Source organism: Arvicola amphibius, chromosome 2, assembly GCF_903992535.2.
Source record: "Arvicola amphibius chromosome 2, mArvAmp1.2, whole genome shotgun sequence".
Classification (NCBI taxonomy): Eukaryota; Metazoa; Chordata; class Mammalia; order Rodentia; family Cricetidae; genus Arvicola; species Arvicola amphibius.
In genome coordinates this window covers 12,946,666-13,018,754 of record NC_052048.2, presented here as the reverse complement: position 1 = coordinate 13,018,754, position 72,089 = coordinate 12,946,666, and the positions used below count along the sequence as shown (strand labels likewise).

General features: G+C 44.8%; 1 non-coding gene and 4 pseudogenes across 1 annotated transcript; all 5 read right to left on the bottom strand.

Annotated features, from left to right (window-relative positions):
• Positions 1-1,318: 1,318 nt before the first annotated feature.
• Positions 1,319-1,395, bottom strand: Trnaa-agc. Its single transcript has one exon. It is a non-coding gene; the product is annotated as a tRNA-Ala (tRNA).
• Positions 1,396-35,069: 33,674 nt separating this feature from the next.
• LOC119806513 lies at positions 35,070-35,916 on the bottom strand (annotated as a pseudogene).
• Positions 35,917-35,974: 58 nt separating this feature from the next.
• Positions 35,975-36,564, bottom strand: LOC119806512 (annotated as a pseudogene).
• Positions 36,565-42,135: 5,571 nt separating this feature from the next.
• On the bottom strand, positions 42,136-42,949 carry LOC119806511 (annotated as a pseudogene).
• Positions 42,950-43,007: 58 nt separating this feature from the next.
• On the bottom strand, positions 43,008-43,540 carry LOC119806510 (annotated as a pseudogene).
• Positions 43,541-72,089: the final 28,549 nt, after the last annotated feature.

Below are 72,089 nucleotides of genomic sequence, written 5' to 3'. Positions count from 1 at the left end.
ACAAATGAGCACTTAATAAGTTTAGAGACCAAGGGAGGGACTGGAACCTTTGCCTGGATAGCAAGAGACAGCTCTGTGATCATGAAAGTGGCTGGTGTGAGCTCCTGGGGACACACACCTGAGAACACTCCACTCTGTGTTGCTCTGTGTGGGAGCCCAGTATCCATGCACAGAGAAGAGGCTCAAGTTCTCACAAAAACCATGGGGCAGAAAGGGGGGGGCTGGAGGGGGCTGGAGGGTGGGCAAGAGGGGGCTGGAGAATGGGCAGGAGGGGGCTAGAAGGAAATGCAGAGCTGCTTAATGGCAATCCCACAAAGGTACTAAGAGATCAAGAGTTAGGAATTCAAAACATTGTTTTTATATTTAAAACATTTTGTACACTTATTTATTGTGTGTCTCTGTGTGCCTCTATGTGTTTGTGCCTATGTCTGTATCTGTGTATCTATGCATGTATGTGTGTGTGTGTGTGTGTGTGTGTGTTCCGTTCTTACCTTGACCCCATGAACAAGGATTATTAATATCCCAATTTGGGGTTTTTGTTTTAAACTCCCTATGTCACCAAGGATACCTTTGTACTTCTGATCCCCCTGCCTCCACCACTCAAGTGCTGTGATCAGCAGGCAAGCTCTACCATGGCTGGTTTATGTAGCACAGGAGAGTGAACCATGGGTTTCATCCTCACCAGCCAAGCCTCCTACCAGCTGAGCTTTGTGTCCGGCCCTTACTATCCCAACTGTCACAGGTGTGAAATGAGGCACAGAGCTGGTGCTCTCTGTCAGTGGGAGGGTCTAAAAACACGGTTACCCAGCTCTGAAGCTCAGGACCCCACCGAGGGTAACTTACGTGACAGCGTGTCGACAGGAAGACCACGCACTGGCAGGTCCTCTGGAGGTAGCGAGAACCAGTGGAGGCAGCCACAGCAAACCCTCAAGCTAGGAAAAGGACAGACTAGTAGTAACGAAGCCACCAGGAGTGGCAGAAGCCGTGTTGTGTTTTCGGTGAGCAAGTGTGAAGCGGGAGGAATGAATGGATTCTATTTACATCACACTCCAAACGTGCTGAGGAGAAACCTAAACCGAGGGGGCTGAATGGAGACACGCAACCTCCTCCAGCATCCAGCCCTACTATTCCACAACTCTAAAATGCTTCTTGGAGTCGGGGAGAAGATTCACTTGGAAAACAAAATCCCATAAACTTTTTGAAAGAAAATAGAAATAGAAACCCGAGGGGCGACCTGCTCTAATTTTCTTATGATGCTCAAGCCAGCTTTTTAGTGGTTCCCATTCCAGCATGGGACATTTATGTTTGTTTGCTTGTTTGACTAGGACTGGGGCTTGAACCCAGGCCTTCTTACACGCTAGGCAAGTGCTCTACCACTGAGCTATATGCCCAGCTTTCTGTGGCATTTTTAATTCCCAGCAGGAGCAAGAGATGTTTGTTGTCTTGGTGTTTGGCCCAATAGCATCCTTCCACTTTGCAGGATTTTGGGGAGAAGAGTGAGGACACCGCGTCATATGCTTCTCTGTGACTCTCTCCCTTCTATCCTGCTCCTCCTAAAGAGGGGGAAAGAGTCAATGCAAATAACAGTAGAAAAAAGCGTAGTAATCCACTAAGGTTAGACCTACCCTAGGTGGTGGCTCACGCCTTTAATCCCAGCACTCGGGAGGCAGAGGCAGACGGATCTCTGTGAGTTCAAGGCCAGCCTGGTCTACAAGAGCTAGTTCCAGGACAGGCTCAAAAAGCCACAGAGAAACTCTGTCTCGAAAAAAAAAAAAAAAAAAAAAAAAAAAATAGTAGCTGGTACCCTTTCCTGCCAGCTTCTCGACTCCATGTCCCCCAACATGCCTCAGTTCCTGTGCTGGCCTAAAGTGTTCCCCGGTCCTCCCTGTGAGCGTCCGTCACGGAAGCACCACAGCGTGGGGTGGAAGAGCAGGGCCTCCTTACCCCAGCCACGGCACAGCCCGGTCTCAGCATCCGTCCTCCAGTCGCATAAATTCCCTTTCCCCTCATTCCTCTGCCTACTTCTAACTCCATCTGCTCTTTCCCTGATCCACACAACATCAGTTTTCAACTTACCCCTCAGTATAATCATAAAAACGATGAGATCAGCAACAAAAGAGGAAGATACCGGGGCAGTGAGATGGGTGAGTGGAGAAAAGGGCTTGCCTTGCAAGCCTCATGACCTCAGTTCTGCTCGCTGGAACCCAAGAAAAAAAGGTGGAAGGAGAAAAGCAATTCCCCAAGGTGTCATCTGACCTCTTCAGGCCCTGTAGCACACCATACATACATACATGCATGCATACATACATGCATGCATGCATGCATGCATACATACATGCATACATTCACACTCACACTATATACACAATAATGAATTTTAAATAAATATATGGAACTCATCTTTTCTGACTTTAAATAAATATATGGAACTCATCTTTTCTGACTTTTGGGTACATTTTCATATTTAACCAAAATTGTTAGATACCCAATTTTGGAAACTGACAATACTTCAAGCAAAATCAAGTTATCCTTGGGAGATGTGTCTCAGGAGGAATTAGGAGGCTCTGGACTTAGCAGGTCTTTGCTGCGTATCCATTTCTATTCTGCGCAGCGCTCCGTGCAAAGATGAATAGTCTTATCTCCCAGACAAATGCAAATAATCTTCATAGGAAGATCTTTGTTTTCTTCTCTACACTACAGTATCTTTCTTGCTCACAGTTCCCTGCAGCGGGGTGATAATTAAAACGCTTAAGTTTCAAAGGCATTCTTTCCAAAATTCCTGATGAGCTAGCTTCAGACAGGAATGAGGATAAACATTGGAATGATGATGGTATCATAAATTAGGTTATTATGCTAAGAAGCAGTGGAAAATAAGATGTGTCTGCCAAGAGTCAACAACTGTCTCCATTTACGTTCTTGCTCCCAGTCATTTCTGGGTCCGCATCCCGGCATTCATAGCCGCAGGTATTCGGGCAGGTATATGTACCAGGCTGAGGTGAACTGAGCACACAGAAACTCTAAATTCTATTTTCTATATGAGAGTAGTATTCATTATGAAGAGACCAGATGATAGTCTGCCAGCAGGTAACACCACTCAAAATAAAAGTCCAGTATCTCTATCTTTTATTCCGACAGAGATCAGTATCCGTCTCTCTTTAGGATGTGCTTGTGAAACTATGAACTTTATGTGCTCCTCAATGACGTGGGGGCAATCTAAGACTCCTCTCTATTTAGCTGGACAGTGTTTTAAATACTGACAACCCTTTGAGCCCAAGCCCATTCCATCCGTGTGATCAAGCTAAGTGTTCCTCCATTTCACTCTTGAACAAACTACTTCTGCATTACTTGCTGCAATAGAAAAGTCATTCTGTGTGTCTGTTTTTCTTGGTTAAAAGAATGTAAAAAAGACATCACACTAATTTCCAAATTATAAAAATGTTGTGTCTGAAACAGTTCTAATTCCCAGGAAAATTGTTCTGTTGAATGTGAACTTCTTTTGCGATGTGGTCTCTGTGTAGCCCCTTCTTATCTCCAAATCACTAATAGGCTGATCTTGAACCCCTGATGCTCCTTTCTCTGCCTTCCATGAGCTGGAATGGTCGTGTTTGTCCACAAAGCTGACTGTGGAATACCCTTGTTTTAAAATTTTGACAAATGATTAATGCAAATGATTTTTGTATCATTATTATTATTATTATTATTATTATTATTGGTATCGATTTCCGCCAGGTGTGACGGTGCATGTTACTTTGGAAGGCTGAAGTATAAGGGTCCTGTGATTCCAGGAGTTTGGGGGTAGCCTGGGCATTACAATGAGATTACGTGTGTGTGTGTGTGTGTGTGTGTGTGTGTTTTGTATACTGACTTTCTTTTTTCCAATTTTTTTTTATAACTTCTTTATTGACTCTTTGGAAGTTTCACATCATAGACCCTAATGCTGTTCACCTCCTAGTTCCCTCATCCTCCCCTCCTTCATCCCTGCCACCCCTCCCCGATAAGAAAACAAATCAAAGCAAATCAAAGTAAGCAGGCAAGAGAATAAAAGCAAAAAAAAAAAAAACCAAAAAGAAAAAACACAACAACAGAAAAATCTCTTTGCTTCTCCTCCTTTTTTGCTTCTCCAACACCTCTTCATTTGTCTTGGGGGCAATGTAGGCTTCAGTGTGTCATACTGTATACATCTTTTCCCCATCAGGTTTACTGGTAAACGTCTACAATGAATCACTGGTCTGGTTTAAGGTCTCTGGTTTCTGGTTTACTGATGTGGGAGGGTCTTCTGTTTGAGTTGATTTCATTGGTTAATAAAGAAACTGCCTGGCTCATTTGATTGGCCAGCCCTTAGATGGGCGTAGTAGACAGAACAGAATGCTGGGAAGGGAAGTTAATAAATCGCCATGCCTCTCCTCTCTGAAAGAGAAGCGATGAAGCTCAGGCCCACGATGGACTTACACTAGAATCTTCCCCGTAAGGCACCACTTCGTGGTGCTACACAGATTATTAGATATGGGTTAATCAAGATGTGAGTAAGAGGCTGAAACTAATGGGCCAGGCAGTGTTTAAATGAATATAGTTTGTGTGTTGTTATTTCAGGGCATAAGCTAGCCAGGCAGCCGGGAGCCGGGTGGCGGGAAGCTGCCCGCAGCTCTCACTACAGTTTACCATCCTCACTGGGTCCTCACCAGAACTCCTATGGGATATGCTATGACTACCATGAGTCTTGGAGATGTTGCGGCTATAATTTCACAGCACCAGTCCCTTCAGCAGCTCCAGCAGGTCCTACATTGGGTAGACGCTAGAATGGGTCAACCCAAGGCCTAGCTTGGGCCTGGATAGTAGCCAAGCTGATCAGACCGGGCCCCTGGGATCACCCACCTTGGGCGGATGGATGGAGTCACCTCCATGCATGCCCTCAGTCGGTTCACCCTGGCCTGTGGTGAAGGGCGAGAGCCATCTCTCTTCCTGTAGTGTTCAGGGAGGGGCAAGGTCAGTTTTCCCAGGGCCAGCGAAGTGCCTCTTAACAAGTTTTACCTACTTTGCAAAAAGAGCAGAAAAAACAACCTAGAATATGTGATTTGTGCAGCCTAATAGTTAAATTTGCGGAACATTCATTTATAAAAGGGAAATTTCCCCTCAGTGAGCTTTGAATGGATTCGTTTGCTGTGTTGCTGGGACACAGTCCTCCTGGGTTTTTGACAACACTCGTCTCCTAGGACCTCTGAGACTCTGTCCAAATGGTCAGTGGGAATAGGGTCCCTCCTTTTTTCTTTCTGTGCAAACTGAGCCCCAGTGGCTCCTGGGCTGTTCTGCTCTGTCCTGACTCACTGTCCCCTCACTCAGAACTCCCAAGTTTTGCCAAATCACCAGTAACTTTCAGCCCAACTCCAGCTTTTCAGCTGAGAGCTTGCAAAGACACCCCAGACTTGTTTTGTTTTCTCGTGCTATGTGGAAAAGATTATTAGAAAACATTAATGATCAAACACCTAAGTGGCCATTGGCAGAGTCCCCAAGCGCACCGAGGGCCCTAGACCCTTTGAGGGGTATACAATGTTTTCTAAAGTGGATATGAACCATATGAAACACACATCTAAAAAAAAAAAAATTCTGTTTTCCCGCCACAGTGGAAAACATCTGTTTTGTTAATGGACTTGATCCTGCTCTCTAGAGTAATTTCCCAGATGTTCTGGAGCTCCAAAAAACTGCATTCCTTCTGGTCTGCTCTGTTCTAGAAAGTTCATCTGCTGCAAAAAACACGTAGGCCTGTGATAAAAACTGAAAACTAACGTTTATCATAACTAAACATTTTAATGTATTCTAAGGTTTCTTTTTCTGACTCAGATATGTGCACACACACTCACAGTCTTTGGGAAGGGAAGGTTGTGTGAACAGGAAACAATGCCCATATCTTTTTGAGTATGAATGGTTGTTGCTAGTGAACTCCTTTGTCGCCCCTGTCCCCAGCAGTGTTTTCATTGACTGACAGCACAGTGTATCCCGCTAGGCCGTGAGAATGCTCACACACCACAGTGTACCCCCTAGGCTGTGAGCGTGCTCACACGCCACAGTTTTCCCAGCTAGGCTGTGGGCATGCTCACACACCACAGTGTACCCCGTTAGGCTGTGGGCATGCTCACATGCCACAGTGTACCCCACTAGGCTGTAAGCGTGCTCACACACCACGGTGTACCCTGCTGGGCTGTGAGCGTGCTCACACCACAGTGTACCCTGCTGGACTGTGAGCATGCTCACACGCCATGGTGTACCCCGCTAGGCTATAGGTATGCTCACACACCACAGTGTACCTTGCTAGGCCGTGAGCGTGCTCACACGCCATGGTGTACCCCGCTTGGGCTGTGAACATGCACACCATCGTGTACCCCACTAGGCTGTGAGCGTGCTCACACACCACAGTGTACCTGACTAGGCTGTGAGTGAGCATGGTCACACGCCATGGTGTACCCCACTAGGCTATAGGTGTGCTCACACACCACAGTGTACCTTGCTAGGCCGTGAGCGTGCTCACATGCTACAGTGTACCCCGCTGGGCTGTGAACATACACACCATAGTGTACCCCGCTAGGCTGTGAGCGTGCTCACGACTGACTATTTCTCTTCAGGACTCCTAAACAGCATGGGAGAAATTGCACATGCCTTTCCTCATTGGCGTCAACTCTTTGGCTTCTAGTGCTCTCTCCTAGTTTCTCTCCCCGTGTTTACATTGTTGTTTCTGTGATTTCATAGTATTTTTATTTAGTCTCTGATCAACTGCCAAACAATACGGTCTTTCTCCCTTCTGCCTCCCTCTACCCAGAGGTGTTTCTGAGTATTATTCTAACATGGTTTGTTTCTAAAACCTCTGTATTTTTGTTCCATTTATGTTGTTATTTGCTGGTTTCTGGTGTTGGGCATCAAGCCTGAGTCCTTGTGTCTATCAGATACACATTCTACTCCCTAACTGTCTCCTGGACTACCTGTTTTCTCTTCAGCAATGTTCCCAAACAAGCCACAGCCTCAGGTCCATTCTGATCCAGAAAAAAAAAAAATGTCTGTTCAAAAGAGAAATTCCCAATAGAACATAAAAAGCTTATTATACATTAAGGGTTTTTTCTTCATAAACATCTTACAATTTGTTTACTTCTGTATTTCATGTGAGTTCCAAATGCCAAGAAGCAGGTGCTTTCCGTGCTAGAGTTGGTCATTTGTTTGTAATGAGCCTGTTTTTTCCCATTCATCTCCTAGAACATGGGTTACATTGGTTGACTACTGTGTTACCAGAGTCACAGGGTTTTCAACTTTCATTTCTTGAGTAACAGTGGCCTGGGTTAGAGTTTACTATGTCTGAAGAACTGTGTGGAATTTATATGTATAAACACGTAAACTAAATGCAGGCTTCCTTTATGTAATTCCCACAACTCTCTGCAGTAGATCCTATGGTCTTCACTTTGCACGGAGAAAACAGACTCTTAGGGAGGCAGAGAAACAATGTAGGCAAGTTTGCACAGGTGTGATGCTCTGAATTATTCATCTCCAAAGCCACATTAATGAATAATGTGAGAGATAAGGGAGGCCACTGAGGCTCTTTGCCACTTTCCTCTGTTGTTGTGATTGGCTAAGGGAACCTCAAGACAGAACTGATATGTCACCATAGTGCCCAAACCCTTGTTCCAGTCCACCCCTGTCCCCATGCCTAGAAGCCTCTACTGTAGCTCTCCCCATCCTCCAGGGTCTATACATCCTTAGCTCCATTCAATTTCTATTCTCCCTTCACCAAGTTCTGTGTCTCATTAGTCTCCAATGTTTGAATGTTTGAGATTGGAAACTTGATGGGCAGATGTTTCTTCCCTAGTATTGAAAATCTAGAAGAGTCTTTAAAAATTATCTGGCCTTAATTGCATGAACAGTTTTTCATATTTTCTCTGCTATTATAACTGAAAGGAATGAACTTCAATCAGGTTAAACAGGGCTGGAGAGATGGTTCAGCTACAGTAAAGTGCCTGCGTGAGCACCCAGTTTAGATCCTCAGACGTCATGGCAGTGTTGGAGGGAAGCTGGCTCAGCAGCCAAGAGCGGCTACTGCTCTTCCAGAGGCCAAGTTCAGTTCCCAACACTCACACAACCGCTCTCAGCAGCCTGTAACAGTTCTAGGGGGCAGACCCTCTTCCGACCTCTCCAGGCTTCCTGCCCGCATGTGATATACAGACACGCACTCAAGTGCAGACACACAAATAAAATAAATTGATATTTTAAAAATAGACAGGCATAATGGCACAGCTTGGTACGCTAATACTTCATGGGTGGAGTCAGGAGGAAGTTAGGGGTCTGCTGGCCACCCAGGCTAGCAGATCGGTGAGGTCCAGGTTCAGTGGAAGACTGTCTCAAATACACAGAGAAGAGCAATTGATGAAGACCCTGGACATGACTTATGGTCTCTACACACACACACACACACACACACACACACACACACACTTCCAGGGATAAGAATCAAACACCACTCTTTCAGGCACTGCGTAGGTGGCTCACAGCATGATTAAATCACTTTAGGTCACCTTTATATCAAAATTCCCTATTACAGCTTACTTAACCAAATGAGTCATGTTGTTGTTTCATGCAAGAAGAAGTCTGGAGGGATCCACTTCAGAAATAAGGGGAACCATGAGACTGGGGGTGTATACTCCGCTGGTACCTGCTGGCCTGTGATGCAGGTAGCACTAGGCTCGATCCATGCACCCCGTAAACTAGGCATGGTGACGCATGTAGGAGGTGGAGGCTGGAGGATCAGAAGTTGACAGTCATCTTTGGTGACATCCTCTGAGGCCAGGCTGGGCTGCATGAGCTTGTGCCTCAAAAAGAGGACTTCCGTGTCATACAGGATCCAGTTTCCTTCCCACCACTGTCCCCTGCCAATTTGGTGCTTGCAAGATGGCTAAAGCATTTTCCCTACAACCTCTACATACTATGACCATGTAAGGAAAGAGCTCTTCTGTCCAGCAGCCTTTTACAAATGTCCATAGCTATTTGTAGGAAATGGAGGAAGCTCTAAGTGAACATGTGTTATTGACATAGGCACAGCCATAACAAGGGCCAATGTCCTAGAACCATGGGAAACTGGCAAAGCCTTTCTCAATATGGGTCAGGGTGGAAATTGGCAAAGCCTTCTTCTTCTTCTGGTCCAAGTCTGAGTGTTTAAGGATGATTGATCAGTGTGTACACAACCAGTGACTGGAGCTTCCTCCTCCCAGATGTCTAGAGCCTGAAGCCACTGGTCGACAGAAACCTCCTACTGAGACAAGCTAAATCCTGCTTTTGTGAAGAACGTAATAAACCGAGGTTCCAGGCCATAGCATGTATGGCTCCATCAAGTTGTGTGTAGCCCACCTGACTCAGATTTTCTGTCGTGTGTCTGTGTCTCTGTCCTTTCTTCGTTTTGTCACTGCCGCCAGTCTGAGTTCCAAGGTCAAGCTGTGCTGAAAAGAGCATCTCCCTGACCACATTTGGTTTCCATACTCCCAAACTGGAGCTGCCAGAAATGATGGAGATTCAAACTGCTCCCAGCATGGTCCACACTAGAGATACTCTTAATTCTCTCAGGACCTTGATGTAATTAAGCCACATACTTCAATGGATTATGGAAATTCCAAATTACTGATACTTATTCAGTTATTATAAGGATTTTCTATTATTCAATCATAGTTAAAGTCACATTCAACAAATAAATGAGTTTTATTTTAGATCCCAATAAGGAATATATTGATAAAGATAGTAAGGGAAGGTGCTGGGGAGATGACTCATTTTTAAGAACACTTAGTGCTCTTGCAGAGGACCCAAGTTTGGTTCCCAGCACCCAGATCAGGCTGCTCAGAACCTCTACCTCCAGCTCCAGGGGATCTGATGTCTTTATCCTCTGTAAAACTTACACTCATTTATACATATACAGACATATATACATATCAGACATACTTCACATTTATCATTAAAATAATAAAAATAAACATTTAATAAAAAGAGTAAGCAAGTGTCTTAATCAATGTTCTATTCCTAGGAAGAGACATCATGACCACGGCAACTCTTACAAAAGAAAGCATTTACTTGTGGGCCTGTGTGCCGCTTCAGAGGTTTAGTCCGCTATTTAGGCTGTACATTGGTGGTGTACAGCCAGTCCTGGTGGTGAAGAAGTAGCTTAGAGTTCTGCATCTGGATCTGCAGGCAGCAGGAAGAAAGAGACGCTGGGCTTAGAGTGGAATTTTTAAAACCTCAAAGCCCACCCCTCGGTGACACACTTCCTCTGACACGGCCACATTTCCCCAGTCCTTTCAAACAGTGTCACTCCCTGGTGACCAGGTGTTCAAATCTCTGCGCCTATAGGAGTCGTTCTCATTCAATCCAAAACAGCAAGTTATTATTATTTAACTTCTTTGTTATTAAGTCAACTCTATTGTCCTAAAGTTTTGCTAAGTGTGTTTTTTTTAATTGTTGTTTTGGGGGTTTTGTTGTTTTTGTTTTGTTTTGTTTTGTTTTCTCGAGACAGGGTCACTTATATAGCTCTGGCTGTCTTGGAACTCAATATGTAGACCACAGTAGCCTCAGACTCACAGAGAGCTGCCTGCCTCTGCCTCCCTTGTGCTGGTCACAAAGGCATGCTTCACTCTTCCTGGCAAGTTAGTGGTTTCTAACCACAACCCACAGGAGGAAAACCCACCCATAGGAGTCACTGAGCTTCACAGCAAAGCCCTTCATCAGCGGAACTAAATTAACACAGCTGGCATGCCCGAGAGCATTGCACGGCTAATGCACCATTCCCCTGGAATCTGCTGCATTAATTGCCTGTGTTTCTATTATGCACTCAAGGTCCAAGTATCTAAGAAGCCACTCTAGTATCATGCACGAGAGTGCTGTGTGAAGCATGAGAACAAACACCAAAGCACTGTTCTCACACCATGTGAGTAGTGAACTGTCAGTACAAATGCACAAGCCGTTTACACTCACACGGGTCTACAACTGCCACACGTCATCTTCTGAGTCACCTCAAACTCAGCAATTCACAACCGTGGCCATTTATTCAGCTCATAAATCTGCAGCATGAGCCAGCTTGGGAGGGGCAATGACTCCGAGCCACCCCGATATCTGCTGAAGAAGCTCGAATGGGGACAAATTCACTCCCAAGGTAGTCCGCCGATGTCGCTATTGGTTCCGCCGATGTCGCTATTGGTGCAGTGCCTTAGCCGTCTTTGCTCGTAGTTGTAAATGCTACAAGTCCAGAGTACCAGAGTGAAGGGGACAGGAGAAGGCTCACTTCCTGGTTTAAAGATGGCTGCCCTCCTGGGGAAGAAGAACCAAGGGAGTCAAGCAGGACACACTGTTTCCTTTTCTTATAAAGGCACAATCATAACAGGAGGTCTCCTTGGGGGGAACACATGGCAGCTAGGATACATGGGTAGCTCTATTATAAACTACACCAGGACTACTTGTCTAAGCAGTGGGGCCCTTCTCCAATGCTTCTAGGCCCTTCTCCCACCTCTAGGGGCTCGTGCTAGCTTCATCACAGCTTGGCAGCTGGATTTCAGAAGCAAGCGTTGTCATAGGAAATCACCACCGTCAGTATCTTACAGGCTTCCCAGACTCTACCATAGCATCAAGCCTGCTGTGTTCTACCACATAAGCAATGATGCTGACCCTGCCGAGACCTAAACTAAATAGACATTAAGTTCCTGCTTTGGATGGGAATAAGAAGGGGTGGGGTGGGGGTGAGGAGAATGATGGCCACCCTTAATTTTTAATCTCCGTATGTAAGATCCGGTTCTCTTTTCAGAGTTCACTCCCACGGACATTTTAGAGCCTTTATAATGTAGTCAAAACCTAAAGATAGCCAGTATTGCAAGTAAAAACCACAATGGAAGTATCCAGAGTTTAAGGACAGATATTAAAATGTTCAACCTTATAAGTGTTCCAGAAGAAAGCCTAGGCTGGAAGCGTCAATACTTCTAAAATTAAACTACATACGTTATGTTTTAGAAATGATGCTAAATTACATATTTTGATTGTTTTGTATATATATTAGTAAGTCGCAATTTGACATTTCCCTTCAAAGTTATTTGAACATCTCTTTTCTATTTTCGAGCTGAGATTAGTAATGGTTTCTAATTATAGGGTATCAATTTTTCCTGAGTCTTTTTTTATGGTGTCACTTTGCCCTGAGGACTTAGACTGGGAAAGGTATTTTTATCACGCAGTTGGAGACAACAATCAAAGACTAGGTGCGGTGGGAACTTTTTTTTGAGATTACTAAAAATATTACCAACAGAATCGGGACTGAAGTTCAGTATCCAGCTCCTGTTACCCACTCAGAAACCGTCAGAGAGATAACAGTCTCACCAGGAAGCAGCCTTGCTGGATTATTTAACATGGCAGCCAAAGTCAGCTAAGAAACAGCCCCCCTGGCATTTGTTTGTTTAAACAGTTCTCTTTCCTAAGATTTGTATATCTCATTTTATGTGTATGACTGTTTTGCTTTCATGCATGTACGTGCACCGTAACATGCCTGGTGCCTAGAGTAGCCAGAAGAAGGCTCCAGATCCCCTAGAACTCAACAGACTGTTATGAGCTGCCATGTGGGCGTTGGGAGCTTAATCATAGCCCTCTGCAAGAGCAACCAGGGCTCTTAGCTGCTAAGCCAACTCTCCAGCCCCTGTCAACATTAAATAATTCTTAATAAGGTATTGAGGTTTTTCCTTTTAAAAATATTTTAATTCCCATCTGCTAAATATTCTTTTTTTTTTCTTTCTCATGGTTTATTTTTTTTTTATATTTAAAAATTTCCATCTCCTTCCCTCCTCCTCCCCCTCCCTCCGTTCCTCCTCCCCCTTCCCGCCCCTCCTTCTCCCCCTTCCCTCCCCTTCCCTCCACCCATACCTCCCCTCCCTCCCTCTCAAGGCCAAGGAGCCATCAGGGTTCCCCACTCTATGCTAAGTCCAAGGTCCTCCCAACTCCCCCCAGGTCCAGGAAGGTGATCGACCAAGCTGAGAAGGCTCCCACAGAGCCCGTCCATGCAGAAGAATCAGAGCCCAGCGCCAATGTCCTTTGCTTCTCAGTCAGCCCCCGCTGTTGGCCACATTCAGAGAGACGGGTTTGGTCGCATGAATGGGACTGATGGATCTGCTAAATATTCTTGAACTTCATTTTGAAAGTACAACTTTACAAAGTTTATTAGAATGTTCCTTTGTAGAGGTGGATGGAAGGTAGCAGATAATTTCTGATGGCAGATAAATGGCATTTTTTATTACTTGGTGAGAGACTAACCCTAACTCAATATGAGGCATAGTGAAGTAGTTTCCAATTAACTTTCAGTTTTATGAGTGTGGTGTGCTTGGACTTTATAGAAATTGCCAGATTTCATGACGCAGTAACTGAAAGCTCTTATGGGTTTTTTTTTCTTATACTCACCATTGTGCCATGGCAGATGTAGAGGCAGTCTGTTTCTGTGATTTGTGGGGAAAGTCTATGCTCTCTGGTTTTATGGGCATCATTAATATTGCCCGTCAGTTATTGTTCAACAGCCATGCACAAGGCTAACCATGAGCACTGGAGGCAGTGAGGTGAGAAACCGAAATTACGAGCCGTGCTTGCGTGGGTGGTGTCTCAGCCTCCGAGGAGTCATCCAGAGGACCACTAGGAATTCCTCTTTTAATACTTTGTGTTGGTCTATATATGATGGGGTTTAATTAGTCCAGGTTGGCCTTGAACTCGCTGTGTAACTGAGAGTGACTTTGAACTTCTGATCTTTCTGCCTCCACCTCCCGAATTCTGCGATTCCAGCCATTGTGCCCCTACACGCAGCTTAAGTGTTGCTGGGGGTAAACCCAGGGCTTCCAGCATGTTACCACATAGTCTGCCTACTCAGCTTCACCCCCAACTCCTTAAAGGTTTCGATGATCCTGAATTTTGTGTCCAGGTTCTACCTGTGTCCAGTGGCTTCCGCAGTGTCTCATGCTCTTATGTCCTGTTCCCACCTGTTTCTATGGCTCTTGTGAACACTCTGTTCCTGTTTCTCTTCTCCCGCAATTCTGCATATCCTGAGAATTGCTCTTAATTTCTGTATTCCTAGGCCAACTTCTCAGCCAGGCCTGGTGGCACAGATAGATCTCTAATCCCGACCTTGTTAGGAAGGTAGAAGGTCTCTAGTCACAAATTCAAGCCTAATCTAGATTACAGCATGAGTTCAAGACCAGCTCATTCTGAATGTGGGTGACAGTTGCAAGAAAGACTGAGGGACCACTGGCAGTGGCACCAGGACTTATCCCTACTGTTTGTAATGGCTTTTTGGGAACCTATTCTCTTTGGAAGGATACCTTGCTCGGCCTAGATACAGTATAGAGGGCCTTGGACCTTCCCCAAAGCAATGTGCCTTACCCTCTCTGAGAAGTGGATGGGATTAGGGGTAAGTGGAGGGAATGGGAGGAGGGGAGGGAGTGGGAACTTGGATTGGTATGTATAATGAAAGAAGATATTTTGTTTTCTTTTTAAAAAAAAGTTAAAATAAAGAAAGTCGAAAGATGGTTAGGGGTATAGGTCAGTAGTAGAGTGTCTGATAGCATGGGTTCAAGATCAACAATAAACGTCTCACCGAGTTCCATACCTGCGTGCCAATATTATATCCTACCCGTGGGGGATAGAGGGGTGGCTCAGCAGTTAAGAGTCCATACTGCTTTTGCAGAGGACCTGAATTCAGTTCCCAGTACCCACATCAATCCCTCGCAATCACCTGTAACACTGTCTCCGGGGATGAAGATTCTGGCTTCTTGGGGCATGGCATTCATTTGCATATGTGCACACACATGCACATCAAGCACACACGCACACTCACACACACTTTAAATAAAAGCAAATTTAAACTATTCCACCTGCATATCCTGTAGGCCCTGCAAGCTCGGTGACCCCAAATACGAGCTGTCATTCTTCCTAAATTTACCAGGAGCTGCTCCCTTCCCCTCTAGCCACCAGGTCACTAGGTCCCGTCAATTCTGCCTTGGCACATGCTCATGTTTTCCCACTTCTTCTCATCCTGTGTCCTGCTCATGTACTTCAGGCCTCCACTCAGTTTTCCCTGTGTGCTGTTAGAAGTCTCTTTAAGTGTCAAAACATTCCCAGTCTCTCAGTTCCCTCAACCAAACCACTGCCAGACTGACTGGACCAAAATTGCAAATCAGATCATGAGACCCTACCACACTACCAAATGCCACCCTCTATAGCCTGCACACTACAACCTTCTCTTTGGGCTCAGATAAGATATGCTGCTGCCCACAGCATGGCCTTGGCCATTCTCTGCATCGCTACCTCCTCACTAATTCCTCTTAGCAACTCATAACTGCCTGGAAGATCCAACATGTCAGTTGTACCATATCTTCATGCATATGTGTGTATTTATGCAGAGACAGACATGTATGTGTACACACATACACATGCACACCTTTGTGAAATCCCTTCCCTCATTCCTTGGCACAGAGCCTCTGTTTGTCAAGGTCTAGAGTAATCATGACCTTTCCTGGAAGCTTCCTCTCACCTCTGCTCCTCTGCTTCAGGGTGGCTCATCGCTAACTAGATTGTGCTACAAATGAGCCTAATGCAAACAAAAGCCTCGTTATGGCTCTCATAAGATTGCATTTCTATTGCCTTTCATGTGTCTGTTTTTCAAGAAAAGCATGCATTCTCTTAAGGGCAGGAACCATGACGCCCCAGGAGCACCTAGTCAAGCTGCCATCCATGAAAACCAATCCATTAAGTTGTACAGAATAAATAAAAGAAAGCCATGAAATTAAGCAATATTAAATGTAGCATGATTACTAAGTTCTTAAATTATGTTGAGAGTTAAGATTCACATTCTGTTATGAGGGATACTAGGCTTAACTTCAGGTATCTAGAAGCAACAATTTGCAATCCATCCACAGCAACACAAAAATTCAGTCTGTCAGATTAAAGATCACGTCAAAACCAAGTCTCGTAATTACAGTGGTTGGATCAACCTAAGTATTTCATTCACATTCTTGGGGACAGGAAGGCAAAAGCGGGACTGATGCTCGTGCCAAAGGAGATGCATTCTCTCCCTGCCAATCATGTCCTGCTCGGGAAACATCAAGGCAAGAATAGGTCAATGGGCAACAAGTGAAGTCTCTCCCCTGGGCCAGGAAATGGCTGATTTTTATTCCAAATGAAGGGCAAATGTGGAATGGTTTGGGTGGGAATTAATGACCTATTGTCTTTGATACATAGATCACTCCAAATGCCTACCTGATCCAAGAAGACATGAGACTGACTGTGTGTACAAGTTGTAATTCTCTGTGTGTTTCAGGGTTTCTATTGCTGTGAAGAGACACCATGAACATGGCATCTCTTACAAAGGAGAAACATTTAATTGGCGTGGCTTACATTTTCAGAGATTTAGTCCATTATCATCATGGTGGGACATGGTGGTGTGCAGGCAGACATGGTGCTAGAGCAGGATCTGAGAGTCTTTACCACCTTGACCCACAGGCAACAGAAAGTGGTCTCAGACACTCGGTGGTATTTTGAGCATATTGAGACCTCAAACTCCCACCTCCACAGTGACACACACTTCCTCCAACAAGGCCACACCTTCCCCAGCAAGGTCACACATTCCAATCGTTCTGCTCCCTATAATTGGCTCCCACACCTTCTGTAATTACCCAAATTCCAACAAAATCCAAGTAAGTTACACTCTTATTCCTGGTGGTCTATGAGGAGAAACTGGGAACTTAGTCTCGGCTCAGACCAACAGAAGAGGAGCAAGCTCTGCAGAATTAAAAACTGAATGGAGCAGGGAGACACTGGTCAGCAAGGACAATGTCTCTCGAGACAACAACAGTCCACAGACACAAAGTAGAGATGGTTGGAGTCGACCTGTTAATATGTTCAGAATATGGAAGGAAACGATAGCTGCTGCACAGATAACGGCATATGCATGTCTGCTGCTATGACTGAGAGGAGCTTATCCATGTGGTCTTATTTGTCACCAAAAACTGTTGACATTGGTGAGGAACACCAAATCACATTCGTCATGTTACAGGATTTCTTTGGGATGGTTATAGCTTCCTGTGTGTATTCAAAGGGAAATTCAGTTCTTCTCAGCTTTCATAAACAAGGCGATTTGTGAACAGCAACACTGGCAGTTTTCTCTCTCACCAGCCCAATGCCCTGGCACACAGAATTAACATTCAAACAAACCCAATAGCAGGCCTTTCCCCAAATGCATTACTGTCCTGTTGGCCTTTGAATACAAGATGCTTACTGCCTATTGCTAATCTCTTCAATCCCCATGTCTGCCTCTGGCTTTGGAAAACATTCTCTGGTTCCCCTCTCGAAAGTTGCCTTTTCTAGAAAGACTTTCATGGATAGACATCAACTTATCACCATTCTCTCTGTCCTCTTAAGAATCTTAGGTGAAAATGTCTACCTTAGACTCCGTCCCTTTGTCCTGCTGAGACAGCTTCCTCTTGGCAGCCTGTGCTCTGGGAGGACCTCGTCCAGGGAGGGTATGCTAAGATTCTCTGGCCCAATGGCCCATGAACCATTATTCCTGTGCATAGTATGGGCTGCAGCCCTACGAGATTTGTATGTGGTTTTCCTTCTGTGAGAAATTGTGTAAGCCAGGAGCTAGTTTTCCCATTAATTTGCAAGTTAATTTGACTAGATTAGAAAACACTGAGGATGGAAGAAAGGAGTTAATGGAAAAAACACTAACAGTATTTTATTTTCCTTCCTTAGTTGAAGTCATTGGCTTTACTATTGTTTCTTCCACATATGATATGAATGGAATCAGTCTTTACTTACGACGTGTCCAGATGCTTTAAACATGCAGACATGTTATTTGCAGCAGGACAACCTAAAGCAGCATACATTTTCTTCATACTTCATGGGTTTTATGGTAATGATTAATGCTCTTTTCCTCCTTATTATTAGTATTGATTATTATCAATGCCTATTAGTTATGTGTGTCATGAGTTCCACTGTGACATTCCATGCAGGCATATATTGTGTTCTGGCTGCATCTGCCCCTCCAGCTACCCTCTCTTCCTCTGCTTTCCTCCCACCACCCCTCCTGTCCTCCCATCTCCCAGCAGTTCCCCTACAATGTTCAGGTCCACATTGTTTATTCTAGAATTCACATATGAACAGAATATGAAATGCATGTCTTCCTGCATCTGGCTCACTTTGCTGATGGAGGAGAGTCATCTGCCTATGTGTTACTTTCATTGGTTAATAAAGAAACTGCCTTGGCCCTTTAATAGGACAGAAAATTAGGTAGGCGGAGTAAACAAAACAGAATTGTGGGAGAAAGAAAGCAGAGTCAGGCAGATGCCTCAGGCAGTCGCCATGCCTCTCCTCTCTGAGACAGACGCCATGGAGCTAGCCGCCAGGTCAGACATGCTTAATCTTTCCTCCCGGTAAGCCACCACCTCATGGTGCTACACAGATTATTAGAAATGGGTTAATCAAGATGTGAGAGCTAGCCAATAAGAGGCTAGAGCTAATGGGCCAAGCAGTGTTTAAATGAATACAATTTGTGTGTTGTTATTTTGGGTGTAAAGCTAGCCATGTGGGAGCTGGGTGGTGGGACACAGCCTGCCGCTCCTTTTACACTTTGCTTAACACGGTGGACTCTAATCTCATGGATTTTCCTGCATATGATATGCTTTTGTTCTTTCTTATAGCTGACTAAAATGCCATTATGTATAGAAATTATGTTTTCTTCACCTATTCACCCCCCAGCCAGCAGCTGAACTAAATGCATGCATGGCTGTTGAAAATATTGCCACAGTCAACTTGACGGTGAGGTATCTCTTATGCAGGCTGACTTTGTTTCCTGCGAGTACATACCCAAGAGTGCTGCAGCAAGAGCATATGCCAGGTTTATTTTTAGTTCTCTGACCCTCCATACTGGGTCACTGAGTAGTGACACTAGTTTCCATTTCTACCAAGGACACTCAAGGGGTCTTTTCCCCTCGCATTGCCACATTTTGTATGTTTTGTTTTGTTGATGACAGGAATTCTGACTGAAGTGAATTGGAAATGCAATGTAGTTTTGGTTTGGTTTTGTTTAATTCCCCCCCCCCCAATGTAGTTTGACCTACATATCTTCAGTGACCAAACTTATTGAACACTTTGGTTTGGTGTAGCCCTGGTAGTCCTGGAACTTACTCTGTAGACCAGGTTAGCCCCAAACACAGAGATACAGGTGCCTCTGCCTCCTGAGTGCTGAAATTAATAATTTTTAATATTTTAGTCTAGACATAAGCCGGGCAGTGATAGCACATGCCTTTAACCCCAGCACTTGGGAGGCAGGGGCAGGTGGATCTCTGTGAGTTCAAGGCCAGCCTGATCTACGGAGCAAGTTCCAGGACAGGTTCCAAAGCTACACAGAGAAACCCTGTCTCCAAAAACAAACAAACAACCCCTCCCCCAAAAAATCAAAAAAACAAAGATACTCTGGTCATTGATCTTCTTGATCTCCCAATCTTTAAGATGGCTCTTCACTGTCGATCTTGTCTTGTCATACAGAAAGGTTTCTCTTTGATATAATCTTATATGTCAGTTCTTTATTTCCTGAGCTATTAGACTGCTAGTCTGGAAATCTTTACCTGTGCTAATATGCTGAAAGGTTTTTGTTTGTATATGTATGAGGGCACATGCAAGTGCCTCTCTCTCTCTCTCTCTCTCTCTCTCTCTCTCTCTCTCTCTGTGTGTGTGTGTGTGTGTGTGTGTGTGTGTGTGTGTGTGTGTGTGTGTGTGTGTGTGTGTGTATGCAGAGGCCTGAGATTGATATTGGGTGTCTTCAATGATCTTCGTTCACTTTATATTTTGAGGCATGATCTCTCACTGAACCTGACTAGTTTTGGCTAGCTCAGCTTGCCCTCTCACTCCCAAGATTCTCCAATGTCACCTTTAACAAATCAACCACTTAGTCCACCATGCTTCCTTGCTCCCTCTGCAGCAGATTCTCCTCTTCACAGCTGTTTCTTGGGACACCTCTCAGTCACTGTGATATGTGCTCCCAGGGTCACTTCATCTCTCTCAGAGGTTGTCTCTGAAGATGGCTCCCCATCTTCACCACTCTGAGGTATAGGAGCAATGTAAGGTATGTCTTCTTCATTGCTATCTTGCCATGCAAGAGGAATCTCTTCAAATCAACCCCCGCCCACTCAGTAGCCTTCCTTTCTTTATTTCCTTTTTTGAAACAGGTCCTGTTCTGTAGTCCTGATTGACCTGAAACTTGCTATTATACCCAGACTGTTCTCACAGTTGCAGGCTCCTCCTAGGTCTGTGGGAGAGTCTTCTGTTTGAGTTGATTTCATTGGCTAATAAATAAACTGCCTGGCCCATTTGATAGACCGCCTCTTAGGTGGGTGGAGTAGACAGAACAGGAAGAGGAAGTGAGGTAGAAGGATCAGTCAGATGCTACGCCTCTCCTAAGTTAGACAGACCACCGTGCCTCTCCTCAGAGAGAAGCCAGACGCGATGAAGCTCCAGCCCAAGATGGACGTACGCTAGAATCTACCTGGTAAGGCACCACTTCGTGGTGCTACACAGATTATTAGATATGGGTTAATCAAGATGTGAGTAAGAGGCTGAAAATAATGGGCCAGGCAGTATTTAAAAGAATACAATTTGTGTGTTGTTATTTCGGGGCATAAGCTAGCCGGTGGCCAGGAGCCGGGCAGGATGAAAAGCAGGCCTACCCGCAGCCCCTCACTACATAGGTCAGCCTCCAGAGTGCTGGGATTAGAGGTCTGTGTGGCCACACCCAGCTTCCACAATGCATCTGATGCTCACAGGAACCTTGGGTTGCTCGGGTGGCTAGGACTGAGAGTCTGTCATCACTGGTATGGCTTACACTTGACAGGCTTCCCTTGTGTTTATGTGCTGTCTCCCTGTGTTAGGTACTTTACGTTGCTAGGGTAGAATACCACGACCAAAGGCAATGCACAGAATGAGCTTTATTTGGGCTTCTGTTTCCCGAGAGGGAATTCATAATGATGGGGGAAGCATGGCAGTAGGCTGCCTGAACAGGAAGCTGAGAGATCACTTCTGCAACTGAAAACTCAAAGCAGAGAAAATGACCTGGAAATGGGGTGGAGCACTGGTCTCTCAAAGTCTGCCCCAGTGCATACTTCCTCCAGCAAAGCTTCATCTGCTAAATGTTCCATAATCTCCCCCAAAGCTTTACCAGCTTGGAGACCAAGTGTCCAAATACCTGAACCTCTGGAGGGCATTTCTTATTCAAACCTCCATACTCTTGGAGAGCTGGCTTGGAAGCAGCACCCAGCGAGAGGCATTTTTCTCCCTGCTTCCCTGTTCTTAGCTTTCTTGTTGCAGCTCCCTTGATTCCTAGATCCCCGCCCTTCCCCCTCCCCACTCTACCCCATGCTCTTTCGGTGCTCTTGTTCTTCATTCTCAGACTGTGGGAAGGCGACTTGTATTTGGCGTCTTGTCTGGGAGCTCTGCTGGTGTTCCAGGCCCCTTTCGCATGCACAGATAAAGCGAGGTTTCCCTCTTCAACAAGGAGCAGTGTTTAGAAGAGGGAGCATGGGCTAGGAAACAGACGGGACGGCTCCTCCAGTTCCAGCCAGCTGTGGCCTCCACACAGCTCTGTGTGTAGATGCAGGTCCGACCGTGGCCGTGTCACTTTCTGGCACCACCACTGTTTTAAAGGAGCAAGGGGTACACGAGCTGCAACTGACTTAATAAAGAATTTCTGCAAACCTTAAGTGAATTTGAATGACAGCATTCTTTCATACAGATCAGGCTTGTGTTTTTTAAATGCAGTTTAAGAATAATTGTTTTCTTCTTAACTTCTGTCCTAGATTTCATGACCTCTCCATTTGAAAATATCAAGGGAGAGCACCCATCCCTCTGTCCCGCTGTTTCTAATAGGTCAGCTCGGTGTTTCGCTGACGGGTCACAGTGACCCGTTGCTGGCGCTCACAACCTCAACACCCATCCAATTGCCAAGCGGCTGCTGTCAGACTTTTCATAGTTAGATTAACAACCTTCTGGCAGCTCCCCCCTTTCAGTATCTGAATAAAACGCTTGCTGTGTATATTGTGCAGTTTTGTCCCAAATACGCATCTTAAGATACATATACTTCTTAAGGCGTAGATTATTCTAGAGGATGTAAAGATTGCTCGGCGGTTAAGAGTTCTTGCTACTCTTTCAGCAGACTGCAGTTCAGTTCCCAGCACCCACATGGGAAATTCACAACTGCCTGCAGCTCAAGCCAAGGGGATACAGTCCCTCTTCTTGCTTCTACAGGCAAGTGCAAGCATACGTGCACACACACACACACACACACACACACACACACAGGCTCATGCACACACACACACACACACACACACACACATAAATAAATAAATAAATAAAATATTTTAGAGAGTTATTGTATCTCCAACAATCATTCACATTGATGTTAATAAATTCTGTGTGCCATCAGCCTCCATATCAATGCTTAAATTGCAGGGGTTGTTAGAAGGACTTATTTCCTTCTTAATTACAAAAATTAGTATATGAAAAGATAAACAGCACTAGTCATCAGAGAAATGTCAATCAAAACTTCAATGATGCACCACTTCCCACTCAAGAGGATGGTTATAATAAAAAAAAATTAGACAGTGACACCTGTTGGGGACGAGGTGACAATTTTCCAGCTGTCTTGTGATACTTGTGGGACTGTAACTTCATGCCTCTGCTTTAGTGAATGGTTTGACAGGTCCTCAAAATGTTAGACACAGAGTGTTTCTCTCCGAGGCAAAGAAAATGTAAGTTCACATAAGAACATGTACACCAATGTTCACGGCAGTGGTTTTCATTAGAGCAAAAATTAAAACAATCCAAATACCTACCAATTGAGAAATGAACAAAAAGATGTTATAGCCAAGGAAATGCAATATTATGTGGCCATAAAAATATGAAGTACTGAAACATCTTAGAGCCTAGCTGAACTTTGGAAACCATATATTAAATGAGAGAAACCAATCATGAAAAAAATCATACATCATGTGTGATTCCATTGACATAAGATGCCCAGAATGGGTCAAATCAGTCAAGATGGGAAGCCAATTAGCCATTCTTAGGGCTGTAGCACAATGGGTGAAACTGGCGTGTGACTGAGTGGGAACATGGTATGAGCTGCACATCTGTAATCCCTGCACTTGGGATGCTGAAGTAGGGACACGGTGAGTTGGAAGCCAATCTGAGTGCGTGTGTGTGTGTGTGTGTGTGTGTGTGTGTGTGTGCGTGTAAGCACACACACACCCCAGTTCCCAAATAACAGACACGGAGACTTAGTATTAATTCCAAATGCCTGTAGCTGCAGTCAAGGGGATATGATCCCTCTTCTACCCTCCATGGGCAAGTGCGTGCACACACACACACACACACACACACTCTCTCTCTCTCTCTCTCTCTCTCTATATATATATATATATATATATGAATGGAATGCACACACACAAATATATAATATATAAAATGCACATATATAATAACATATAAGAAATGTACACGTGTTCATAAACAAATAAGCAAATAATAAACAAACAGGCCCATATTTCTTATCTATACTTTGCCACATGACTTGGTACCTTTTCTTATTATGGCATGCCCATCTTGCTTCTCTCTGTGTCTGCTGGCGACTCCTCCAACTCTGACCTTCTTCCTCCCAGCGTTCTCAGTTTGGCTTTCCCACCTATCTTTATCCTGTTCAATTATTGGCCATTCAGCTTCTTTATTCAACCAATCACAGTGATGTATATTCACAGAGTGTAAAAGAATATTCCATGTGTTCATGTGTATATAGCAGGTGGAGGGAGTCAGTGAGAGAGAGAGAGAGAGGCCAACTCAGAAAGACATGATAAGATCTTTCTGTTTATGAGGGTGAAAGAGACTCATGAACTGAGAGATAGTAGTGCCTCTGGATACTGGAATAGGAGGAAGTAGGCCCTCTTCTGAAGGGTAATCATGCTGGCACAGACACACTCTGACTTGAGCCCCTTGGAACTCTTTTCTAGCTTCTGAACTTCCAGAATGAAGAGTGGATAATTTCCATTCTTCTTAAAAGAAAAACCCTTCCCCTCTGAAGGGGAAGCCTAGCCAAAAACCTTGTTTTGTAAGTCGTGTCCCCCTTGGTCTAAAGGCGTGTCCCTCTTAGGCGTGTCCCCCTTAGGCTAATATTGACTTATAAAATCTTGCGGGCCTGCGGCCCGCCTGCTCTTTGTTTTCCTGCGCTCCTCGCTGGAACCTTGGATTTTAAGTTCCCTTTCCTTTCCTTTATTAAAACCGAATTATATATATTAAAGCTTGTCTGGTGAATCATAACTGCCGATCAACCACGCACCTTCACCCCTCGTGTGTGTGTGTGTGTGTGTATGGGCACATACCCACCACAGTGCATATGAAGGGGACAAAGGATAACCTCTGGTGTTGGTTTTACCTTCTGCCATGTTTGTAACAGATACACTTTGTTGTTTGCCACAGTGTACTCCAGTGTACTCCAGAATATCTGTCCTGCGTGCTTCCAGCGATCCACCTCCCATTTCATCATGGCAGCGCTGGGATTACAGATGCCTGCATATGTGACCTGCTTTTTGTGGGGTCTGGGTTTGTGTGACATGCAATCTCATCACTGAGCCACCTTCCCAGCCCAGAAATGGACATTCTTACAAGCCATCAAGCCCACAGTAACTTGTGAGAGAAGCGTTAGGAAACTACGGCAAACCAGCTGTGTTGCTGAGCTGTTCATTCTGTGGCGGTGCTGGGACTGAGCCCAGGCCTTGCACACGCTAGGAGAACACTCTCTCGTGCACTCGTTCTTCACTGCACTCTGATGTGCCTTTTGCATTTTACTCTCAAATGACAGCACTTGACTCAAGCCTTCATTTGACATGTGGATGCAATAGATTCTTAACAGTGACTAAGGGGATATAATCACAAATTATGAGTCAGCAGGCTTTACATTCATTCTAGTCTGTGTCTGCTACTGATGAGCTTGTGACTCAGGAAGCCTCTCTGCCAGCCTTCTTTATACTCCACTTCTCACACACACACACACACACACACACACACACACACACGCTCAGAAACAGAGAAGAGTGAACTAGGTGATTTTGCGGTTTGCAGCTTGTTTAAGCCTACTGTGCAATTCCTCAGTTCCACACTTTCTCACACTGTCAGCCCAGCCTGCACAGCAGCCCAGAGCTCTTTAAGAGCTGCTTGATTAAGCTGCACACTTACAGAGAAACTTGGGTTAGATTTTCATTATGTAGGCATTAATTAAGTCCTTCTTTGAGACATTTACAAATGCTAGTGCCCTGAATCTCTGCAACACTTTTTCTTTGGCAGCCTTTCCTTTTCATTCTGCAACATTTCTGCTCATCCTTCCTTAGACATGGACTGCTGGACCCCTCCTCTTCCTCTCCCTTTCCTACTTAGTTACCAGGTTCCTGGTTTTCCCATGAGGGACCCAGAACCCTTCCTTGTGATAGCTCCTCTCTGCTCCCATAAGCGCTGCTAAAGTCTGTGTCTCAAACCACCATACATGATCTAAAAATTTCAGTTCAGCGCAAGATGCGGATGATGAAGGGCAATAAGACAGAAAGAAAAGAAAAGAAAAAAAAATGGGTTTAAAGCCACCAACTTCTCCTTTTAAGTTTCTTGAGGAAGTGGAGAAGTGGGTGTGTTTAGAAACGATACTTCTTGCATTGTTTCTAATGAATGTGTATTGTGTCTCCCTATGTGTGAGTCCAGATGACTGAGCTGGATAGGTCTAATTATTCCTATCACTTGGGAAAACTGTGACGACCTAGCGAGCAATGTCACTCTCTTGCTCAGGACTGTGACAAATGAGAATGACTTTAATGTACCAAGTCCAAGTTTGACTGCCATGATTCGGGAAGACCTGAAATACTTAAGAAATGCTTAACCAGTGAGCTCATTAAAAGGCTACTCGAACTCAGTATACATTAGCCCAATTATCCCTCAGTACTGGGCCAGGTAGACTCTCATCTAATCTCCCCCATTCCTTGGCCCCCAAAGCTTTCAAGCAATGCTCTTTGTATGTGCCAAAGATGACTCATAGTTCTCTAACGCCTCTGAGATTTCTTTGCTTTCTTGGAGGAATTTCCTCTTACCAGTGGTTTAATGCATCATTGCAAGCTGGACAGTCACAGCTGTATGTCCAGGGTGATTAGCTTCAGCCAGTTCAGCGAGGGAGTGACCTTCATCTAATTCAAGGTGACTGTTTTTTTTCCAAGAAGAAAGGTGATCCCCCCAACCCAGTACTAGGCACCAGCCTTGGGGAACTCCATGTGTTAGGCAAGCACTCTGCCACTCTGCTATATCCCTCACTCCATGAAGGGCTGTTTCTCAAGAAACAGATATATACATATATCTAAATTTATAATATAATAAATTATATATAATTTCTAAATAATCATGTATATCATATATATGATTCAGAAATAATCATATATATGATAATTTAGAAATTAAATCCACCTGGAGCTTCGTGACAAATTCTGAGGTTGCCTTTGTTAATAAGCATCCTTGATTGGCTTATCTATCTCTCTCTCTCTCTCTCTTTTTTTTTGGTTTTTCAAGACAGGGCTTTCTCTGTGCTTTTTAGCCAGTCCTGGAACTCACTGTGTAGAATAGGCTGGCCTTGAACTCACAAAGATCTACCTGTCTCTGCCTCCTGAGTGCTGGGATTAAATACACATTGTGCCATGACCAACCTTGCTTAAATTCTTGGCTGGACATGCTGAAAAAACTGTCTGTTCGGCCAGTACTTTAGTTTTGGCTACAGCAGCACATACAAGGGAATGCCACAGTTTGCCTCTGTGTTCTGAAATCGGATTTCCATGTGGTCAACTCACACTCCTGTACTCCCCAAGGCTAACAGCTGTGCTGTCAAATGGCGCCAGGCTGAGCCTGAGATCATGATCTTCATCTCAAGACAACCTTGAGTGCCCGGTCTCAAGACCCAGACCCTCTGTCAGCAACTCTCTCTCCTTGAGACTCTAACCTGATAATTCTTAGCAGTCGTTATATATAGCAGAACATTGGATTTTCTTCTATTTATTATTCTCCGCGTGTAGCTTTCTCTTCTCTAGTTTTCTCCCCTGCCCCACAGACCTCTATAAATCCAGTTCCCCATGCACACCATTGTGCTGTCCTAGAATACAAACGCCATTTTCTTTGACTTGCCAGTGACATATTTTTTCTAACGTGACTCGGCAAAGGCATTGTACTAGAAGCGGCATATTTTCATTCTCCCTCAGAGACTGTGTAGTTTTCTCATAAATTCCTTCATTTACCCAATGTTTTTCTTTCCCACGCAGACCATACAGCCTTGTGACATGATGAAACCAGGAAGAAACTGACTGCTTCAGATTTCTCAAACTAGTGTAGCATCTTTTACCTAATATTCAGAGACAGTTGTTTCCACAAAATAGATGCACATATCCAATCATCTCCTTCAACCATGTGTCCTGTGCAGATTCACTTGAAGCCTGACATATTTAGAAATTAACTGCCTCAACGCAGCAACTGTCTCCTGCATCCCAACTTCCTCCCAACCTTTCTCCCTCTCTCCTGGCATGTTCCTAATTATATTCCTCACTATCGGAAACCTCCGTGGCTGGTTACTGAGCTCCCCATTATCGGGGATAGCATGCAGACACGCTGGTGGACCATAATGAGCACCACTGGAATCCGGAGAACAATGAGGCATGTCTATTAATGTACCACATCATCTCATTTGAGGTAGAGAACAAGCCTTCTGGGGTCACCCGCTAGACCCTTTCATCTAGGAATTCTCTGTCCTGTCTCAGTCACTCATTCCTCCCCCCGTGATAAATACACTATCTCTCTCTCTAGCTTGAGAAAGTACAGGTAATGACGGCTCCTTACAAACTGTCATATAACTGGGTCAAGATTTTTGGTTTTTTTTTTAAGTCAGGGTTTCTTTGTATAACAGTCCTGGCTGTCTTGGAACTCACTTTGTAGACCAAGCTGGCCTTGAACTCAATAAGATCCACCTGCCTCTGCCTCCCAAGTTCTGGGATTAAAGGCATATGCCACCATCACCCAGGTGGATCTCAAAAATCTTTATCTTTCTTTTTTTTTAACATCTCACAAAGCAAAATTTCCATGCACAGCCATGCTGTGAAGAACAAGCTGGCTGTGGTGGTGCATGCCTGCAATCCCAGCAGTCAGCCGACACAGACCAGATGACGGCAAGTTCTGGGTTAGCATGGGCGAAATAGACAGCGCCAGGCCAGCCAGGGGCTACAGGATATGGAGGAAAACAGAAAAGAAAAAAAGGAAAGGAAAGGAAAGGAAAAAAGAAAAGAAAGGAAATGAAAAAATAACTGGAACTAAAATCAGAAATAGAGATTAAAAGGCAGACAGCTGTCATCTCCTTTGATGACTATGTAACAGCTGTCTGGAAACCCAGAGTCATGAAGCCTTTTTTCCGGGAGACCCCAAGATACATATTGGCTCACACAAAACTATGTCCTTCAGCTTTCATGGAGCAAAAAGCACCCCTAAACTGGGAATTCATACTTTGAGAAAACTGCTTGGTAATTCACAGAGAGACTGAGTGCGGCCCTCAGGAGAGCGGTATGGTTCCTGGGATGCAGGCAAAATCTGGCAGATGCATGAGGATAAACGTGATGCTGGCAACAACAGAAGATGCAGCAACAGCGAGCACAAAAATGAAAAAGGAAGAAGAGGTTAAAACACGTGCAGGGCTAACACCAGTGGTGCCTCTGATGGAGTGAGGCAGCCGGAAACCAAGTTCCTTAACCGGGACAGGCCAGCTGCTCCAGATTCCCGGAGAGACCCTGCACTGTCGTGCTGGTCATAGAGAAAAGGCGAGGCTCTTGCAGTTTCTCCTGGGCTGGTTGTTAAGGTTTTGTTTGCAACAAGCGACCTTGGAGATATGAGGTAATGTTTTCCCCTGGACCAGGAACAACCTCATCACCGTGGCCTCTGAAAGTGACAAGTTCCCCAAACCCAATGTTCCTCCTCAGGCGAGCATGTTCATCCGCCTCTCCTCCCGGTGTCACGCCGTAGAATCTGAGGTTTGTAGAAAACTGGCAGGCGCACACGGGAAACCCACGCTGCCTGCTGTGTCCGAGCAGTGAAGCCCTGGTCTCTGACTCAAGCCCAGAATCTTTCGCCAGAATATGTGACTCCATAACAGGGTCAGTCCACTAAAACAGGAGTTCAGTCCCAAGCTGATGGAGGAGAGTTATCTGTCTATGTTTCTTTCATTGGTTAATTAATAAAGAAAACTGCCTTGGCCCTTTAAGAACAGAAAATTAGGTAGGTGGAATAGACAGAACAGAATTGTGGGAACAAGGAAGTAGAGTTGGAGAGACGCTTCAGGCAGTCACGATAGTGAGACTCCATGCTGCTGCTCTCCGAGATGGACGCAGGTTAAGATCTCTCCTGGTAAGCCACAACTCGTGGTGCTACCCAGATTACTAAATATGGGTTAAAGCAAGATGTGAGAATTAGCCAATAAGAGGCTACAGATAATGGGCCAGGCAGTGTTTAAAAGAATACAGTTTCCGTGTAATTATTTCGGGTGTAAAGCTAGCCGGTGGCCGGGTGGCCGGACGCAGCCCCGCCGATTCACACTACAGATTGGCGCTCCAACGTGGTCACTAAATCCACTTAAAAACCTTGCCCGCTTGGTATCGGAAAGAAAGTACTCTGAGACCATGCCAATGGCTCACTGCTCCCTGCCTGCACCTGGGCAGATGGCGGAATCAGGCTTAGGCGAGCGGGACAGCGTTTGCGGATTCCTGCCGCCATAGAGAGAGAGGTGTTTTCAGTCTGCGCAGTGCTCTGCGCATCTGATTTGGCTGTAACTTGGATTAAAAGAGTTTCTGTGCTGCACGCTCAGTATCAAAATTAAACTGCTGAGTGCAGCTCCAATGTGGACTGCTGTGTACCTGGAGCTTTGTGCAGCTCAGGGGCACCAAATGACTGAGGCAGTAGCAGCTCTGGCTCTGCTCCGCCATGCTAAACTGTGCTGACCTCAGGCAGGTCTATCGTAATTACCATAATAACAGCGCAGTTAAGGTTTAGACTTGGCTGTAAACAGGCAGTACTGTATTACCTCTACATGGCGCAACTTAAGTTTTTAAGAAGTGGTTAACATTTTAAGAAATGCTCCTGGATAGTAAAAAATTACAGATTCACAATAGAAAAGATTCAGACATAGAAGGCCTTTAAATGGCTCACGTAGGCTTAAAAGAGAGAAAAAGAAAATATAGAGAATAAAGTTAATGCCTTAAAAAAAAAGGTTAAAGTCTTTAAAGAGACAGAGTACAGATAGTTATAGATTAAAAGAAGTAAAGTGATAGAGTAAAAATAAGCCACGTAAAAATGGAAAATTCACAGAGAGTCTGGATTATGTATTTTGTTGTGTTTTCTTTGATTTTTTTGACTGTAAAGGAGCTAAGTACAGAGAGACATTTCATTATATGGGCTGCCAGTCTAGACCAGAATGGACATTTTAATGGTATGACTTCAGGATTTGGATCTAAGAACATGATGCTTTGGAAAAGAGTTTCTTCTTTTGTTTTCACAGAGGACGAGACTCTGTGGATTGCTTCTATCCCAATATGGTATGATAGACCACGCCCTCCTGAAAGGTTGCTGTGAACATCTTCAAAAAATTACTTCACTCAACTGCCAACTGAGAGGAACCTAGCACACAGGTTACACCATGAAAGACCTAAATAACAGCGCCCCCATTCAGCAGGAAGCAGTTTGGAGAGAAAAAACTGCGCCCATTTTCCCAAATATTGTTTATAAATGTTCTTTTACATTTAAAGGGGGATATGATATAGATATGAATAATTTGCAATGGTATGGATTTTAAGGTCAATTTGTTATATGTATATGTATTTCTGATCTTGATTAAGGTATTGTGATTGTGTAGTTCATTTAAAAATGTAATGTATAATTAGGAAATATAGGTTGTTAATGGATAATCATTGATAATAGTTAAGCTTGTAGTTATGTTATTAGATTTTCTAGATATGTAGAGATATATTTCAGTTAGATAGACATTCTTCATATCTTTCAAAGACTGCAGAATATGGCATTTAATGTTTTAATAACTTAGGGTTTTTCATGACAATGAGACATGTCTGCTCCTGGCAGCACCAATCTACTTCGAGAGGAAGATGGGCATCGAAGAGGCTACTTATGGAGTTTGTTAGCCATTTGGGCAAGAAACTGCTCTTGCCTGGACTGTTGCATAGACTGGACACAAAGAACCCGCAGAGAGAGGACTGCTGAACTTGCCTAAAGGTGAGATGGCCTTTTGGGGTTCCTGATTCATGAAAGAGTCTGCGAGACGTTCTGCAGGACACAGCAGAAAGTGACTGAACTGTCTTTGGAATTTCCTGCTTCATGAAAAAGTCTGCTGGACACTATGGGCCTGAAGGCTGAAGATGGATGCCCCAACGGTACAGAGGAACTTTGGGTGACTGTCCAGGCAGCGAGTTGTCTCTGTCATTTCTAGAGTTTTATAAGTTACTTATTTCTTGTTTACTTAGGTAGCATTATATCCTTCTGGAGTCTTTGATGGAGTTGAAGAATAAATAGATAGTTATAGCTTTCCTTAGTTATGATAAAAGATAAAATAGATTTAAATATTGTAACTGTAATACTTGCTTGATAACTGTTTTGTTATATGTAATTTTGCTATGTTAAAGTTGAAGCCTTTCTTTTTTGTTTAAACAGAAAAAGGGAAAATGATGGAGGAGAGTTATCTGTCTATGTTTCTTTCATTGGTTAATTAATAAAGAAAACTGCCTTGGCCCTTTAAGAACAGAAAATTAGGTAGGTGGAGTAGACAGAACAGAATTGTGGGAACAAGGAAGTAGAGTTGGAGAGACGCTTCAGGCAGTCACGATAGTGAGACTCCATGCTGCTGCTCTCCGAGATGGACGCAGGTTAAGATCTCTCCTGGTAAGCCACAACTCGTGGTGCTACCCAGATTACTAAATATGGGTTAAAGCAAGATGTGAGAATTAGCCAATAAGAGGCTACAGATAATGGGCCAGGCAGTGTTTAAAAGAATACAGTTTCCGTGTAATTATTTCGGGTGTAAAGCTAGCCGGTGGCCGGGTGGCCGGACGCAGCCCCGCCGATTCACACTACACCAAGCTGCTCCGAGTCCCTGGCAACTCTGCCCTCAGCAACCAGAGTAGCACTCAGCAAAGAAAGGCCTTTTCATGTACTGACCAAGTCCCTTACTTTCTAAAACATATTTAAGGACTGAGAGAGAGAGATATCTCAGTTTGGGTAAGCACTTGCCTTGCAAGCTGGGACCTAAGTCCAATACCCATCTCTCTCTCTCTCTCTCTCTCTCTCTCTCTCTCTCTCTCTCTCTCTCTCCCTCCCTCTTTCTTTCTCCCCCCTCCTTCCCTGCCACTCTCTCTCTCTCTCTCTCTCACACACACACACAGAGAAAGAGAGAGAGAGAAGCCAGACATGATGGTGCATGAGAGTGATTTACCGGCTAGTGAGAGACCCCTTACAAAAACATCAAAGTGGAAGTTGACTTCTGGACTATACACACACACACACACACACACACACACACACACTATTTCAGTTTATCTTAGTTTACTGTTTATTTCATTTATCAGTACCACATTGATCAATATGTACTTTTTAAATCATAAGACCAATTGTTAAATTACTGATCAAAAGCTTTTCATTGCTTAAATAAAACAGAATTAATGGGACTTCTGTTACATTTTCCTAATACTAATTATGAAATATTCATCAAATTATGTCCCTCAGTTGGTATACAATATGTAAGAAATTTCTCAAGCTATACCTTTAACCCAAGGCCTTGGAAGGTAGAAGGAGGAGAATCCTGAATTCAAGGCTAGTCTTGGTTTTATAGCTAGTCTGAGACCTGTCTGGAATATAAGAAGTTGTCTCAAAAACAAATATAAAAACCAAAGCAAGAGGTTGGAGAAAAGGCACAGGGATTAAGAACACATATGGCTCTTGCAGAGGACCCTAGCTCAGTTCCCAGCACCCTGGTCACAACTGCATGTAACTCTAGCTCCAATGTGATCCACCACCTCTTTTGGTCTCCGAGAGCAAATGCTTCCACATGCCTGTTACCCTAGTTCCACCCCACATATACATATAAGTTTTAGATAATAAAAATAAATATAAAGACCCCCAATTATCCAAATCTTAGTTGCATTACATTTCTTGTTTTTGATTTCTGGGTAATAGCAAAACTCGTCATATCTCACAGACAGCGACTGGCAATGAACAATGTCTTGAAGAACCCTGAGTACTTGCTTCCCAAATTGTGAGGAAAACTTAGTTTTGTCTGAGATTTGTGTCTGTAAACACCAGTAAGAGCAATTTGCTCTGATAGGGAACTGACTTTGGGATTTAGACTAGGATGGCCATTACAATCTTTCCTTTATAAATTAATGTCAATGAAAGCTTTTACGTTATTCACATTACTACATTTGGCTGAAAAAAAAAATCCCTGAGGAAAAAAAAAAGAAGTACTGAGAGGTGCGAACAATTAATAACAATGCAAGACTTTCTGAAATGGAGATGCATGTTCTTTGCCACACACAAAAACAGATTTGCCTCTCGCCAGCCCTGCAGCAATAAAATAGTTTACCTCATCTTTTTCCTTTTGAGATTTATTTTTATTTTGTGTGTGTGATTGTTTTGTCTACATGTAAGTTTCTACACCATGTGGGAGTCTGATGCCCACAGAAGCCAGAAGAAGGAATTGGTTCCCCTGGAACTGGAGTTGCAGAAGGTTGTGAACCACCATGTCTGCTGGGAATCCAACCCTGGTCCTCTGGGAGAGCAGTCCGTAAGCACTGAGCCATCCCTCCAGTGTCGTCGTTTCTTAACGCATGCTATGCCATAGCTGGCCACACCCCTGTCAGCATCCTTTCCACGCTTACCTTGAGTCAGTCCCTTCCTTACTGATGGACTGAAGGTCTTTGATAGTCTGATCCTGATGGTAGAAATTCTTTCTCCTTCTCCTCACCCTCCTCTGCAGTGCAGGTTCAAAGCCACTGCTATGCAAGTGCTCTACCTCTGAGCTGTACTCCCAGCTCCGCATTTGTTAGCATCGACTCACTGTACAGAGTGGTGGGTTTCATAATGACGTTTCCATTCAGGAATGATGTGCTTTGGACACACTCACGTACACTACCTTCTCCTGTCGCCCAGCCCCTTCCTGCTAGCTCTCTTCTCCCAAACAGTCCCCGTCCTAGTTAGTGTGTTAATCCCACTGCTCGAGAAAAAGAACACTACCACAATTTAAAGTCAAATTTGAAGCAAGCTTTAACTAAATGCTGGCCGGGTGGATATGCTCCGGCCAGCTCCATCTCTGGGTTTCCAGAAGATGGCCCTGAATCAGGGTTTACAGCAGCTTAAGTAGTTCCCACCAGGTCCAATCAGGGGCAAGCATACATACTGACATATTTCCTGCCTGTGTACCACTGCAGATGGGTCAAACAAACTTGTTTCAGGGAGTGAAACATGTGTCTTGTTGTCTCCCTTAGGGGAAGGCAGCTCATGCATGTGCACAAATAAAAAAGCTTACTTTAATTAATTGCCTGCTTTAATTAATTTGGCCATGATGATTTCGGTCAGTGGTCTTTCTCTTCCCATAGTTGGGATTAACACTAACACTACATCACTGAGAAAAACCTTGAACTCTCTTTCTCCTTCCTCCACCTTCTAGCTACTAAAGGGAGTTTTGAGTTATCTGATGCCTAAGGATTTTGAACATTTCTTTTCCTTTCTTTCTTTCTTCTTTTTTTTTTTGGGACTGGCTTTCTCTGTTTTGTCTATTTTTCAATTGTTCTATGTATTTATTAGCTATAATTAATGCAGCAATAGGACTCAAAAAACCTTGCAGTCTACACAGTTTTCCAAGCCACATTGCAGGGAAATGGAAAGGCTGCTATTCATCAGCCATATCTTAGAGTCTGGGTGAGACCTCCTAGGGGAGGGAGGCCTCTAATTCCTGGTGGAGGGGGTCACATTCCCCGAGGGGGCACACCTGTAGGTGTCCCTCATGCAGGGGTAAGATCAATGGGTGGCCCATAGGTGATCTCATGCCAGGTGGAGGAGCCCTATTTCCTGGAGGTGGGGTTGCTCTGCCTGCAGATGGAGGTGGAGTCCCATATCCCGGTGGGTACTGGGTGGGGTCTCCAGCAATGCTGGCAGTGACAGCAATGGCAGCAGCTGCCACAGGGCTTCTTCCCTGCTGGGATGGACCTCCAGCTCTTCAGACAGGGCCTGCTCATCCATCAGGAGCTTGGGGAATAGGTCCACTAGCTATTGCCCTCCAATATAGTATTGGTACTACTCTGCCATCTGCCCTCCAAACCCCAGGGCCACCTGCAGTGCCAGCAAGTGGTACATGAGCAATGCTAGTGTTTTTAGGAGGAGGACCCTTTACATTCATGGATACCAAGTTCTCTCTATTTAGCAAGACCAGACCCCAAACCCATTTTTCTTCATGGTCTGACTGTTTTGCATGCTTGACCTTCCTGAACTCAGCACAATCGCAGAGGACCAGATTCTTCTGCTTGTCAAAAGCCTTAAGGTGCCAATGAAGATTCCTCCATTTTGTAGGCTACATCTCATTCCCTAGCCAATTGCGGCAGCATCTTGCTACTCTCACCCACAGTCCTGATTGCTGCTCCACCGCAGCCGATTTAGCAGTAAAATCCCAAGATCCCTAATACTTGGGGAGAGCTAGAAATAAAGGTATAACGCAGGTTCTCAACATAAGCTTGACTGCAGCTTCATGGACCGTAGATGGGTTCTGTTTTCCTTGATTTCCACCACCTTGATGGTCCAATACTGTTTAACCACCTCGTGGTGTCCCAGCTAAGAAAGCCTGTCTCAGTCCTGCCTGGAAATCTACCCCCAGGAACTTGGTAGTGGTGGTGGTGGTGGTGGTGGTGGTGGTGGTGGTGGTGGTGGTGGTGGTGGTGGTGGTGATGGTGATGGTCGTGATGGTGATGGTGATGGTGGTGGTGATGGTCGTGATGGTGGTGGTGATGGCGATGGTGGTGGTGATGGTGTTGATGGTGGTGGTGGTGGTGATGGTCGTGATGGTGGTGGTGATGGTGATGGTGGTGGTGGTGGTGATGGTGGTGGTGATGGTCGTGATGGTGGTGGTGGTGGTGGTGGTGATGGTGGTGGTGGTGATGGTGGTGGTGGTGGTGGTGATGGTGGTGGTGGTGATGGTGTTGATGGTGGTGGTGATGGTGGAGGTGGTGGTGGTGGTTGCTGCTGCGGCTGCTGCTGCTGCTGTTGTTGAGACTGTTATGGGTACAGGTGACACCCTGGGTTGCTTAGTGAGGGTGTCCTATGTTTGACCTAGACTTCTGCCTCTGGCACATGCTCTTCAGTAGTTCTCAGGGGTAAGTGATCCTTTGCTCACACTATCATGTTGCAAATCTCTCCTCAGCACCACACCTCAGACATTCCCTTCTCTGCGTGTTTTCATGACTGTCCTAGAGCTTGCTCTGTAGACCAGGCTGGCCTCTAACTCAGAGATCCACCTGCCTCTATCTCTGGAGTGCTGGGATTAAAGGTGTGTGTCACCCATGCCTGGCTAACATTTTTCTATGATTATTAGTCATTTGTACTTTACCTTTTGACCATTTCTCATTTCATTCACCCATTTGTTGATTGGGCTATTTGAGGGGATGATTTTGGTGTCTGGTTTGATGGGTTCTTTCTATAATCTAGATACTAATCTTCTGTCAGATATCTAGCAAAGGTTGAACCCTTCTGTAAACCATTTCTTCACTCTGCAACTGTTTGCTTGCTGCACTGAAGCATTTCATTTCATACAATCCATTTTTTAGGCCTTGCTATTCTTCCCTAAGCTATTAGGATCCTTTTTAGAAAGTCCTTTCCTGTCTCTGTATCCAGAAGCAAAACTAAAACCATACTTCATGCAACACTATAGGAAAGTGTTAATGTTTTATTTAAATATTAAAAGTAGGATTGACTTTACAAGGTCACAGGAATGAGGAAATTAAAGGGCAGAACTAATAGGAACAAAGCATCAAAGAAAACCAAAGGGTGTATTCCAGACAGACCGGATTAAGGAGCTGGACGTTTTATTTGTTTTGTCTTGGGGTTTTTGGTTATTGTTGTTTTTTAGACAGGGACTCTTATAACCCAGGCTGGCCTCAAACTTGTTCTGTAGCCGTGGAGTTCGGCTCCTCCTGCTTTGACCTTCTGAGTTCAGGGAGACAAATGCCACCTGGCTCTGTGCTGAAGAGAATGGTTTTGTATGCTTAGGTCTGTTTGGTTCCCAGCCTCTTATTCAATACAAGTAATCACATTTAATCCCAACTATCTTCACACTCAATGAACCCTAACATTGGCAAAAATGGGGAGTTTGGAGATGGAGAGTAAAATAATTATACAGTAAACTTGAATGGACAATAACTTTGCACAAAGGCAATGTTGGCACAGATGTGATGCTTGTGATGATGGTGGTGATGGTTTTGGGTGTGTTGTTGATGGTGGTCGGTGGTGGTAGTGTGATGATGGTGGTATAGGTGAGTGATGGGTGGGGGGTGGAAGGTGGTTGGTTATGGTGAGTGGTGGGTGATGATTGTGGGTGATCGTGGTGGTAATGGTGGTGGTAGTGGGGGTATTGTTGATGGTGATGTGGGGTTGGGTGACTTTCATCTAGGAATTCTCGGTCCTGTCTCAGTCACTCATTCCTCCCCCCGTGATAAATACACTATCTGTCTCTCTAGCTTGAGAAAGTACAGGTAATGACGACTCCTTACAAACTGTCATATAACTGAGTCAAGATTTTTGGTTTTTTTTTTTTTAAGTCAGGGTTTCTTTGTATAACAGTCCTGGCTGTCTTGGAACTCACTTTGTAGACCAAGCTGGCCTTGAACTCAATGAGATCCACCTGCCTCTGCCTCCCAGGTTCTGGGATTAAAGGCATATGCCACCACCACCCAGGTGGATCTCAAAAATCTTTATCTTTCCTTTTTTTTTAACATCTCACAAAGCAAAATTTCCATGCACAGCCATGCTGTGAAGAACAAGCTGGCTGTGGTGGTGCATGCCTGCAATCCCAGCAGTCAGCCGACACAGACCAGATGACGGCAAGTTCTGGGTTAGCATGGGCGAAATAGACAGCGCCAGGCCAGCCAGGGGCTACAGGATATGGAGGAAAACAGAAAAGAAAAAAAGAAAGGAAAGGAAAGGAAAGGAAAGGAAAGGAAAGGAAAAAAGAAAAGAAAGGAAATGAAAAAATAACTGGAACTAAAATCAGAAATAGAGATTAAAAGGCAGACAGCTGTCATCTCCTTTGATGACTATGTAACAGCTGTCTGGAAACCCAGAGTCATGAAGCCTTTTTTCCGGGAGACCCCAAGATACATATTGGCTCACACAAAACTATGTCCTTCAGCTTTCATGGAGCAAAAAGCACCCCTAAACTGGGAATTCATACTTTGAGAAAACTGCTTGGTAATTCACGGAGAGACTGAGTGTGGCCTTCAGGAGAGCGGTATGGTTCCTGGGATGCAGGCAAAATCTGGCAAATGCATGAGGATAAACGTGATGCTGGCAACAACAGAAGATGCAGCAACAGCGAGCACAAAAATGAAAAAGGAAGAAGAGGTTAAAACACGTGCAGGGCTAACACCAGTGGTGCCTCTGATGGAGTGAGGCAGCCGGAAACCAAGTTCCTTAACCGGGACAGGCCAGCTGCTCCAGATTCCCGGAGAGACCCTGCACTGTCGTGCTGGTCATAGAGAAAAGGCGAGGCTCTTGCAGTTTCTCCTGGGCTGGTTGTTAAGGTTTTGTTTGCAACAAGCGACCTTGGAGATATGAGGTAATGTTTTCCCCGGGACCAGGAACAACCTCATCACCGTGGCCTCTGAAAGTGACAAGTTCCCCAAACCCAATGTTCCTCCTCAGGCGAGCATGTTCATCCGCCTCTCCTCCCGGTGTCACGCCATAGAATCTGAGGTTTGTAGAAAACTGGCAGGCGCACACGGGAAACCCACGCTGCCTGCTGTGTCCGAGCAGTGAAGCCCTGGTCTCTGACTCAAGCCCAGAATCTTTCGCCAGAATATGTGACTCCATAACGGGGTCAGTCCGCTAAAACAGGAGTTCAGTCCCAAGCTGCACCGAGTCCCTGGCAACTCTGCCCTCAGCAACCAGAGTAGCACTCAGCAAAGAAAGGCCTTTTCATGTACTGACCAAGTCCCTTACTTTCTAAAACATATTTAAGGACTGAGAGAGAGAGATATCTCAGTTTGGGTAAGCACTTGCCTTGCAAGCTGGGACCTAAGTCCAATACCCATCTCTCTCTCTCTCTCTCTCTCTCTCTCTCTCTCTCTCTCTCTCTCTCTCTCTCTCTCTCTCTCTCTCCCTCCCTCCCTCCCTCCCTCCCTCTTTCTTTCTCCCCCCTCCTTCCCTGCCACTCTCTCTCACACACACACACACACACAGAGAGAAAGAGAGAGAGAGAAGCCAGACATGATGGTGCATGAGAGTGATTTACCGGCTAGTGAGAGACCCCTTACAAAAACATCAAAGTGGAAGTTGACTTCTGGACTATACACACACACACACACACACACACACACACACTATTTCAGTTTATCTTAGTTTACTGTTTATTTCATTTATCAGTACCACATTGATCAATATGTACTTTTTAAATCATAAGACCAATTGTTAAATTACTGATCAAAAGCTTTCAATTGCTTAAATAAAACAGAATTAATGGGACTTCTGTTACATTTTCCTAATACTAATTATGAAATATTTATCAAATTATGTCCCTCAGTTGGTATACAATATGTAAGAAATTTCTCAAGCTATACCTTTAACCCAAGGCCTTGGAAGGTAGAAGGAGGAGAATCCTGAATTCAAGGCTAGTCTTGGTTTTATAGCTAGTCTGAGAACTGTCTGGAATATAAGAAATTGTCTCAAAAACAAATATAAAAACCAAAGCAAGAGGTTGGAGAAAAGGCACAGGGATTAAGAACACATATGGCTCTTGCAGAGGACCCTAGCTCAGTTCCCAGCACCCTGGTCACAACTGCATGTAACTCTAGCTCCAATGTGATCCACCACCTCTTTTGGTCTCCGAGAGCAAATGCTTCCACATGCCTGTTACCCTAGTTCCACCCCACATATACATATAAGTTTTAGATAATAAAAATAAATATAAAGACCCCCAATTATCCAAATCTTAGTTGCATTACATTTCTTGTTTTTGATTTCTGGGTAATAGCAAAACTCGTCATATCTCACAGACAGCGACTGGCAATGAACAATGTCTTGAAGAACCCTGAGTACTTGCTTCCCAAATTGTGAGGAAAACTTAGTTTTGTCTGAGATTTGTGTCTGTAAACACCAGTAAGAGCAATTTGCTCTGATAGGGAACTGACTTTGGGATTTAGACTAGGATGGCCATTACAATCTTTCCTTTATAAATTAATGTCAATGAAAGCTTTTACGTTATTCACATTACTACATTTGGCTGAAAAAAAATCCCTGAGGAAAAAAAAAAGAAGTACTGAGAGGTGTGAACAATTAATAACAATGCAAGACTTTCTGAAATGGAGATGCATGTTCTTTGCCACACACAAAAACAGATTTGCCTCTCGCCAGCCCTGCAGCAATAAAATAGTTTACCTCATCTTTTTCCTTTTGAGATTTATTTTTATTTTGTGTGTGTGATTGTTTTGTCTACATGTAAGTTTCTACACCATGTGGGAGTCTGATGCCCACAGAAGCCAGAAGAAGGAATTGGTTCCCCTGGAACTGGAGTTGCAGAAGGTTGTGAACCACCATGTCTGCTGGGAATCCAACCCTGGTCCTCTGGGAGAGCAGTCCGTAAGCACTGAGCCGTCCCTCCAGTGTCGTCGTTTCTTAACGCATGCTATGCCATAGCTGGCCACACCCCTGTCAGCATCCTTTCCACGCTTACCTTGAGTCAGTCCCTTCCTTACTGATGGACTGAAGGTCTTTGATAGTCTGATCCTGATGGTAGAAATTCTTTCTCCTTCTCCTCACCCTCCTCTGCAGTGCAGGTTCAAAGCCATGGCTTCACCACTGCTATGCAAGTGCTCTACCTCTGAGCTGTACTCCCAGCTCCGCATTTGTTAGCATCGACTCACTGTACAGAGTGGTGGGTTTCATAATGACGTTTCCATTCAGGAATGATGCGCTTTGGACACACTCACGTACACTACCTTCTCCTGTCGCCCAGCCCCTTCCTGCTAGCTCTCTTCTCCCAAACAGTCCCTGTCCTAGTTAGTGTGTTAATCCCACTGCTCGAGAAAAAGAACACTACCACAATTTAAAGTCAAAATTGAAGCAAGCTTTAACTAAATGCTGGCCGGGTGGATATGCTCTGGCCAGCTCCATCTCTGGGTTTCCAGAAGATGGCCCTGAATCAGGGTTTACAGCAGCTTAAGTAGTTCCCACCAGGTCCAATCAGGGGCAAGCATACATACTGACATATTTCCTGCCTGTGTACCACTGCAGATGGGTCAAACAAACTTGTTTCAGGGAGTGAAACATGTGTCTTGTTGTCTCCCTTAGGGGAAGGCAGCTCATGCATGTGCACAAATAAAAAAGCTTACTTTAATTAATTGCCTGCTTTAATTAATTTGGCCATGATGATTTCGGTCAGTGGTCTTTCTCTTCCCATAGTTGGGATTAACACTAACACTACATCACTGAGAAAAACCTTGAACTCTCTTTCACCTTCCTCCACCTCCTAGCTACTAAAGGGAGTTTTGAGTTATCTGATGCCTAAGGATTTTAAACATTTCTTTTCCTTTCTTTCTTCTTTTTTTTTTTTTTTTTTGAGACTGGCTTTCTCTGTTTTGTCTATTTTTCAATTGTTCTATGTATTTATTAGGTATAATTAATGCAGCAATAGGACTCAAAAAACCTTGCAGTCTACACAGTTTTCCAAGCCACATTGCAGGGAAATGGAAAGGCTGCTATTCATCAGCCATATCTTAGAGTCTGGGTGAGACCTCCTAGGGGAGGGAGGCCTCTAATTCCTGGTGGAGGGGGTCACATTCCCCGAGGGGGCACACCTGTAGGTGTCCCTCATGCAGGGGTAAGATCAATGGGTGGCCCATAGGTGATCTCATGCCAGGTGGAGGAGCCCTATTTCCTGGAGGTGGGGTTGCTCTGCCTGCAGGTGGAGGTGGAGTCCCATATCCCGGTGGGTCTCCAGCAATGCTGGCAGTGACAGCAATGGCAGCAGCTGCCACAGGGCTTCTTCCCTGCTGGGATGGACCTCCAGCTCTTCAGACAGGGCCTGCTCATCCATCAGGAGCTTGGGGAATAGGTCCACTAGCTGGTACTACTCTGCCATCTGCCCTCCAAACCCCAGGGCCACCTGCAGTGCCAGCAAGTGGTACATGAGCAATGCTAGTGTTTTTAGGAGGAGGACCCTTTACATTCATGGATACCAAGTTCTCTCCATTTAGCAAGACCAGACCCCAAACCCATTTTTCTTCATGGTCTGACTGTTTTGCATGCTTGACCTTCCTGAACTCAGCACAATCGCAGAGGACCAGATTCTTCTGCTTGTCAAAAGCCTTAAGGTGCCAATGAAGATTCCTCCATTTTGTAGGCTACATCTCATTCCCTAGCCAATTGCGGCAGCATCTTGCTACTCTCACCCACAGTCCTGATTGCTGCTCCGCCGCAGCCGATTTAGCAGTAAAATCCCAAGATCCCTAATACTTGGGGAGAGCTAGAAATAAAGGTATAACGCAGGTTCTCAACATAAGCTTGACTGCAGCTTCATGGACCGTAGATGGGTTCTGTTTTCCTTGATTTCCACCACCTTGATGGTCCAATACTGTTTAACCACCTCGTGGTGTCCCAGCTAAGAAAGCCTGTCTCAGTCCTGCCTGGAAATCTACCCCCAGGAACTTGGTAGTGGTGGTGGTGGTGGTGGTGGTGGTGGTGGTGGTGGTGGTGGTGGTGATGGTGATGGTCGTGATGGTCGTGATGGTGGTGGTGATGGTCGTGATGGTGGTGGTGATGGTGTTGATGGTGGTGGTGGTGGTGATGGTGGTGGTGATGGTCGTGATGGTGGTGGTGGTGGTGGTGGTGGTGATGGTGGTGGTGGTGGTGGTGATGGTGGTGGTGGTGGTGGTGATGGTGTTGATGGTGGTGGTGATGGTGGTGGTGGTGGTGGTGATGGTGGTGATGGTGGTGGTGGTTGCTGCTGCTGCTGCGGCTGCTGCTGCTGCTGCTGTTGAGACTGTTATGGGTACAGGTGACACCCTGGGTTGCTTAATGAGGGTGTCCTATGTTTGACCTAGACTTCTGCCTCTGGCACATGCTCTTCAGTAGTTCTCAGGGGTAAGTGATCCTTTGCTCACACTATCATGTTGCAAATCTCTCCTCAGCACCACACCTCAGACATTCCCTTCTCTGTGTGTTTTCATGACTGTCCTAGAGCTTGCTCTGTAGACCAGGCTGGCCTCTAACTCAGAGATCCACCTGCCTCTATCTCTGGAGTGCTGGGATTAAAGGTGTGTGTCACCCATGCCTGGCTAACATTTTTCTATGATTATTAGTCATTTGTACTTTACCTTTTGACCATTTCTCATTTCATTCACCCATTTGTTGATTGGGCTATTTGAGGGGATGATTTTGGTGTCTGGTTTGAGGGGTTCTTTCTATAATCTAGATACTAATCTTCTGTCAGATATCTAGCAAAGGTTGAACCCTTCTGTAAACCATTTCTTCACTCTGCAACTGTTTGCTTGCTGCACTGAAGCATTTCATTTCATACAATCCATTTTTTAGGCCTTGCTATTCTTCCCTAAGCTATTAGGATCCTTTTTAGAAAGTCCTTTCCTGTCTCTGTATCCAGAAGCAAAACTAAAACCATACTTCATGCAACACTATAGGAAAGTGTTAATGTTTTATTTAAATATTAAAAGTAGGATTGACTTTACAAGGTCACAGGAATGAGGAAATTAAAGGGCAGAACTAATAGGAACAAAGCATCAAAGAAAACCAAAGGGTGTATTCCAGACAGACCAGATTAAGGAGCTGGACTTTTTATTTGTTTTGTCTTGGGGTTTTTGGTTATTGTTGTTTTTGAGACAGGGACTCTTATAACCCAGGCTGGCCTCAAACTTGTTCTGTAGCCGTGGAGTTCGGCTCCTCCTGCTTTGACCTTCTGAGTTCAGGGAGACAAATGCCACCTGGCTCTGTGCTGAAGAGAATGGTTTTGTATGCTTAGGTCTGTTTGGTTCCCAGCCTCTTATTCAATACAAGTAATCACATTTAATCCCAACTATCTTCACACTCAATGAACCCTAACATTGGCAAAAATGGGGAGTTTGGAGATGGAGAGTAAAATAATTATACAGTAAACTTGAATGGACAATAACTTTGCACAAAGGCAATGTTGGCACAGATGTGATGCTTGTGATGATGGTGGTGATGGTGTTGGGTGTGTTGTTGATGGTGGTGGTGGTGGTAGTGGTGATGGTGGTTATGGTGGTGATGGTGGGGGGTGGAGGTGGTGGTTATGGTGATGGTGGTGATGATTGTGGTGATCGTGGTGGTAATGGTGGTGGTAGTGGTATTGTTGATGGTGATGTGGTGTTGGTGTTGGTGATGGTAATGGTGGTAGTGGTAGTGATGGTGGTGGTGATGATGGTGGTGGGGGTGATGGTGGTGATGGTGGTGGTGGTGGTGATGGTGGTGATGGTGGTGATGGTGGTGGTGGTGGTGGTGTGTGTGGTGGCTGGTGGTGCTGGTGGTGGAGGTAGTAGTGGGGTGGGGGGGGTGGTGGTGGGTGGTGGTGGGGATGGTGGTGGTGGTGGTGGTGATGGTGGTGGTGGTGGTGATGGTGATGATGATGGTGGTGGTGATGGTGGTGGAGGTGGTGGTGATGATGTGGTGGAGGTAATAGTGATGGTGGTGGTGGTGATGGTGTGGTGGTGTGTGGTGGTGGTGGGGGGGATGGTGGTGGTGGTGGTGATGGTGATGATGATGGTGGTGGTGATGGTGGTGGAGGTGGTGGTGATGATGTGGTGGAGGTAATAGTGATGGTGGTGGTGGTGGTGATGGTGGTGGGGTGGAGGGGTGGTGGTGGTGGTGGTGATGGTGGTGATGGTGGTGGTGGTGATGGTGGTGGAGGTGGTGGTGATGATGTGGTGGAGGTAGTAGTGATGGGGGTGGAGGTGGTGATTATAAATGACTCCTCCCTCTGTACCTGCAGACAGGATAAACAAGAGGTCATGAGTAACCAAACAGCACAACAACAGTTCTCTAAAGAATCTCTGAATATACACCAGGTGAACTCTAACCTTCTAGCTAACCTCCCTGCCTATCCTTTGAAGACTCTGAGGATTCAGGATTCTGTGTTAGTCCACAGGTCCTGTTAATGGCAGTCCTCTTCCATGGGATCCTGAAGAATGAAGTACGGTGAGGTTTTCTCTGCCAAGTGACCAGTCTCCTCATCTCAATGTTATCCTGATGCTGTCACAGTTGCCAAGGTTACACCCTTTCAGATCCCTCTTCCTTTTGCTGCTGCTCCTCCTCATACTGTACCACTGGTGTTCTGTTCCCCACGAGTGGATCTGGGGTGCACTACCACTGGTGTTCTGTTCCCATGAGTGGATCCGGGGTGCACTACCACTGGTGTTCTGATCCCCACGAGTGGATCTGGGGTGCTGTACCACCGGTGTTCTGTTCCCATGAGTGGATCCGGGGTGCACTACCACTGGTGTTCCGATCTCCACGAGTGGAACCTGGGCCACGGGTTGCATCAACTCAACTGTGTGACTATTGTTTGACAGACAGACAGACAGGGTTCAGGGATATTACAGTGTTCAGGAAGGAAAAGGGAAATGTGTTTTCAATAAAGTAGAATTTGCCTGGAACTTTGCAAAAGGGTACGGAAAGTAGATTTTGAAAGGCAGAGAAGTTTTGTGAAGTAAAGCTTTGTGAGCTTGAATGGAAATGTCAGCTACGGAAGTACAAAATGTGTCTGCGAGTGACACAGCAGAGCTGTTTAACAGGTGATCTGGATTCCTGCAGAGGACTGGTGACATGTTTTGTCTTGCAGCTAACTGTTTCTTCCCATTTCATGACAGCAAGGGGAGAACTGACACCTACAATAGCCTTTTGTGAAGCTGGAACACTTCCTCGTTCTCCCCGTTGAAGGAGTTGAGTGAGGGTTGTCTTCAGCGTACGCTGAGCTGAGCGTTCTCTTGGCTCTTTGCATGGCACTCACACAGCGAGGGGCACACGTTTTACTAGAGGAGTCAACGCAGGTACATTTATCATAGCAGTTCAGGATTCTGTGGGTGCAGCTAGTGCCCTGGCTCTGGAAGCCAGCCAGAGTGTCGTTGGTCCATGCAGCCTTAGCAGGAATGACACAAAGCCATGTGCTTTGGAAAGCGTAGTTCCAGATTAGCAGTGTTAGGAGAGGGTAATAACTTTAAGAGGCAGTACCTCGTGGAAGGCCTTAGGATGCTTGGAATAGTGGGATCCAGTCTTTTTCCTTTCCACTGGCACTTTCTGTTCAGAAGATGGCTGGTTCTGTTTCATCATGACGTGTAAACATAGGCTCCAAACAACAGAGCCGGTCGTTCAAGGACTGAAACCTCCAGAACTGTGAGCCAGGACAGAACTTTTCATAAGTTCATCATCCCAGGCACTTGTCTCAGTAGCAGAAAGGCAACTAACCCCAAATGCCCTCACTCAGATGCAGGCTCAGGACACGCACATTGGCAAATCAAGTCTGAGCTGGATTTCGACATTCTTGCCCTGTAGGCTTCTCTGGGTGATGTACAACCTTCAACAACAAACCAAGAAACCGGCCAGTTCAGCGGTCTAGCTAGATTAGAAGTGAATGTGAAAATAGCTTCACTTTTCTCTCCATTCTGACAGGAGACTAGAGACAACGTCCAAAGACAGCAAGCCCATTGGCTGATGCATTGGGGAGTAAGCCTGGCTTCCCTCCTTCCCGCATGCCTCTTTCCCTCTGCTTCCTTGAGATTGTATTACTTGTAGCCTTGAGTATTTAAAAAAAGAAGATCAAGGCCATTTATTTAATGTCACAATCAATAAGGTCCCAGGGCTATGTACAGGATGGATTCTCGGTAGGCAGAGCCTGCTACTGCTTCTAGGGGCTCAGGGAGAATTTACGAGTATGGTTCTTTCTTCAGTTAAACAGGAAACACATTCACGATGAACTAAACAGCTGAAGAGAAGTGTAGTTCCCTATTTTACGCTCACAAGATGAAATTGTTTACTAGGCAAAGAATTTATAGCTGGGAGAAACAGACTTCTGCTCTCAAGAACGTCTAACTAGCTTTCATCTCGCTCGCAATAGCTTGTAAAAAAAAACGGTATTAAGAATGCTGCAAAATGGTAAGGTCATAAATGAATGAATTACAGCCCTCAATTGCTGACTTTTTCAACTAATAATATTGCCCCATATGATATAACGCCAGTTATAAATAGCCACTTAAGATGCTGTCTTCCATCCCGCACAGTGAAATGTGACTTTGCAGATAGGTTATTGAAATAGAATGGAGCCGTGTGTAAACCGTGATTTCTTCTCACAGATCTATTGTAGAAATCAAACGAAACTTGGTATCAGAGTGCTTCAGAACAGACACACTTCAAAGAAATCTTCTACACTGTGTGTCATTCTCGAAACAATGGGAAATGTATGTCCTATATCATTGCCTCTATGTTTATTGCAACTACTATAATATATTTAATATTATAATATAATATAATATTTAATAGCCTGCCTTATTGAGGGTTGTAAAAGGTTTGTTTGCTTGTATGTTTGTTTGTTTGTTTGTTTGTTTGGAGGGGGTTCAAGATAGGGTTTCTCTGTGTAGCTTTGGAGCCTATCCTGGAACTAGCTCTTGTAGACCAGGCTGGCCTTGAATTCACAGACATCTACCTACCTCTGCCTCCCGAGCGCTGTGATTAAAGGCATGCGACAGCACTTCCAGCCCAATATTTTTGTTAAACAGAAAAAAAAAATCCTAGAAAATTAGAGACTGGATAAACAGATTTTCCATGATATAACCACACCTCATGTGTCATTGCTTTCTGTATGCGTTACATAGACAGTGCAATCTCTGTGTCCCCAAGACCTTCTAGAGAACTGAAGCCCAGGGTACCTCACGATGATTAGAGGGTCCAGTGTGCTCATCCTCCCTAGTAAACAACCTTCATTGTGTGCCCCTTTCTATCTTGTAAACAGAGGAGGATCCGTGTAAAGCAAACCCACGTTCAAACTATTATTCAAGACTGAGTGTTTCTCCAGCACTCAGCTTCTCCAGGCCATACTACTAACACAGGTGGTGACCTGGGGCCATTGTAGGAAGCACTTCCCCATCGGTCCTTCCTTTTTTGAATTCTCATATTTCAATCTGGCAAGATAGTAAGATAGTTCCCTGGGTAAGGGCCCTTGGTACCAAGTCTGATGACCTGAGTTCGTTTTCTGGACCCACACAATGGAAGGAGAATTGACTCCCACAATAACTGGCCTCACACGCACACACATGGACTAAATTAGCATCATAAAAAGAGATGTTGTGGACTCCCATACCTCATAGATAACTAATAGACAACTAATTTTGATACTCTCTTATGCCATATTAGATTATGCCTGTCTAATACATATGAGCCTTTGTTGCCCTAGCAACTTTGAAACCCCCGAATAGGAAATGAAGGTTTTCTCATTTTTCTTCCATACAATTGGAGTAGAACTAAGCAGAGAATTGGTGCAACTCAATTTAATTCAATAAATTTGAGTCACCTTCCTTCCAACATACAGACTGGGACAATTCCCAAAGTCTTTCTTCTGCCACCACAGACATAAATACAGACCATGCGGTTACAAACTGCGGTTGATTACCCCCTACCGTAGTCTACCATTGAACCTCAGCTACAGAATGAGACATATAATTAAAATGTGTCACAGGAGACCTAATTAACATTCACTTTCCTCAAGAGTCCTATTAGCAGATGGGAAATTAAGTGTTTGAAAAGTGTAATTGGCATAATGACGAGAGAGCATGGAAAAACTGCACTCACTGCCCCGCCAAGTGCATGGAGAGGATATAGCCACGCCTCTTATGAATAGACAACGCCAAATCCTCACAGGGTTAGGCCACGCCAAATCCTCTCATGGATGGGCCGTTTCAGACTTCACGTGGATAGATGTTACCAAAACCGCACGCTCCCGATGGTGATAGCACAGGTGTACGCGCTTATCTAGCTTCCTGGGCAGGTGATACCAATTACATCTCAACATAGCTGTTAGAGAAAATATATCATGAAAAGAAAATTACAAAAGACACGTACGCTTAACAATAGATTAAATAAATAGGTGGATAATCCATATCACATTCATCAGGAAGGAAACAAACAGTGGTAGAAATAACGCCTAAGGGCACGCCGAGCTCTGGTTCCCACAAGGCCATCACTCTCCAAATTCACTCCAGCACAATCATGCATTTCATGAAGAAGGAAACGAGGCAAGGGAAAGTTAAGCTGCAGTAGATCCAGGACACAGTTAGGGTTCAGCCTCAGATGAATCTGCTCCAGGATTTGAGGAACACTAGGTGACATTTTGGTGGACTCTTCTGCCCAAATTGTACTCCAGGGCAAATGTTCTAGTCCCTGAACTCTTTTGTTGGAGGTGGTGGCGGTGGTGGGTTTTGGTGTTTTGAGATAGGGTTTCTCTGTGTAATAGTTCCGACAGTCCTGGAACTTGCTCTCTAGATCAGCCTGACCTGGAACTCACAGAGATCCACCTGCCTCTGCCTCCCAAGGGATGGGATTAAAGGTGTGTGATACCAACACTGCCTGGCCCCTAAACTCTTAAAAAAAATACTTAATTTTTCAATTATTCCATAATACTAAGCATAGACTTTTGGTGGCAGACACATCATAACATGACCTTCAGCCACTGTTAGAAATTCTGCTTTTTGTGCGTGAGATGAAAACGTGACTTCCCCTGACCCTGCAGAACTCTCGCGATTAGACGACACCAGGTAAGAGCCAGTCTTAGTAGATGCTGGATTTGGAGGATTCTCTTGCTGGCCTTCACAGTGAAGCAACTACTCTGAGCACATCTACTTAGCAGGGATGGATGGGAGTTTCCCATCTATCAGCTAACACAAGCCAATGCCTTCAACTGCATAGCCAGAAAGAAATGGATCCTGTCTAATCTACATGGGAAGTAGAAAAAGATAAAATCTCCTGAGTAAAATGGGAGCATGGGGACCTTGGGAGAGGGTTGAAGGGGAGGGAAGAGGAAGAGAGGGGAGCAGAGAAAATTGTAGAGCTCACTAAAAATCATTTTTATAAAAAAGCAAAAAAGAAATGGATCCTGATAACATTCTTTGTTTTTTTGAGACAGGGTTTCTGTGTAGTTTTGGAGCCTGTCCTGGAACTAGCTCTTGTAGACCACTCTGGCCTCAAACTCATAAAGATTCTCCTGTCTCTGCCTCCTGAGTGCTGGGATTAAAGGCATGCACCACCACCTCTTGGCTTGGATCCTGATAACATTCTTAGTGAGCTTGGAAGCAATTCTTCCTTGGTCTGTATGAGAACACAACCTCCCTGGTACCCTGGAGACGTGAGTCTATGGCAAAGACGGTCCAGGATGGTCCCAACAGGCCTGTCCTCTGGTATCCACACATCTCTCAGTCATTCCATCAAGCGCTAATCCAGGCACCATTATGAAGTCATTTTGCAGATGCAAATATGATCTAAATGAGTTGACATTAGGATGCTGAGAGCATTCTAGCTAGCCTGTCCAGTTAGGAGCCTGTAAAAGGGACTGGCCTTCCCTGAGAGACACCAAGTGAGAGGAATACTGGACCAAAGTGGTACCTGCCATTGCTGCCTGTAAAGTAGAGGAGGCTGTGTGACAAGAAATGTAGGAAGTTATATGAGGCCAGGACGAATGTCAGCAAAGGAAAGCAGACCTGATCCCCCGGCCAAGCCCCTCTCACATCTCAGGCTGGCTTGACCTCAGATTCATGATGGAGGCCAGAATGACCTTGAACTTCAGCCTTTCCTATCTCCCTCACACCCTTAGTTCTGGTATTACAGGTAGGCAATACCATACTTGGCTTTATAGGGTACTGGGATGAAAACGAGGTTTTTGTACACATTAGGTAAGCACACTGAGTTACACCCCAGCCAATTTTCCTGATACACATTCTAGGTTAATTCTGAGCTCACACTGTAAACCAGGCTGGCCCCCAGACCCTGGTCCCCTATCTCAGCCTCTCAGTTGCTAGGATAACAAAATGTACCGCATGCCTAGTCCAGGCCTCATTTCTTTTACAGACATTTTAAATGACATCTTTGCATGCGTGTGTATGCGTGTGTGTGTGTGTGTGTGTGTGTGTGTGTGTGTAGACACTTGTCTTTGAGCATGGCACAGCCCGCATGCGGAGGTCAGAAATCAACCTTCCACAATACGGATCTCAGGGATCAAGTTTAGGAAGTCAGGTTTGGTAACAAACGCCTTCATGTGATAAGCCATCACGCTAGCTGTCAAACCTCATCTCTCCAACCACAGTCACTGGATTTTGCTGAGGAAAAGACCTAAGGCAAACCCCTTGGTTTTAGCTACATAAAGTCCTGAGCAGAGAACCCTCCACAGCAGGCTCAGGGTTTCATGCTACCTAGTTATGAGCAAATACATAGGCAATGTTTTAGCTTGCAAAGTTTGTGGTAGGTTTCTTGTTGCGCAGCAAGAGAAAATGAAGAAGCATCTCAAAATGACAGTGGATATAAGCTGAGTCAGTTAAATAGACATGAAAGTTCCCAGTGTAAAGCCTGAACTATAGAAGATGCTAAGCTCTGCTGGGCTCTGCTTACTACCAGTCTGTGAAATACGAAATGGCTTCCATCACCTTCAGACTCGTATGTTAAAGTGCTCACCATCCGTACACAGGGAAAAGATTCAGCGCTCGGCAATAATCATCAACAGACATTGAAACCCCTGTCTTGGGTATTTATGAAAATTCAGGAATTAAAAGAAAAAAATCATTAGCACTAAGCATATCTTAGGAGTAGAAAAAAATTGAAGTTACTATCTTAGCGTTTAGGTGACAGAAAATTTAGTATTTTCATGAAATTACTCTGCAGTGTTGCCATTTCTCCAACGTCCTGGACTCTCGTATGGTAACACTCAAGGATGCAGAGATCCTGGGAAAGGGTTCAACAATTGCCTCATGGCTGACTCATAAACCTTGGCAACTGTGGGTTGTTTGTCAAGAGATGTGTTAAGATGATCTCCACTGCATGGAGAGTCCAAACACTTAAATTTTGGCCCATTTCACCAATAATTCCAGCGTCAGCTCCAGGGTTTGGGAAGGATTACAGTGTACGTGCATGCTGCTTGTGACTTAGAAGTTCTCTTGTTCTCTAGAGTGTTTCACTGACACCGTTCGAGATCTGTTTGTCTGACCGTGGAGATTGAGTCCCATTATTTCAGGAAAAACAAAACTTAAAACAACGGCATGAGTTTTTTTTGTGGGGGTGCTGGTGGTGATGGTGGTGGTGGTGGTGGTGGTGATGGTGGTGGGGGGGGGGTGATACATGTGGAGACCAGAAGTCACACTTAGTGTTACCCTGGGTATTGTCCATCTTACTTTGCTGAGCCAGGGTATCTTGCTTGACCTGGAGCTCAGCAATTATGTGAGGCTAGCTGGCCAGTGAGTCCCAGGGTTTTGCCTGTCTCCACCTCTCCTACTTGAACTACAAATCTGTGCTTTTCTTCATATGGGTTCTAGCGGTAGAACTCAGGTCCTTCTTCTTGCCAGCTATGAAACTAATGACTGAATGCCCCAGCCTCTCACATGCGTGCTTGTTGTCTGCTTTGGTGCCCTGATCCTTGCTCCCAAGGATGATATCTGAAATGAGTGCATTTCAGTTCATCACAGAAAGAGATGGCTCAGAGGTTGAGTGCCTTCTGCTCTTCCAGATGGCCTAGTTTCAGACCCTTGGTCCCATGTCATAAGGCTCACAAGTGCCTGTATACCCAGCTCCAGAGGCTCCAATGCCCTCTTCTGGTCTCCATAGGCAACCTGCCCACATATGGCACACACACACACACACACACACACACAAATAAAAATGAATCTTAAAAAATAGCCTTGAAAGTAATGAAAGACTTGGTAAACCCAGATTTGAACAGTGACCAGGCATTTGGGTGGCACCAAAGATATCTTATATAGGAAAGAGTTCTCTTCCATTTGCAACAGGTTTTAACAATGAACAAAGAGTCTCCTTCCATCGAGTTTATGCCAATGAGAGATAGAGTAAGGCAGCATGTTCTGGAATTTCAAGTCTTATAAAAAATTATTTATGACCTTCTTGGAGATAAACATAAACATCCTTTAAGAAATAGATTTGGGGACCAATGAGCGATTAGTGCTGGTTATTGGCTTATCATAATTCTTATTATTTTTTCTTTTTTAAGGAAGGGTCTTGTGTAATCAGGTTGGCTCAGCTTCTCTGTGTCCCTCAATGTGGCCGCTAACTCCTGAGCCGGCTGTGGCTACTGAGTGCTGGGGTTATAGGTGTGGGCTAGCTCTCAAGTATCCGGGGGCGAGCCTGGACTCCCTTCCCTTTCCTTATCTGCATAAGTCAGTCGCTGAGTCCTGGGTCGCAGGTTTCCTGACACTTCCAGAGCCCTGCCACTGCCCCACTCCTCTTCATGCCTGTGGCTTTGGCTTCAGGACAAATACTAATGGGGTCTTGTCTGATACACTGAGCCGAACAGCCTCCCCACCGCTCTCCCTGTCCCGCCATCCAAACATCTCCCAAGCTCCGGCCAGTCTCCTTTCAGCACGCTGATCTAAAATACAAGCCTTATCTTGTTGTTCCCTTGAGTGGCTTCCCACTGCTTAAAAATAAAACCCAAGCTCTTCAGCAAGGCATGTGAAGCCTTCTGGTACGTGCAAGCCCCGCTCGCCCCTTGTCCCAGTGTTCTGACTCGGGGATGGACTTCTCACCCTTTGATGGCTTTCCCATATGCTCCGCTCTCAGCCCACATTGCTATGTCTTTCTCCCCCTGCTCAACCTCAATTGCCTGTTCTCATCATCCCCTTTCTTTCACCCATCCATATTCCGGAATCACTGGGAAGACAGAAAGCTACATCAACACGGAGGCTTACCTCTGAGGATGCAGCCCAGTGATGTTGGGTGGAGGGCAACAGCTGATTCAATCTCCATGTGGAGCATGCCAGCGATGCATGTACTCTCAGGGCATGTGGAGAAGGCAAAGAATACTGCAGTTAGAGCCCTTGTGTCCTAAAAGTGTTCGTGTGTGTGTGTGTTTGTGTGTGTGTGTGTATTCATGTGTTCGTGTGTGTGCATGTATGTATGTATATGTGGAGGTCAAAGGTTAGCATCAGATGTGTTGCCCTCTTGCCCTCTGCCTTATTTTTAAAATGTTTTTGTTTTGTGTATGTATGTATGTATATGTTTTATGTATGTATCTGTCTGTGTGCATATGAATATGTGGACACCATAGAACAGCTTGTGGGAGTGGATTTCCTCTTTCTACCATGCAGGTCGTGGGGATTGAACTTGGGTCACCGGGCTTGGCAGGAAGTACTTTCTCTGGCCTTGAGTCATCTAGTCGATCTTCCGTATTATTTTCTAATGCAGGGTCCTTCACCGAACCTAGTATCTGCCATTTGGTTAGCTGGATGGCTGTTAAACGCTGGGGTCTGCCTGCCTCTACCCACTAGTTAGGGTTACAGTTGTCATTCGCCTTGTTACATGGTACCCGGGTTCTGAACTCAGGTCCTCGGGTTTTTGCAGCAGGCAATTTGCTGACTGAACTAACAACTGGCCTCCCTCTTCTTCTGTTTTTTTGTTTTGTTTTGTTTTGAAGCAGGATATCATACAGCCCAGGCTTCAAACTCGCTCTGTAGCTGAGGACGACGGTGGACTTCTGACCCTCCTCCTGTTCCTCCCCGTGTGTACTGAGAGAGCAGACGGTGCCATCCCACCAGGTCTATGCAATGGTGGGGATGGAAGCCAGAATACCGTGCATGCTAAGCCAGCACTCCACCAAATGAGCACATCTTCAGCCCTTCTTTTTCTTAGCAAACAAGTAATAAAAATTCTTAAGTATATATATATATATATAATATATATATATATTATATATATGTATATAAAACAAAGTTGTTTAGTTTATTTTTAGCACTTAAATGTATCACTAATATGACCAGTTATTTGTGACAGCATGGTATATCCTGTATAAGTTTTATAGTGTACACATTTCTTTCTTCAATGCTTGTTTCTAGACATACTCTTCAGCAACTACTGATTTTGTGTAAAAGTTAAAAATTTGTCTACCTTTGTTATTGTGATTTATAATTCTTCCATGTGTCCGTGTGTGTGTGTTTATGTGTGTGTCTGTGTGTGTGTCCGTGTATGTGTGTCCCATGGGTGTGTGTCCATGTGTGCATGTGTCCATTTGTGTGTCTGTGGGTGTGTCTGTGTGTGTGTCCATGTGTGTGTATGTTCATGTATGCGTCCGTGTGTGTCCATGTCCGTATGTCTGTGTGTGTCCGTGTGTGTCCGTGTGTGTGTGTGTGTGTGTGTGTGTGTACTTTGCGTACTTTAGCTTTTTACTTTTTTGTCTGAGACAAAGTCTCACTCTGCAATCCAAGCTGGCCTCAGAGTCACCATGCATCCAACTGGCTTTGAACTTTTGCTCCGCCTGCCTCAGGCTCCCAAGTTCTGAAATGCCCCCCCCCACACACACACATCCAGCTTCTTGTTCTTAACAACACATTACTCCTGTATACACTTTGACTGTATGCATAATAATTCTGCCAGGTCCTTTGTGGCAGACTGGAGTAGCCCTTGCTTTACTCTGTGACCTGAACCCCAGTTCCTAGAGCGTGTGCCCGGCCACTGTCTGCTATTTATCAGAATTGCTATGGAATGCTGTTTTCGGGGCATGGCATGGCCTCTACCATCTCCAAACCTGAAGAGCAGAACAACAGTCTTTGCCTGAAGACCCCCACAAGACAGGCCGAGTTAACATTCCCTTGTAGACGGAGTAGGGGAGAGCTGAGAGCTTACAGCCACTCTCCCACTCCCCATACACAGATGCACAGAATCCTGTCCCTGCTACACGTGGCTGGGTGGGGCGGGTTGCTCGGGGATGCAGGAGGTGGAAACTTGACTAAGAGGGGCATTCCACCTATGCAGCTTCTGTGCTGTTGTCATGCCTGCTGAGAGGAAACCTGCAGCTGCAGCTGATCATGGTCGCCCGTGCTCCTGCAACCCCTCACCTAGACCTTTGAATGCGAACCTGATAAACTCGCGGGTTTACCAAACTGGACCTGGGTAGAATTGCTGCTTTGATCTGTCATCCATGCCCCTCTGAGGTGAACAGACACTTGTTCATGTCTCCCCAGGAAAAGTCACCACGAATAGCCAGTGCCGAATGAACATTTCTTTGATGCTTATAACCATTAGCCTTTTTTTTCGTGGCTAATAGTTAAAAATTTGCATATGTAAAGTGTAGGCCTCCCAGGTGCCAACAGTCCTTGGTATTTACATGAATCAACACCCCCGCCACACACACACACACACACACACACACAAAGCCAATTTCACTAAGTCTGAAAACTGCCTCCATAACAAAAGTTTCATTAAAAACACTATTTTATAGGCTAACAAATATCATCTACTAGTTTTCCAGCAAAGAGATTTGAGGTAAATCCCAAAGCAACATTTGCACTAGGCTGTGGAGGCCCTAGGGTGGGGTGGGGGTGTTAAACAGCACTGACTAGAAAAATTAAAAGCAGATCCGCGAGGCAATTTCATGAAGGTGGGAAAGTTCAGGGAATAATTGTGCAGTTGCTATAGCTCAGGGAGACTACAGTGTGTATAAAAAGAATTTTGAGAGGTAAAATTGAAAAGCTCCCTTGGAGTCAGGCCACAGAGGTCTTTGCATATAGAAGGCTATGAAAGTTTGTTTTGTTAGAAAGAGTGGAGCTGCTGGAGGATTTTTTTTTTTTTAAGAACAGAAATAACACAACCAAAGCCACCCTTCGGAACAGATTAGCTTGGTGACAACATTTTAAGTGGATTAGAGAGGGAGGGGTGGAAGAGGAGGATGTCGGTGGCTAGGTCAGCAGTGCAGATAATGTAGCCTAAAGGGAATGAGAAGGGAAACCGAGCAGTAACACCAAAAGCCCACGGAAGGAGCAGAGGGGAAGAGAGAGGCTGGGTCAGTAGGATTCGTTAGTTATTTGGGCCTGGAAGTCAAAGGGGGAAAAGGAAACCATTTGCTTGTATGTGAGAGAATGGACAGATGTAGGTTGTTTCTCTTTGGAATGAATTCCTGAAGGTGAAGGGTGAGGAGGTGGTCATGCCGAGCTCTAAGCTTGGGGGCAGAAATGAAGAAGGAGACAGGCTGGGAGGTGCTCACTTGGTCGCTTTGTCAGACATCAGAATGTGCACGACAGCCGGGCGGTGGTGGCGCACACCTTTAATCTCAGCACTCGGGAAGCAGAGGCAGGCGGATCTCTGAGTTCGAGGCCAGCCTGGTCTACAAGAGCTAGTTCCAGGACAGGCTCTAGAAACTACAGGGTAACCCTGTCTTGAAAAACCAAAAAAAAAAAAAAAAAAAAAAAAAAAAACCAGAATGTGCACGACACACTTCAGAGTATAGGGCAAGTTATGAACTGAAGGTCTGGACTCTAAACTCACCTTGTATACCCTACAGTCTACGTACCCTACAGCTCTGCACCCTACAGTCTACGCACCCTACAGCTCTGCACCCTACAGTCTATGCACCCTACAGCTCTGCACCCTACAGTCTATGCACCATACAGTCTATGCACCCTACAGGCTATGCACCCTACAGCTCTGCACCCTACAGTCTATGTACCCTACAGGCTATGAACCCTACAGGCTATGCACCCTACAGCTCCTCACCCTACAGTCTACACACCATACAGTCTACGCACCCTACAGCTCTGCACCCTACAGTCTATGCATCCTACAGCTCTGCACCCTACAGTCTACACACCATACAGTCTACGCACCCTACAGCTCTGCACCCTACAGTCTACACACCATACAGTCTACGCACCCTACAGCTCTGCACCCTACAGTCTACACACCATACAGTCTACGCACCCTACAGCTCTGCACCCTACAGGCTATGCACCCTACAGCTTTGCACCCTACAGTCTACACACCATACAGTCTACGCACCCTACAGTCTATGCACCCTACAGTCTATGTACCCTACAATTCTGCACCCTACAGTCTATGCACCCTACAGGCTCTGCACCGTACAGTCTATACACTCCACAGGTTATGTGCCCTACAGCTTCTTCTTTCCAGTGACTAGCTGCATTGGAAACTCCAGGGCTGGCTGCTTCTGCAAAGTTCTTTCTTAGTCAAATTTGGCTCCTTGACACTCCCCGGTCTCTGTTGACCCTCCTGTGGAGAGCTCTGCACTCTGGAAGGCTTCCAGACAACCTTCCTTCTCTACCCTCTCCATCAGAGATCAGGCTTGTGCCATACTCCACCCTGCCACCCATCCTCTCTAAACACAGTTCTTCCATCTCATTCCCACAACTGTTTACTCCAGTCATGGTAGAGCAAACCACAAGAGAAGGCAAGGTCAATACGGCCTGTGTCGTTCTCTACAGTCAGAATCAGTGTTCAGTATAAACCTTAAATCCTTAAAACCCTTTAAATTGTTGAACTTGGTCATAAATTAGAAAATTATGTTAGTGGGTTGTATCTTAAAAGTGAGTTCATTCCGCTTTAATAATTTTAGATGGAAAAGCGGGACTGGTTATAAGACATTCTTGTGGGTGATTATATTTAACCTCCAGGAAAAAAATCCCTCAGTTAAGAGACAGAGTAACCGACAATGCAATGCAAAATCTTGGATCACAAAGACCATCCTTTAATGCTTCTCCGGATGTTGAATGACGTGGGCACAGTTACATTGTTCTCCAGCACTCACCAAGCACTTGGTGAGCAACTTCTGAGCAACATTACAGATTCTAATGCATGACAATCAATTCTGACAACCTGTTTATTTAGTAAAGAAGCAAATAGAGAAAACCAATAGTATCAACAAAACCCACTATTGGACTGACCACTGATCATGCAAATTCCAATAATTTAGCAAACACTGTGAGTCCCTTATACAGGTATACACACACACACACTTACACACACATATACATACATATACATATACATAATATATATGTATATATATGTTTAAACACATATCTATGTTTTTGTTTTTGTTTGGTTTGGTTTTTTTGAGACAAGGTTTCTCTGTAACTTTGGTGCCTGTCCTAGAACTAGCTCTTGTAGACCAGATTGGCCTCAAACTCACAGATATCCACCTGCCTCTGCCTCCTGAATGCTGGGATTAAAGGTATGTGACACCACAAGACCAGTCAATGCTCTTAACCTCTAAGCCATCTCTCTAGCCCCTGAAAGTCCTTTTAGATGGCTGGTGCCAAATAATCTAAGGTCTCTGTTACTCTTTTTGTTGTTGTTGTTGTTGTTGTTGTTTGAAAAAATGCATGCTCTCTAAAATGCTAAAGATCAGGGGCTGGAATATGGCTCAGCAGGTAAAGCACCTGCTGTATAATCATGGGGACTTAAATCTGGATCCCTTCCACCTCTATAAAAAGCTGGCGCAGTGGCACACATTTGGAACCCCATGGCAGAGACAGGTTGATCCCAGGGGCTCGCTGGGCAGCCAGTCTAGCAACATGCCAAGTTCCAAGTTCATCAAGAAACCTGTCTCAAGAGCTAAGGTGGGTCAGGCAGTGGTGCCACATGCCTTTAATCGCAGCCCAGAGGCAGGCAGATCTCTGTAAGTTCAAGGCCGGCCTGGTCTACAAAACAAGTTACATGACAGTCCAGAGTGTTTCATAGAGAAACCCTGCCTCAGAAAAACAAAGAAACAAAACAAAAAACAAAAACAAAAAAAAAACCTAGGGTGACAAGCCAAACGGAAGACACCAGCACCCGTATCAATTTCCAGTACAATTCTGATTTCCAGTACACACTCACACAAATACAGCTTGCAATCAACAAAATAAAATGACTTAATCTACATAGTAATTAAGTTGTCGCCTGAATCATTTATACAATTGTGGTTTCCAGGTTGTTGACATTAGTTTTCTAAAACACCAATATAAAGTGAGATTGCTGTTTCGTTTGCTGTTTCGTAGGCTACCTTTAGAGGAAAGAATCTAACTTTAAGGAAACACTGTACAGAGAACTCATTACTGAGTAGACTTGTTCCCCCACAACCTTAGGAATCACTTGCTTTCTCTCATGTTAGGCTATGCTTTAGAAATCCAATGTGTCATTAATTCTACCTCCATCGGTTGCCTTTTGACTCAAGAGACTAAGAGTGCTAGCAGAAACATCTGCAGATCTTCTGAATGTCAGCCAGTAAACTGGAGTTTCCTTTAGCAGAAAAGAAAATCACGGGCGAGGAGCCCAGTCCAGGGCTGTGCTGAGGGACAATGAGATCAGCTCTGACATCTAGAAAAGAAGAACTGATCACTTTGGGGAAAAGTTAGACTTGGCAAAATTAGTTTTCCCTGCTTGTTTTCCGGCAGTTGAAGTGAATGGAAGTTAGGATTAGGGCAAAAAGGTTGAAAAAAAAAAAACGTATGCATGCATACCTATGCTAAAGGGATGCGGTATCTTGTGGAAAGTGTGGGTTATTATACAGCTTTATAAAAATTGTAAAACTACGTAAAAACTTAAAGGACCAAATATTTAGACTGGTACAGTTTCGTCAATGTAGAATGATTAGTAAACACACTTGGTTTACAAACTAATGACTCCTTCACATGTTGTATCTCATGGCTAGCCCAAATCACCTTCAGACATGATGAATTTCCTCCATGTGATACTTCCACTTTCAGATCTTTCCAGGTTTTGAGGGAAGGGGGAGAAGGAGGGGAGGGAAGGGGGAGGAGGAGGGGAGGGAGGGGGGAGGAGGAGGGAAGGAGATGGAAATTTTTAAATATAAAAAAATAAATCATGAGAGGAAAAAAAAGAAATTTATTTCTTTTAGGTTGTCCAATTTGGTTGAATACAGATTTTTTTGAAAAAAAAATCGTTTTACTACTACCACGACGACTACTACTACTTATTATTATTATTGTTATTGTTATTTCTTTAACTCCGCAAGCAGGACTCTACCAGACCTTCAAAGAATTTTCCTTAGACTCCCTTCCTCTAACTCTTTACTTCTGAATGCTGCTACTTGGGGATCCCTGGTGACAAGAACGCTTGCCGTAGCTTCAGTCACTATCCAGATGCATTTCATGTACACATCTGTATTAGGTCCTGTTCTTGTTGCTATGACAAAATACCCAACAAAGGCAGCTTCAGAAAGAAAGTCTTTTTCTGGCTCTTCATTCAAGGGTTTTTTTTGTTTGTTTGTTTTTTTTTTTTTTTTTTTTTTGGTTTTTCGAGACAGGGTTTCTCTGTAGCTTTGGAGCCTGTCCTGGAACTAGCTCTTGTAGACCAGGCTGGCCTCGAACTCACAGAGATCCGCCTGCCTCTGCCTCCCGAGTGCTGGGATTAAAGGCGTGCGCCACCACCGCCCGGCTGGCTCTTCATTCAAAAGTACAGTTCACCATGGTGGGGAAATGCATGGAGGCAGGTGGTCACATGGTATCAGCAGTCTGGAAGCAGAGTGGGAAGAATGCAGGTACTCAATGACTTTCACCCCTCCAAAGACCCCACACACTGTGTGTGTGTGTGTGTGTGTGTGTGTGTGTGTGTGTGCTTACAAAGGGTTAGGATCCTCTGGAACTAGAGTTACAGGCAGTTACGTGTTGCCTAAAGTGGCTGCTGGCAACCTAACTCAAGTCCTCTGCAAGAGCAGCAAGTAATCATTTTAATCATGGAGCTGCTTCCTTTGTCCTTTTTATTCAATCTGGGCCCTGCTTGTGGAACATGCCACCAGTTAAGAGTGTGTTTTCCAGTTAAGGGAACCCAGTGCATCTCTTCTATATTGATTCTGTGCCATTATGTGTAAAAAATTTATTTGATACAATGTGTCACTACGTAGCCCTGGGTGACCTGGAAATAGGCTGTGTAGACCAGGACTCCAACACAGAGATGGGTCTCTGCTTCCTCACTGAATTAAAGGAGTGTGCCTCAACAGCTGTCTCCATGTAAAGGCGTGTGCCTCCACAGCTGTCTGCATGTAAACGAGTGTGCCTCCACAGCTGCATACATGTAAAGGAGTATGCCTCCACAGCTGCATACACGTAAATAATATCTTTCAAATATACTTGGAAAGTATCTTTTTTTTCTCATTTTTTTTATTAAAGATTTCCATCTCCTCCCCTTTCCCTCCCCTCCCTTCCACCCATACCCCTACTTCACCCCTCTCCAAGACAAAGAGCCATCAGGGTTCCCTTCACTATGTTAAGTCCAAGGTCCTCCCAGCTCCCCCTAAGTCCAGGAAGGTGAGCAACCAAACTGACAAGGTTCACAGTGAGCCCGTCCATGCTGTAGAGTTCATGTTCATTGCCGTTGTCCTTGGTTTCTCAGTCCTCCTCCACCGTCAGCCACATTCAGAGAGTCCGGTTTGGTCCCCTGTTCCATCAGACCCATTCCAACTGGACTTGGTGGTCTCCCATTAGATCTGCCCCACCATCTCAATGGGTAAACGCACTCCTCACGGAATGCAAACTTGTGCAACCGCTTTGGAAAGCAGTGTGGAGGTTTCTCAGGAAATTCGGGATCAACCTACCCCAGGACCCAGCAATCCCACTCTTGGGAATTTACCCAAGAGATGCCAAATCATATTACAAAAGCATTTGAGAAAGTACCTATTTTTTAAAAAAAGAATATATGTTATATAATTCATGGATATAATCTGTTTCTACCTTTATCCTAGTAACACTTATTACCTAGATATCTATAGGTAATAATAGGGTATGCTCATCTGTATGTCTTCCAGACTGAGCTGCAGTCCTCCTGCCTCAGAGTCCTGAGCAGTTAGGTTCACAAGTGTGTACTGCTGTACCCCGTTCTTCTCTATTTTTAATTCTCACTTTATAACAAAAATAGTCTTTCAACTCCAGCAGGTACCACCTTAAAGCACGCTGTTCCCGTGCACTCATGGGTACCTCAACCCTGTCGGCTCTGCTACTTCACAGGCAATTTCTTTTCTGCCAGCTTTAGTGACTTCTCTTCTTTGCAGCCCTCAAACTCAAGGGTTCCTCAAGGATTTTTCCTTATATAATCGTCTCACTTTGGCAGATTTCTCTTGTAGCTTTCATTATCTTCTACACGAATGTACAAGTTTTAGAGCATGGCAGAAATTCTTTAACACTTTAATTCTGTCACAATACTGAAACTCGAATGCTGTCTTCAGGGCAATGCTGCCTCTCTCTGTAGTCCCTGGCTGCTGCTTTCTGGGATTAAAGGGCCATTTCAAAAGCAGCGCTCTGCTAGAGTTTTCAGGTCGTTGTATATGTCAGCTACCTATAGCCTCGCAGGACCCAACTGTAACGTGGAGCTTAAAACCAGGAACAGACATTTGGTTTCGCTCAGAACTCTGCACCCTGGGCAGGCGAGCATTGTGGACTGTCTGTGCTCCATCCCTGCTCAGCTGGGAAGTTCCTCTGAAGGCTGGTGTGGGAGTGAGGGTGTGGGGGAAGGGTCATCTTTCAGTATGGTCTCTATGTGTGCCTGGCAGATTGCTGTCGGCTGTCAACTGTAAGCTCAGCTGTGACCTTTACGAGGTCCCTCTGCGGACCTGTTGGGCATCTCCACACTGCAGCCTCTGTTCTAATGAGGAGCATCCCAAACACCAAACAGATAAGCATGTTGCTTTGATGACTCTGTCTTACTTAAGGCAGTGAGAAGGGCTTGTCTGGGGGATTGAGGGGAAAGGGGCAGAATCTTCATCATGTGGGCGGTGGTAAGATTATGCATGGCCGAGTGGAGAATGGACAAGCACTTTCTTCCTGAATGCCTTGTCAAATTCACAGTCTGCTAGGAGTCCTAAAGCACCAAGTCCCTGTCTGTGGGTTAATTCTGGATCATCCGCATAAGCCAGTGACAGCCCATATGCCTCTTTAGCTCTAAGCAGCAACTGTCTGCCTCGCTCTCCCTGGGAGTGTAACAGTAGTAGAAGAAAACGATCTTATTTTCTACATTATAATAGCAAATGTGTGTACATGAACATATGCATGTGTATGTGGTACACACTCATGCGTGTGTGTGTGTGTGTGTGGTACACGCGCATGCGTGCATGTGTGTGTGGTACACGTGCATGTGTGTGTGGTACATGCGCATGCGTGTGTGTGGTACACGCGCATGTGTGTGGTATATGCGCATGCGTGTGTGGTACACGCGCATGTGGGGGGGTACACGCGCATGCGTGTGTACTCCTACGGCAGCATCTAGGGTAAATTTTCACTGGCAGTCAAATCTCTGCCCCTGTGAGTCAGGGCGCCATTTTCCCTCCAGCTTTTGGAGAAGAAAATAGAGTGTGCACATAAAAAGTCCCCAGCATGTCTTCTAAGAATAAATAGTTCAAACTGTGTGATGGCTCAAATAGATTATCAAACTCAGTTTATCCTCTTTCGGCTAAGGTGGCCTATTTTTAGAAGTTGACACCAGTTTCCTGGAATAAGAACTATGCTTTTCCATCTATTTCTCTTACAATGTCTGGTTTTTAACAAGTGGGAAAAACAACTCTTGGCCTCCAAGCAAAGCAAACTGTGGCCCTGGAAATCACTCTATATTCAAGGTCAGATGCCGACTCACTCTGAGCCCAGTATGGCTGCAGAATATGCAACAATGCACAGCTTTTAGGATTGGTTCTGGAGGGCAGAAGATTGCAAATTACAGTGTGGTACTCTTCACATTTCAGAGATGCAAAAGTTTACTATTCCACAAAATGCCAAATCGCTATCTTATTTCAAAGACAAGTTCTATGTTGGAAAACCCTCTATCTTGTTTTCCCAAAGAGACACTCGCTGGTCTAAAATTCCCAGCCATTGTTCGATGGTTGCCGACCTCTTGTCTACTCTGTGGGCCGATTTGCTGTTCCTACCTTGACAGCCTGTAGTCTGCGCTCTACCCCTACATATTTACTTCCTGAGATCAATTTGAATGAGAGAAAATAAAGCCCTTTGGGCCATAACCAACACATAGGCAGCACACCTTGCTAGCAGCCTCGTAATTTTATATTTTTATTGTATTCCTATATTTTTAGAATATGATGAGCCACCGTTACATGTTGAGAGTTGTTTGGTTGATACACAGACAAAAAAAAAAACATAAGCTAAAGAAAAACTCGGCCAATAGACCAATGATCTTTTCAATGTGCAATGTCTCCATAAGAATGACTTTCACACCTAGACAAACTTTGTTCAAATACTAACTCACTGTATATTCTAAATTAGCACAAGTATATGGACAAATTCTTTATATCCTGCTGGCACCAAACTGGATTATTGAGCATAATCCTTGTTAATATTGCCACACTCAGCTGTCACCTCCTCAATGAAGAAGATCATTTCCCTAAACCTCCCAAACACCCCAGTCAAAAACATCCATCTCATCTGGTACAGACCCAATACAACACACCTCTCTTTTAATTAATACACTCTCACACTCCTAAATTCACTGGAAGAATTTCTTAAATGCACCTCATAGGACCCAGCTATGATAAGATGAAATAAGATAAAATAAAAGTGTTGTGTCCCACCATCCCTTGTTGAACTGGTAAAATGATAACTTTTGAGAATTCAGATCAATGATAAACAGGGGCCACTGTGTATGAGTGTCAATTCCTACCTCACTTTCTCGGCCTTCACCCTCCCAGCCAACCACGTCCACAGATGCATCGGGCTACAGACTTCAAGTCTTAAGTAGCTTCCAGGATTCTGACTGAAAGAAAGCTAGTGAAACCTCTACCTGATGTGGGATTTCCCTCTGTACCATTGATTAATAAACAAACTGCTTTGGCCCTATCACAATGTGGGACTTAGGTAGGAAGGGAAAACTAGGCTGAATGCTGGGAGAGAGGAGGAGGAGGTAGAGAGAAGCCATGTAGCCCCACCAGAGACAGACACCAGTTGGAATCTTGCTGGTAGCCACAGTCACATGGTGATGCAGATTACTAGCAATGGGCTAAATTAAGATGTAAGAGTTAGCCAATAAGATGTTAGAGCTAATGGGCCGAGCAGTGTTTTAAATAATACAATTTCTGGGTGGTTCTTTTGGTTCTGGGCAGCTGGGATGAACAAGTGGCACCCTCCTTGCTACACCTACCTGGAAGAGAGTATCAAATAATCCAGGCACACTGGTTCCTTGTGGCTCACTAGGCAACGACTGAGACACTGTGCTGGTGAACAACACAAGCATTTAAATTACAGAGATGACCGTTCATTTGCCAAACCCATATCAATGTCTGGTGAATGACCTGCTGCCTTCAGTGGTTCCCTAAATGTTAGTGAGGCCTTTGATGGAGACAGCCTGACTCTTGTTGCACAAGAATGCCTTGCTGTCTTTACAGTTTGAAGATTACAAGAGTCCCCAACCATGGCATGATGTGCCTTATACCTAGACATGAACAAGAAGTCAACCCATTTTGTCATAAATCTATAGCCTTGGTGTTAAATAAATTACATGGGGCATGCCATGCTTTCTCATTTTTAATGAGGACTGGGAAGGTGGTTGGCAAAGTACCTGCTATGTAAGTATGAGGACCTGAGCTCAAATCCCAGCACCCGTGTAAAATCCTGGGTATGGTCCGAGTCTATAATATCAGTGCTGGCATGACACACACAGGCCTGCGTCTTGCTGGTCAGCCTGTCTAGTCAAATTGGTGAGCTCCAGGTTCAGTGAGAGACCCTGTCTCAAAATATAAAGGAGAGTCCCAGGGATGCTGATCTGAGAGGGCCAGGCTCTTACCAATGCATCAAGAAAGTGTATGGAAAACTACTCTCCTGCCACTCAATTAAAAGTATAGTCAAAGCTGGGCAGCGGTGGTGGCACACACCTTTAATCCCAGCACTCGGAAAGTGGAGGCAGGCAGATCCCTGTGAGTTCAAGGCCAGCCTGGTCTACAGAGCGAGTTCCATAGCTACTAAGAAACCCTGTCTTAAAAAATGACAAAACCCAAAACAAATAATATACATATACATACATACATACACACACATATACATAATTAAAACAAAGAGTTGGCACAGGTTGTCTTCTGACCTCAACATCTGAGTTGTAATACACTTGCCCACATACATATACACGAATACATAAATAAAAAACTTTACAAAAGAGTTTAACGAGCAACACCCTGCAAGGCTAGATAATGCTGCTCCTTAGAAGCCATGATTATTAAAGAACACCCAACGCCAGGTGTGGGCTACCTTCTAATGAGTGGTTGGTCAGTGAGACCTCACAGCCTCCACTCTTACCTCAAAGAGTTCAGGCTCTTGCCATTCCGCTTGGTTGCTCACTGGTACTAGATAATAAGACCGTAAGCTGAAGACACTATTGCTGATTGAAAGACAGAAAGTGGTCAAACTGGAACTGAGCAGGAAACTTCCTGCTGGCGAGCTCTTGCGGAATGCTGCTTTAACTATGTACAGTTGTGTTGCTTTTGTTTATAATGTATTTGTTTAATTATGTAAAGATGTGTTGTTGTTTTACCTTGCCTGCCTAAGGCACCTGATTAGTACTAATAAAAAGTTGAATGGCCAATAGCAAGGCAGAAGAGGAATAGGCATGTCTGGCAGGCAGCGAGAATAAGAGAAGAAATCTAGGCTTGGGCGAGAAGAATGAGGGAGAAAAAGAGAGAGATGCCCAGGGCCAGGCAGTGGCCAGACAGCCAGACACAGAGTAGGACATGCAGAATGAAAGAAAGGTCAAAAGCCCTCAGGCAAAACGTAGATGAAGAGAAACAGGTTGATTTAAGTTATAAGAGCTGTGGGACAAGCCCAAGATAAGGCCAAGCATTCACAACTAATAATTAAGTCTCTGTGTCATAATTTGAAAACTGGTTGGTGGCCCAAAAGAAATCCTGTTATGGCTAGCTTTCAAAACGCCAGAAAATGCTATTCAGGCTGCTGGGAGGAGAAACAGCAGCAGCGGTCTTTCTTACCCAGCTATAAACCCCTTGAACCTGTAAGACCCATCTGATAGGAAAGATGTTCACAATTGTTCCCTTGTGGATTAACTGCTATGTGGGTAACCAAAGAGTCTTTGATGGAATTTGAGAACTATTCTGCATGAAGGAATCCATGCTTACTCAGAAGCCCGTGGCTGGGGAGATAGCAGGTTCTAAAGGAAATGATTTCTATTCTTTAGCCAAGGTGACATAGCTTCAAACTGCCTCCTAAACGATTATATTTCTCCCTGTAGACAGATGCTATTCTCAGTCTTCAACAGAAATGTTTCTTCTTCAGTGATGAAAAGTGATGAAGACAGAGACTCAAGGCTGCTCAGGGGGCGGAGAGTAAATGATGATCAAGTGCTCGCCATAATTAATATGTTTACACCCATTAAAGCTCAGGTCACATGGTACAAGAAGTGGAAGGAATATAAGGGCCAGAAGATAGGGAGAAGAGCCATGAAATGCCATCTTCTGAGTGGCACAGAGCCATTGTGACCAGAAATCAGAGAACTGTGGTTGCCTCTGCTTGGTCTGCACAAGAATGGGTTCATCAACAATTAAGCAGAGACTGCAGAGGGCCTCAGGGTGCCCTACCCCTCACTGCTTAACTCTTGGCTATGGAGAGATTATTCTGAGAGATAGGGAGCCCTTATCTTCAGCTGTGTGCGTGCTGGTGTGCCCAGGCTCTGATGGATAACTCCAAGCTTATGTTCACAGAGGGCTGTGGTTAAACTCAGTGAATTACCAAGTCAACCCAAAGTCATGAATCTAAGAAAGGATGGGTAGGGAGAAGGGGTGTAACACAAACAGTAAAAACCCAGAGACAAATATTGGGGTTCAACCCGAAGATCAGAAAAGCAAAGCAGCCAAGCCACTAGAGAGCTCTTACCTGTAAGAAATCTTCAGACTAAAAGAGAGCGAGTTCCTGTCTCATCCCACCTTATATTCCTCTCTAGTGCCACCACCACCTGGTCTCTATGGCTGGCTAGCGTCGCTGCTTTGCACTGACCTTCAGGCAAGCTTTATTTATTAAAATACAAATGAAATATCACTACAGAGAGGGTTTGATAGGGATGGTAGAAGGACAAAAAAGGGCAGATAATGAAAACAATTAGAACACTATATATGTATATAGGTGTGTGTGTGTGTGAGAGAGAGAGTATAGAGTTGTATTTTATACTTAGGTTTGTGTGTGCGTGTGTGAGTGTATACATATATATTATATATATACATATATAATGTTAGAAATTCTCAAATAACAAACTTAATAAGGATGTGTGTGTGTGTGTGTGTGTGTGTATGCGCACACGCGCACTTGTGTATAGAGAGTGACTGAGGGCAACACTTAACACTGACCTCTGCTCTTCACATGCACATATGTCCTCATGGATACACACATAAACATGCACACACACACACAAACACAAATGTATGCACATATGCCCTGGCTAGTATCCTTGTCATCTTGACACACGCTTGAGTCAACAGAGATAAGGAAACCTCAACTGAGAAAATGACCTTGCCAGATTGGCTTGTAGGCAAGAGCTTATGGGGGCATTTTCTTAACTGATGATTAATGTGGACGTGTCCAGCCCACTGTGGGTGGTGCCAGCCCTGGGAAGGAGGTCCTGGGACATAGAAAAAGCAGATGGATAAAGACAGGAACAGCAAGTTAGTAAGTAGCATTCTTCCATGACCTCCTCTTCAGTTCCTGCCTCCAGGTTCCTACCTTGAGTTCCTCCCCTAACTTCCTTTCATGTTGGCCTGTAGGCTGCACGTTAAAATAAACCTTTCATTCCCCAGGTTGCTTCTGGTCATGGTCTACAACAATAAAAATCAAGCTAAGATAGCATACAGGCTATACACACACACACACACACACACACACACCCCTAAATATAAAATACAACTCTTGACTCTCATATTGACATCCATTCTGCCAGCTTTACCCTGACAGTGGATCTAGTTTGTGACTTTCCTCTCACCATCTCTCTTGCTGTTAATTGGCCCAGTTTCCTACCCCCTCCCTCCCTGTGGATTATGAGCATCCTCCCATGGCCATATAATCATATTATCCCTCACAGCCCTCTAGTTGGCTTCCCCTCTTTGTCTGTAAGAGCACACGCCCCTTTGATGGCCATGTGGACCTGCGTCTGGTCAGCTTTTCTAACAGTGTCCACTGTGATTTCTTAACGAACCCTTGGCAGGCGTCATGCACTTGTCTTCCACTGGAATGGTCTCTGTGTAAGTATCTACGTGGCTTGCTCTTGCGTTCCCTTCAGGATGTCACTGAAATGTGGTGACATCAGTAGGAGGCCTTGCAGCCATTATTTCTCTCCCACACATAACCATAGTCAGAACATACATAGTATTTAATTACAGATTTCCCCACTGTCTACTCTCTTTTAAATGTAAGAGCCATGGAAGCATTTTTCTATGTTCTGTTCACTCTCCCTGGCCTCCAAAACACTGCGCCTTAAACAGCAGCACTCAGAAAGTAGATTTCTGAACACGGTATAAACATATATTTCTCTGACTCCTTCACCTAGGTACAAGGCAAGGCTGATCTTCTCATCCACCACAGGGTTCCACTCTCTGTCTTATAAATGAACTGAAATCGTTTTTAAAAAAAAATCCATAGCCTCTCCTGCTATTTTTAAGTCCATGCTATCTTTATACCCTGTAGCAATTAAAGGCACAGATGGTGTCAGTTTCAAGTTCATTTGTTTGAATAGATGAGCAGATCGTTGTGACTCAAATGCAAACAACGTTCATGTCGAACACCGACATCTAATCCGAAATGGATTCAGGAACTGAAGTGGTCACTTAATCCCATGAGCGGGGAAGCCATATTTCTCAGCTTGATGCAAAGTTTTGTCTTCTGGTTCTCTTATTTTTTCCATTTCTCCATATAGAGGATAGATGCCGACATCCATCCTTATGGAGTGGAGCTGCATGCAGAAGTCCTGAGGGCTGCCTGTAGGAGGACTGCATGAACAAAGATTACAAACTTGCTGAGGCAGGAAAATTGTGGGTGAGCAAGAACGGCATTAGGAGTTTCAGTTTCCCTAGGAGAGAAGAGTTTGTGAGTAGCTACATACGAGTGCCTCTGAGTTCATCTGTTTCTAACAGAAATCGTTAGAACGCGAAGCCTAAGTGACATTTTCTTTAGCGGAGCAACCATTGGTACGGTGCCATTGCTCTGTGAACCCACCCCGTCCACGCCCATGTAAGCAGCTCATGCAGGTTGATCGGCACACGCCAGGGTCATCTGGAAAGAGGGAGCCTCAGTTGAGAAAGTGCCCCAAAGTTGACCTGTAGGCAACTTTCTTGATTACTGATGGATTTGGAAGGGCCCAGCCCATTTTGGTGCTGGGCATCACCCGAGCAGGTGGTCCTGGACTGTATAAGACGGCAAACTGAACAAGCCACGAAGAGCGAGCTGTAAGAAGCATTCATTTTTCTATAGCCCCTGCTTCAGTTCCTGCCACAGGTTCCTGCCTTGAGGTACTGCTTTGGCTTCCCCTCCCCCAATTATTGACTGTAATGTGTGAGACAAATAAACTCTTCCCTCTTCAAGTTGCTTTTGGTTATGGTGTTTTATCATAGCAATAAAAAACAAACTAAGACGAAACTCTAATGATTTCTATCGGGACACACACACACACACACACACACACACACACCATGATGGATGGAGAAGGGACAGGAAAGATAGATGGCT